Raw genomic sequence first — 57137 nt, forward strand, 5'->3', positions numbered from 1 at the left:
GAGAAAAAAACCTACACATGGCACTAAACACAAGGTCCAACCCTTCTCTCTCTGCTTTCAATCCCCCTTCTGTTTCTACCTTCATTCGTGCTCACTCTCTCTCTCTCTCTCTCTCTCTCACACACACACACACACACACACACACATATGCAGAGTTTTTGATTAGTTGTTAGATATATTTCTTTGCTAAAATCACAATAGAGGTAATGAGTTCAACCTGATGATTCTTGTCAGATGTTTTTCTACAATGAAATAAAATATATAAGTTCTTGTTCTCTCACTCTAACACACACACACACACACACACACACACACACACACAGTTATGTACTCACTCACTCACTCACTCACTCACTCACTCACTCACTCACTCACTCACTCACACACACACGTTTTTGTCTCTTTTAAACTAAAGAGCTTCCCTGATTCTTGTCAAATGTTTTTCTACACTGAAAAAAATAAAGTTCAATTAAGCTTGAATTCATGTGACTGTCATTCTTGATTTTCAGTGTCAATTGTTTCAAGAAACAGTGACCTTTGACTCTAAAAGCAACATAGTCAGGTGATGTAACTGGTTAGTGGCAATTGGCGTAACCAGTGTTTTTCATGAAAATATTATAATATACAGAAAAATGAATGTGGAATATAAAGATTATTTAGAACACAAAGGATGATTACAGTATATGTCCCGCTCAATGTATTTAAAAAAGCCTAAAATTTAAATTTGGAGGTCATCCTTATAAAATCTATTTTCATGTGATATTTTAAAACCAGGTAATTATTTTTATGGCTGCATTTATATGCATTCTAGGTGGATTAAACATTTAAAATTTATCGTTCTTTTTCCGTTACACCATTTGACATTTTTTAGGCACATTTCGTGTGATCTTTGTAAAAAAAATGGTACAAATGTGATTTCAAATGACATGAAACCAACATGAACACAAAATGTACATTTTGACAGACCTGATGAATGCTTTAAAACAGAATTTTAAAAAGTTTTTGAATTTCTCATCTTGCCAACCCTTATTGGTCACTGACCCATGATGCAGTGATCTGAGAGTCCAGGACACTCACAAGGACGATGGACGAGATTTCTCTCTGGATACTGGAGTAATGCTGATGTGTTTTTACTGCCTCCAGCTGTTGGTGGTGTAAAAACATGTCGCTGTCGTTATCTGTCGCTATCTGAGCGTTTTCTGTCTTTTGACAACAGAAATCCATGTTGGTGTCTGTTGAGTTTCTTGTGAAAATCGACAAAATGAGCGTCTGAAGACACATAAAGACGTCTCGACCGTGTCATGAAATTGCTGCCACTGTAAAATAAACATTTCCAGTTGAGGTCATTCAGTCTCTGAAGGAGTTTTGAGTCTGAACGAGCTGCAGTGACTTTTAGTGTTGTTCTTTTTATGCAATGCAGGAATGGACTTCAGGGACAGACTGAACCTCCTGACGTCTGTCTTCAGAGGACAGATGGACCATCACTGTGGGAGAGGAGGCGTCTGGACTGTCCTGCAGTACTGACGGTCCACCTCACGTAAATACACCAACACTAAACGACTGCTTGCATTCAGGAATGAACCGTCTCCTGCAGACATGCTTGATTTAAAGCTTGGATTTTGTAGACTTGGTCAGCTGTGTTAGTGTTTTCTTTGCTTCTTCTTTTAATGAGCGTAGTTTGAAAAATAGACGCTAAGTGCACCCATAAAGTCCACCTCTCTGTTTACAGGGAACTTTCAAGGTAAATTTGTTGGATTCATACAGAAAAAATATGGCTAAACTGAAAAATGAATGTCCTGTTCGACGTATGGTTGATTACCTTAATATATGATGAAATGATGTCTTCAGTGGGTCATCACATACAGATTAAGTCCATATTACTTCTCACTTTCTATGATTAAGACTAAACTAAGTACTCAGACTAAGACTAACCGGTCATATAAATTGAGTTTGTTTTCCATCCAGAATAGTTGGTTCCCATTTCAGACCTCCTCGTGTCTCATGCTCTTCATGCTGCTGCACCTTTAAACCTTCCTGTTAAAACCCCTGATGATAAAAACAGCTGATGCAGCGAGTGTGCTGCCTGGGCGTCTGAAACATCTCATCTTTGGAAACTGTCTTCATGTTGCTGCTGCAAATCATCCAAACCTTTCACACTTCAGGGCTTGAACCCAGGAAGCTCCAGCGTCACGCTGACAAACCCTGATTTGCTGCCAGTAAAAATGCAGTGAAGCAACTCATTAACTGATTGTTTTCAAGCTCTAATTTTTCAATTCATGTTTTTATTTTCATTGAATTCTTGGAAGGAGTCGAAATCCCACATTTGATTTTCCTGAATGTGTTTGATGCAGATTTAATATCCTGTTAATTTTCTGCATATTACGCTCAGAATTTGAAGCCTCCTCTTTAAATCTGTAAATCGGTGCTCCACATGTGTGTTTGGCCTTCAGAAGTGACTGATGAACGTCTCAAAGCCCGATGCCTCCAGCGTCAGTGCTGAAACACTGACTCTAACCCTGCATGTGAATCAGGAGTTTGCGTCTCGTCGGTGTACTTTCCGCTCAGTTTTGTTGCGCTCATCGATTAGCGAATGGCTCTTTCATTCATCTTTCTTTTCAGTCATCATTTGACTTCTTTCTTTGACTCTTTCTCTTTCTCTTGGCAGCCATTTCATTCTCCTCTTTTCTCTCTTTGTTGCTGTTTCTTTGACTCGTCCCCTAATGGTGCTGTTTCATCATTTGTGTGTTTCAGTCGATATCAGCAATAAAGTTTTTTTTAAGTTCTTTTTGTTGTTAAACAGAACAACTGAAACTTTTCTTGTTTTTGTGTCAGAAGTAAAATAAAGTTCAGTAATGTACTGTACTTAAGTACAATTTTAAGGTACTTGTACTTTGCTTGAGTATTTCTACTTCCTGCTACTTTCTTCTGCATTTCTTCCAAAGCTTCAGTTACTTTGGAGATTCACATTATTACTACAAAATATGATCAGAGAATAAACGATGAAGTAAAATTACAGATGAAACTGCAGTATAAAAGTACTGTGAGATGATCCATTCCGAGTACTTTTACTTTGTTCTTTAAGTATGCTCCTTCTGTACTTGTACTCCAGTACAATGTTGATGTGAGTACTTCTCCCTCAGAAATACTAGAAATATCAATAAAAGGCAGAATAAAAAGCTGGGGCCTTTCAGACTTTCTACTTCCTGTTTCCTGTCATTGATGCACATTTGAAATAAAGGTTTTCAGTCATAAAATGTGCTTTTAAAAGAGAAATAGATGAGATAAAGGAGATTAAAGCTCTTTGTGAAGGACATGAGACTGTTTCTGTGTCTGTGACAACAGTGAGGAAAGTCTGTCTCACGTCTCTCTCTCTCGCTCTCTCTCTCTCTCTCTCGCTCTCTCTCTCTCTCTGTCTCCTGCTGCTGCTTCCGTGTGGTGCTGTTACGCTGCTTCCTGTCTGAACTTTACTTTCACTTACTGTTGTCGGTGTGTCGCAGTTTGTTTTCTCCTCTGAAGCTCCAGCTGAAGGTAAAGTAACTCATTTCAGGTGTTTTTTACTCAAGCTGTCGTTAGCTTAGCTTCAGCACAAACGGCATCGATCTGCAGCTCCGTCCATCGTTTCTCCAAACTCAAGTACTGTTATTAAGTACAGTCTGGAAGTACTTGTATTTTACTTGAATATTTCTGCTATTTTAAATTTCTCCTGTGTAAATACTTGACTTTCTCCTTCACTTATCGATGATCGAGGATCATTCAGGCGAAAAGAAACTTTCAGTCATGTTGAATTTACTGAATATTCCACAAACTGAAGCTTCCTGTCAGATTCAGTCAGTGTGTGTCAGTGGATGTCAACGGTCGTCCAGGCATCAAGTGTGTGTTCACTTCACTGCAGCTTCATGGCGCCATCTAGTGGACTGATAGAAGTACAGCAGCTCAGCCTCACACTGCTGCCTGACTGCATTCAGCTGACACTGATATGAAAGACGAGATAACAGCCAATCAGAGGAGGAGCAGCTGATATTTGGACAGGAGAAACCATGAAAGGATGATTTCAGCTGATGTGCACATGAATGATTTGTGTTTCCTCTCCAGATCAAAGTGTGTGTGAGCTGACGTGAGTTCAGCAGCATGAATCGGTGTGAGGACAGAGAGGAGGGAGTCCGTCCCTCTAAAACCAGTCTGTGTGGGGACGATGACGGCCAGACCGAAGCTCAGAGGTGAGACCAGGATCTCTGACTGTCTAGGACTCGTCTCCATGTCAGAGCACTCGAATCTCTCCACCATCATTATTCACACTCAAAGCTCTGTGTGTGTTGTGTTGAAGGCCAGAGCAGCAGGACCCACCAGACTCTGCTGGACCTGGACCTGGACCCAGCTGTGTGTCCTTCAGGAGTGACATGTCACTGGATCGCCTCATTGACTTTAAACAGCAACATGTCTCTGACAGACAGTAAGTTGTTCTCAGTATGAAACTTGTGTTGGACAATTTGACCTGAAATGTCCACATGTCCTCCTCATGTTGTCCACTGCTGATGTTTGTCCTCATTAAATCCAGTCTGACCAGTTGTCCTTCTAATGTTCATGTTGTCCTAGAATGATGATGAAGGTTAGAGCTAGATTAGTGTTAAAGGACATTTGTCCAGTCTGTCCCTAAACAGCACTGACATGTCCACATGTGGACACTGAAAGCTGAGGATAATATGAGGCTTCAGCACAAATCCAGTGGAGACCTTCCAAAGTCTCTTTACCATCAAACTCCCTCGGAATGTTGGACTAAAATGCTTCAGTGACCATCGTCTCTAAATAACAGTCAGGATATTTGTGCTGAGTCTCGTGATGCAAACGTTAGAAAACAGACCAACAGAGTCGGTGCTGATGGACTCCACAGTTTAGTTTGTTGTCTGTCAATCACAGTAAAATCTGCTCAGAAATCAGTCCATTGAGTCCTGCTTTGGTCCAAGATTTGATGGGCAAATGAAGCGATGATCCACAGACTGAAATCATTCAGCTTCATGTTTGATTGAACTTTGGTGTGTTGATCCTTTTCTTGTTGATAGCTGCTAGTTTCTCCAGCAGCTTCTGAGTCTGAAGAAGAAAAAGTCCATTTCCATCCCTGGTGGTCTTCCTCTGTGTCTGACAGGATCTATGGGAGACCAGCCTCTGATGGACCTGGACCTGGACCCAGCTGTGTGTCCTTGAAGAGGAAACGGTCATTTGGTCGCCTTAATCCCTCTAAAGATCGACCGTCTGCTGCAAAGAGGTAAACTGTTAATAACATTAAAATATCACAGATTCTTGTTTGAACTGTTATTTATCAGAGAAGTTTTTTAAACCTGTTTGTTTATTTTCAGCATCGTTCTTCTTCTCATTCGTTTGTATCCTCACATGTGGAAGCTGCCCAGTTTAACCAGTCTTCAACTTTTGACTCCAGTTGAACATTTCCTCCACACACACCTTCTGACTGATGACTGCATGAGTATAAAACAGTGACTTGATTGAGGCGAACAGATGCTAACAAAGGCTAACCCTGATTCCACTGATTGATGGAACATAGGTACACATACTCAAGTACTGTAGAAATAATTTGAGTCCTGCTTTGGTCCAAGATTTGATGGACAAATGAAGCGATGATCCACAGACTGAAATCATTCAGCTTCATGTTTGAACTTTGGTGTGTTGATCCTTTTCTTGTTGATAGCTGCTAGTTTCTCCAGCAGCTTCTGAGTCTGAAGAAGAAAAAGTCAATTTCCATCCCTGGTAGTCTTCCTCTGTGTCTGACAGGATCTATGGGAGACCAGCCTCGGATGGACCTGGACCTGGACCTGGACGTGGATCTGACTCTGGACCTGAATCTGGACCTGGACCCAGCTGTGTGTCCTTGAAGAGTGAATGGTCGATGGGTCGCCTCATTAATTTTATAGGAGATCGACCGTCTGCTGCAAAGAGGTAAACTGTTAATAACATTAAAATATCACAGATTCTTGTTTGAACTGTTATTTATCAGAGAAGTTTTTTCAACCTGTTTGTTTATTTTCAGCATCGTTCTTCTTCTCATTCATTTATATCCTCACATGTGGAAGCTGCCCAGTATAACCAGTCTTCATCTCTTGACTCCAGTTGAACATTTCCTCCACACACACCTTCTGACTGATGACTGCATGAGTATAAAACAGTGACTTGATTGAGGCTAACAGATGCTAACTAAGGCTAACCCTGATTCCACTGAGTTCCTCCATCAAATCAACATGTTGTGGTTTTCAGTCATGTGACAACACAAACACAAACATGTCAGTGATAACAGCTGGACTGAGATCAGCTGCTGTGAAACACAGAATGAAGCAACACAGAGAGTCTGAGGAAACACACAGTCTGTTTGTGATTGATGCTGCTGATGGATTCACAAAGTCAAGAACGACACTGACGGCGGCATCATGGCGCCTCACATCAGGCTGGAGTTGTGCCTCTGTGAAGACGTCTGATGCAGAGAAGGGTGTTATGGGTAACTAAAGGCTGCAGGAGCTCAGAGAGGAGACAAAGCTCAAATGTGTGTTGTGTGTCAAACACGTGGACAAGAACAAATACATGTTGTCCCAGAATAAAAGAAAGAGCCAGAACAACTTCTATGAGCAACAGCTGCACCTGTTTCCTTCATGTAGTCCAGAGAAGAACGTTCCAGCTTTCATTTGAAACACAGCTGGATGTGAAATCACCCTCAGCTTTGCTTTGATCCAGTATTCTCTGCTTCTCTCTTTGCTTTTCTCATGTTTCACTCACTTTATTGTGATTCACTGCCAATTTGTGCTGGACAGGTAGCATCCAGTTAGCTTGTGTGAGCTGTGTGATGCTGTCCACAGTATTATAGGGGTCAGTGAGAACTGGAGGGACTCAACCAGACAAGCTGGTGAACCAACACAGTAAAGTGAAAGCTGCACAGAAATGCAGACTGGACTGTTGATTCACGGTGGGATCAGCAGTACGAGCAACACTTTAATGTCAATGGAAACCATCTGATTCAATGTTGGAATCAACACTTCAGCTCAAAGGACCTTCAGCTGGTGTTTGTCTCTGTGTGGACGGACATGATGTGAGCTAATTCTTCATGATTCCTCCACAGAGTCCACCAGGAGAGCTCAGAGGTTCCCAGTGGTCAGTCTGCCCAGCAGCATCAAACCCACCTGGACTCCATATTTGTGGTATGTACATGAACAACAGCTGCTTTCACATCTATTCTGTTCACAATAATCTCCACGCTGCACTTTTTAGACCAGTGGACCGTCAGTCTGTCCAACATGGATCTGATGTTTGCTTCCATGATTTCAGTTTGTGTCATTCATATCATCTTCTGTTCCAGCTGCTGGAGGAGAACATTGTCTCTTTTGTGAGGAATGAGCTGAAGAAGATCAAGACGGTTCTGATTTCAGATGACCCAGAATGCTTCGAGAGTCAGGGGGAGGATGAGGATGACGATGCAGAGCAGAGGAGGCGCAGCAGAGAGGCATTTCTGAAGATCACACTGCACTTCTTGAGGAGAATGAAGGAGGAGGAGCTGGCTGAGCGTCTGCAGAGCAGTAAGAGGATTTCTCTAAAGGTTTAACTGCTGGATCAGTGGAACATTCACTGATGTCTCAACAGATGGACCAAAATATGTTCAGACAAGGACATTAAAATCTCATCTAAACTTTATCAGTCACTTATTGATTTATTTGTTGTGTCTTCATTCAGAACATCTTGCCTCAGTTTGTCGGCGTAAACTTAAATCGAACCTGAAGGAGAAGTTCCAGTGTGTATTTGAAGGGATCGCTAAAGCAGGAAAGCGGACCCTCCTGAATCGGATCTACACAGAGCTCTTCATCACAGAGGGAGGGACTGGACAGGTCAATGATGAACATGAGGTCAGACAGATTGAAACAGCATGCAGGAAACCACACGGACCAGAAACCACAATCAGACAAAAAGACATCTTTAAACCACCTGGACGAGATGAACCAATCAGAACAGTGATGACAAAGGGAGTGGCTGGCATTGGGAAGACGGTCTTAACACAGAAGTTCACTCTGGACTGGGCTGAAGACAAAGCCCACCAGGACATGCAGTACATGTTTCCATTCACTTTCAGAGAGCTGAATGTGCTGAGAGAGAAAAAGTTCAGCTTGGTGGAACTTGTTCATCACTTCTTTCCTGAAACCAAAGAAGCAGGAATCTGCAGGTTTGAAGAGTTCAGGGTTTTGTTCATCCTTGACGGTCTGGATGAGTGTCGACTTCCTCTGGACTTCCACAACAATGAGATCCTGACTGAAGTTACAAAGTCCACCTCAGTGGATGTGCTGCTGACAAACCTCATCAGGAGGAACCTGCTTCCCTCTGCTCGCCTCTGGATAACCACACGACCTGCAGCAGCCAATCAGATCCCTCCTGAGTGTGTTGACATGGTGACAGAGGTCAGAGGGTTCACTGATGAACAGAAGGAGAAGTACTTCAGGAAGAGGTTCAGAGATAAAGAGCAGGCCAACAGAATCATCTCCCACATCAAGACATCACGAAGCCTCCACATCATGTGCCACATCCCGGTCTTCTGCTGGATCACTGCTATAGTTCTGGAGGATGTGATGAAGACCAGAGAGGAAGGAGATCTGCCCAAGACCCTGACTCAGATGTACATCCACTTCCTGGTGGTTCAGTCCAAAGTGAAGAACATCAAGTATGATGGAGGAGCTGAGTCAGATCCTCAGTGGACTCCAGAGAGCAGGAAGATGATTGAGACTCTGGGAAAACTGGCTTTTGAGCAGCTGCAGAAAGGAAACCTGATCTTCTATGAATCAGACCTGACAGAGTGTGGCATCAATATCAGAGCAGCCTCAGTATACTCAGGAGTGTTCACACAGATCTTCAAGGAGGAGAGAGGACTGTACCAGGACAAGGTGTTCTGCTTCGTCCATCTGAGTGTTCAGGAGTTTCTGGCTGCTCTTCATGTCCATCTGACCTTCATCAAATCTGGAGTCAATCTGCTGTCAGAAGAACAAACAAGCTACCATGACTCTGCAGAGACACAGCTCCACCAGAGTGCAGTGGACAAGGCCTTACAGAGTCCAAATGGACACCTGGACTTGTTCCTCCGATTCCTCCTGGGTCTTTCCCTGCAGACCAATCAGACTCTCCTACAAGGCCTGCTGACACAGACAGGAAGTGGCTCAGAAACCAATCAGGTAACAGTCGAGTACATCAAGAAGAGGATTGAAGAGACGCCTTCTGCAGAGAAAAGCATCAATCTGTTCCACTGTCTGAATGAGCTGAATGATCGTTCTCTGGTGGATCAGATCCAACAGTTTCTGAGTTCAGGAAGTCTCTCCACAGATGAACTGTCTCCTGCTCAGTGGTCAGCTCTGGTCTTCATCTTACTGTCATCAGAAAAAGATCTGGACGTGTTTGACCTGAAGAAATTCTCTGCTTCAGAGGAGGCTCTTCAGAAGCTGCTGCCAGTGGTCAAAGCCTCCAACAAAGCTCTGTAAGTACAGAGATAGTGAAGTTTCTTCATCAATAAATACTCTGATATCTAACTTACTGTTTGCTTCCTTCCTGTGTCTCTTCAGACTGAGTGGCTGTAACCTCTCAAAGAGAAGCTGTGAAGTTCTGTCCTCAGTCCTCAGATCACAGTCCTCCAGTCTGAGAGAGCTGGACCTCAGTAACAACAACAACCTGCAGGATTCAGGAGTGAAGCTGCTGTCTGCTGGACTGGAGAGTCCACACTGTCCACTGGAAACTCTCAGGTCAGATCAAGTTACTGTTTGTATTGACAAGTATAGACGCCGTATCACGTGTAGCTCTGGAGGATGAACTACGATGTAAGTTTGACAAAACAGCTTTCCTTGTTCACTGAGGTTTCCTTCATCAGCCTCTGTGCAGATTCCACAAGAAGAGATGTTTGGTTCATCAAAACTGTGAATGTGACCTGAAGCAAACAGGGACAAAATGATTGATTACCAGCTAAATGCAAGAAGGTTCCTGTAGCTGAAAAACAACATGAAGCATCAGGTTTGTTCTGCTGTGGTCTCACGGCTTTGAACGTCTGGCTCAGCAGGTCTGCAGACAGAACGTATTCCCTCAGCTGAGAGTCTGGATCCTCATAGAGAAAACCATCAGGAGAAGAATTAAAGTTCAGTCTGAAACTGTGAACAGAACCTCGTCTGGAGCAGGTCAGGTGTGGGCAGGGTTTGTTTTGACCAGAGAGAGAGGACTCATCAGGGAAGATGGCGACTGCAGGGTCCATCCAATGGCTGGACAGGCTGCTGTTGGCAGGTCCTGGTCCCGTCTCAGAGCTGGGTCTGGGTCCAGCTCGCCAGAGAATGAAGCAAAGTGGTGCTTGATGTGTGTGGCCATCAGGAGGGATTGTGACAGCCTCAACCACAGACACAACCAGAGCTCCACAGAACACAGCCTCTATGGCTGACTCAAACTGTTCCTCTGAATATATCACACAACTCTGAGCTTTCAGTCAGTGGAACAGCAGCACAGCTGTGTTCTTACAGACATGAGGACAATGAATGGACGCCTGCGTGGACTGAGAGACGCTCAGTGAATTATTTCCTACCAGCTCAGTGAACTGATAGCTGAAACTTCAGTGGCACTCACAAAGATAGGAAATTTGTGTTTCAGTCTCTCAGACTCTGAAACTTCACTGCTGAAAATATCTGAAGTATATTCAGATTATCTGTTTGCAAAAAACCTTTTCAAACATGGAAAATATTTCTACAGCTAAACTTTCATTTGTGGGTTTTTTTCAATTAAACTCACACATTCAGATTCGTGCATACTATTTTTTCACAATCACACAAAAGACGATGTTCGACCGAAGGCTGTGAAATTATTTCTGAACATCATTTCAAAAAAACTCAAAATATCAATGAGCCTCATTTTCTCTCAGATTCATTTTTTATATCATGTGACGTTGGTTTCTGGATGTCTGTTTATTCCTGATTCACTGATGATTTATTGTCACATCTACAACATGTTTATGATGGAACAGCAAAGATTTGAACACACGCTGAGAAGAGACTCAACATTTTAAAATAAATGTTCTTTTTCTTCTTCTTTTTCTTCTTCTTCTTCTTCTTCTTCTTCTTCTTCTTCTTCTTCAGACTGAGTGGCTGTAACCTCTCAAAGAGAAGCTGTGAAGTTCTGTCCTCAGTCCTCAGATCACAGTCCTCCAGTCTGAGAGAGCTGGACCTGAGTAACAACAACCTGCAGGGTTCAGGAGTGAAGCTGCTGTCTGCTGGACTGGAGAGTCCACACTGTCCACTGGAAACTCTCAGGTCAGATCAAGTTACTGTTTGTTTTGACAAGCATAGAGGCTGTATCACGTGTAGCTCTGGAGGATGAACTCTGAAATCAGTTTGACAAAACTTTTTAGTGTGTTCTTCTTTGTGTGAGCTGCCTCTACAAAACAGCTTTATTTGTTCACTGAGGTTTCCTTCATCAGCATCTGTGCAGATTCCTGTAAGAAGAGATGTTTGGTTCATCAACACTGTCCCTGCAAATAAGACAAGAGAGACATGCTGACAGAAAGCTACGAGCCGATGATAAATACCAATAAACTCATCAGTTGTTCTATTAGCTGCAGTACCAGCAGTGTCAAATGAAACTGACAGTAAATCAGGACCAAATATAAAACCAGGATCCAAAGTGGTCTCTAGATTCTGTACCTTCATCATTCTTTTAGTGTGTTGAAGATCTGCTGTCCCAGATTTAAAGTGTTAATATGACCTGAAGCAAACAGAGACAAAATGATTGATTACCAGCTAAATGCAAGAAGGTTCCTGTGGCTGAAAACAACATGAAGCATCAGGTTTGTTCTGCTGTGGTCACACGGCTTTGAACGTCTGGCTCAGCAGGTCTGCAGACAGAACGTATTCCCTCAGCTGAGAGTCTGGATCCTCATAGAGAAAACCATCAGGAGAAGAATTAAAGTTCAGTCTGAAACTGCGAACAGAACCTCGTCTGGAGCAGGTCAGGTGTGGGCAGGGTTTGTTTTGACCAGAGAGAGAGGACTCATCAGGGAAGATGGCGACTGCAGGGTCCATCCAATGGCTGGACAGACTGCTGTTGGCAGGTGCTGGTCCAGTCTCAGAGCTGGGTCTGGGTCCAGCTCGCCAGAGAATGAAGCAAAGTGGTGCTTGATGTGTGTGGCCATCAGGAGGGATTGTGACAGCCTCAACCACAGACACAACCAGAGCTCCACAGAACACAGCCTCTATGGCTGACTCAAACTGTTCCTCTGAATATATCACACAACTCTGAGCTTTCAGTCAGTGGAACAGCAGCACAGCTGTGTTCTTACAGACATGAGGACAATGAATGGATGCCTGCGTGGACTGAGAGACGCTCAGTGAATTATTTCCTACCAGCTCAGTGAACTTGTAAATGAAACTTCAGTGTCACTCACAAAGATAGGAAATTTGTGTTTCAGTCTCTCAGACTCTGAAACTTCACTGCTGAAAATATCTGAAGTATATTCAGATTATCTGTTTGCACAAAACCCTTTCAAACATGGAAAATATTTCTACAGCTAAACTTTCATTTGTGAGATTTTTTAAATCAAATTCACACATTCGGATTCGTGCATACTATTTTTTCACATGTACACAAAAGATGATGTTCAACTGAAGGCTGTGAAATTATTTCTGAACATCATTTCACAAAAACTCAAAATATCAATGAGCGTCATTTTCTCCCAGTTTCATTTTCTTTTTTTATATCATGTGATGTTGGTTTCTGGATGTCTGTTTGTTCCTGATTCAGTGATGATTTATTGTCACATCTACAACATGTTTATGATGGAACAGCAAAGATTTGAACACACGCTGAGAAGAGACTCAACATTTTAAAATAAATGTTCTTTTTCTTCTTCTTTTTCTTCTTCTTCTTCTTCTTCTTCTTCTTCTTCTTCTTCTTCAGACTGAGTGGCTGTAACCTCTCAAAGAGAAGCTGTGAAGTTCTGTCCTCAGTCCTCAGATCACAGTCCTCCAGTCTGAGAGAGCTGGACCTGAGTAACAACAACCTGCAGGGTTCAGGAGTGAAGCTGCTGTCTGCTGGACTGGAGAGTCCACACTGTCCACTGGAAACTCTCAGGTCAGATCAAGTTACTGTTTGTTTTGACAAGCATAGAGGCTGTATCACGTGTAGCTCTGGAGGATGAACTCTGAAATCAGTTTGACAAAACTTTTTAGTGTGTTCTTCTTTGTGTGAGCTGCCTCTACAAAACAGCTTTATTTGTTCACTGAGGTTTCCTTCATCAGCATCTGTGCAGATTCCTGTAAGAAGAGATGTTTGGTTCATCAACACTGTCCCTGCAAATAAGACAAGAGAGACATGCTGACAGAAAGCTACGAGCCGATGATAAATACCAATAAACTCATCAGTTGTTCTATTAGCTGCAGTACCAGCAGTGTCAAATGAAACTGACAGTAAATCAGGACCAAATATAAAACCAGGATCCAAAGTGGTCTCTAGATTCTGTACCTTCATCATTCTTTTAGTGTGTTGAAGATCTGCTGTGTCAGATTTAAAGTGTTAATATGACCTGAAGCAAACAGAGACAAAATGATTGATTACCAGCTAAATGCAAGAAGGTTCCTGTGGCTGAAAACAACATGAAGCATCAGGTTTGTTCTGCTGTGGTCACATGGCTTTGAACGTCTGGCTCAGCAGGTCTGCAGACAGAACGTATTCCCTCAGCTGAGAGTCTGGACCCTCATAGAGAAAACCATCAGGAGAAGAATTAAAGTTCAGTCTGAAACTGTGAACAGAACCTTGTCTGGAGCAGGTCAGGTGTGGGCAGGGTTTGTTTTGACCAGAGAGAGAGGACTCATCAGGGAAGATGGCGACTGCAGGGTCCATCCAATGGCTGGACAGACTGCTGTTGGCAGGTGCTGGTCCAGTCTCAGAGCTGGGTCTGGGTCCAGCTCGCCAGAGAATGAAGCAAAGTGGTGCTTGATGTGTGTGGCCATCAGGAGGGATTGTGACAGCCTCAACCACAGACACAACCAGAGCTCCACAGAACACAGCCTCTATGGCTGACTCAAACTGTTCCTCTGAATATATCACACAACTCTGAGCTTTCAGTCAGTGGAACAGCAGCACAGCTGTGTTCTTACAGACATGAGGACAATGAATGGACGCCTGCGTGGACTGAGAGACGCTCAGTGAATTATTTCCTACCAGCTCAGTGAACTTGTAAATGAAACTTCAGTGTCACTCACAAAGATAGGAAATTTGTGTTTCAGTCTCTCAGACTCTGAAACTTCACTGCTGAAAATATCTGAAGTATATTCAGATTATCTGTTTGCACAAAACCTTTTCAAACATGGAAAATATTTCTACAGCTAAACTTTCATTTGTGAGATTTTTTAAATCAAACTCACACATTCAGATTCGTGCATACTATTTTTTCACATGTACACAAAAGATGATGTTCAACTGAAGGCTGTGAAATTATTTCTGAACGTCATTTCACAAAAACTCAAAATATCAATGAGCCTCATTTTCTCCCAGTTTCATTTTTTTTTTTTAATATCATGTGATGTTGGTTTCTGGATGTCTGTTTGTTCCCGATTCAGTGATGATTTATTGTCACATCTACAACATGTTTATGATGGAACAGCAAAGATTTGAACACACGCTGAGAAGACTCAACATTTTAAAATAAATGTTCTTTTTCTTCTTCTTCTTCAGACTGAGTGGCTGCAACCTCTCAGAGAGAAGCTTTGAAGTTCTGTCGTCAGTCCTCAGATCCCAGTCCTCCAGTCTGAGAGAGCTGGACCTGAGTCACAACAACCTGCAGTATTCAGGAGTGAAGCTACTGTCTGCTGGACTGGAGAGTCCACACTGTGCACTGAAAACTCTCAGGTCAGATCAAGTTACTGTTTGTGTTGACAGATTTAAGTTAGTTCTGTACATTTAGAGATTTGTTTAGTTTAAACAGTCTGTCATGTCTTGATTTGAATCTTTTAGTCTGTTTTTTTTATTTTCAGATCTCTGACAATTTGATGATTTTGATTTTGTGCAATGATGATCAGAAATAATTTTCCAGCCTGCAGTCGTAGATCATCTTTTCTGTGCATGTCAGAAAAATGTGTGCACGTGTCTGAATGTGCGATTTCAGAAAAAAAAAAAATCCCTCAAATTCAAGTCTGCAGATGTGTCATGAAGCCTTGTAGCTGTAGAAATATTTTGCGTATCTGTAATTGAAATCTGTGCAGGAATATCTTCCACAGTGAGGTTTCACAAAGTGCAGCATGGGTCATTAAATCTGATGAATTTATTATTGATCAGAGTGCTGAGTCATGGGAGACAAGAATTCTGAAGGACTATGAGTCAGCAGTTTATGTCCAGCACAGAGGCTGTCTCATGTGAAGTTCAGTGGGATGAAGGACAAAACAAATTGGACCAAGCCAGGCTTCCTCTGTGTGAGCTGCCTCAACTAAACATGAACTCCAGGCAGAGATAACGGCCTCACGACGGTGGTTATCAGCTTCCTTTGTTAACTCAGGTTTCCTTCATCAGGCTCTGTGCACGTTCCCATAAAAAGAGATGTTTGCACCATCATTTGACTCTTTGTCACCACAAAAAGGACCAATCATGTCCCCCCTCCTTCAGTCCAGAGGAACAGGTTGTTATGATGGAGAGCTTTGGAGAATGTAACAAATAAAAGAGGAAAATCAAGACTGTTGCTGCACATAAGACGAGAGAGGAATGCTGGAAGAAAACTGCTGATCCTTTAAATCATTCACTTCATGTATTTGTTTCAGCACTCAGTCACTCTCAGAGCCTCCTGTTTATTTCTAACTGCACATTCAAGAGTCTGAAACTTTAAACGTCATCCAGCAGATTTAAACATGAGACTCAGGAACTGGATTCAGGTCTGACACTGTCCCCTCATGAAGGACACATGACTGTGTTGTTACAGACGTGAAGACAATGATTGAACATCTACAACATGTTTATGATGGAACAGCAAAGATTTGAACACACGCTGAGAAGAGACTCAACATTTTAAAACAAATGTTCTTTTTCTTCTTCTTCTTCTTCAGACTGAGTCGCTGTAACCTCTCAAAGAGAAGCTGTAAAGTTCTGTCCTCAGTCCTCAGATCACAGTCCTCCAGTCTGAGAGAGCTGGACCTCAGTAACAACAACCTGAAATATTCAGGAGTGAAGCTGCTGTCTGCTGGACTGGAGAGTCCACACTGTCCACTGGAAACTCTCAGGTCAGATCAAGTTACTGTTTTTATTGACAAGTACAGACGCCGTATTACGTGTAGCTCTGGAGGATGAACTACGATGTAAGTTTGACAAAAGAGCTTTCTTTGTTCACTGAGGTTTCCTTCATCAGCCTGTGTGCAGATTCCAAAAGAAGAGATGTTTGGTTCATCAAAACTGTTCCTGCAAATAAGACAAGAGAGACATGCTGACAGAAAGCTATGAGCCGATGATAAATACCAATAAACTCATCAGTTGTTGTATTAGCTACAGTACCAGCAGTGTCAAATGAAACTGACAGTAAATCAGGACCAAACATAAAACCAGAATCCAAAGTGGTCTCTAGATTCTGTACCTTCATCATTCTTTTAGTGTGTTGAAGATCTGCTGTGTCAGATTTAAAGTGTTTATGTGACCTGAAGCAAACAGGGACAAAATGATTGATTACCAGCTAAATGCAAGAAGGTTCCTGTGGCTGAAAACAACATGAAGCATCAGGTTTGTTCTGCTGTGGTCACACTGCTTTGAACGTCTGGCTCAGCAGGTCTGCAGACAGAACGTATTCCCTCAGCTGAGAGTCTGGATCCTCATAGAGAAAACCATCAGGAGAAGAATTAAAGTTCAGTCTGAAACTGTGAACAGAACCTCGTCTGGAGCAGGTCAGGTGTGGGCAGGGTTTGTTTTGACCAGAGAGAGAGGACTCATCAGGGAAGATGGCGACTGCAGGGTCCATTCAATGGCTGGACAGGCTGCTGTTGGCAGGTGCTGGTCCAGTCTCAGAGCTGGGTCTGGGTCCAGCTCGCCAGAGAATGAAGCAAAGTGGTGCTTGATGTGTGTGGCCATCAGGAGGGATTGTGACAGCCTCAACCACAGACACAACCAGAGCTCCACAGAACACAGCCTCTATGGCTGACTCAAACTGTTCCTCTGAATATATCACACAACTCTGAGCTTTCAGTCAGTGGAACAGCAGCACAGCTGTGTTCTTACAGACATGAGGACAATGAACGGACGCCTGTGGACTGAGAGACACTCAGTGAATAATTTCCTACCAGCTCAGTGAACTTGTAAATGAAACTTCAGTGTCACTCACAAAGATAGGAAATTTGTGTTTCAGTCTCTCAGACTCTGAAACTTCACTGCTGAAAATATCTGAAGTATATTCAGATTATCTGTTTGCACAAAACCTTTTCAAACATGGAAAATATTTCTACAGCTAAACTTTCATTTGTGAGATTTTTTAAATCAAACTCACACATTCAGATTCGTGCATACTATTTTTTCACATTCACACAAAAGATGATGTTCGACTGAAGGCTGTGAAATTATTACTGAACATATATTTTGCATCTCTGTAATTTAAATCTGTGCAGGAATATTTTCCACAGTGAGATTTCACAAAGTGCAGCATGGGTCATTAAATCTGATGAATTTACTATTGATCAGAGTGCTGAGTCATGGGAGACAAGAATTCTGAAGGACTATGAATCAGCAGTTTAAGTCCAGCACAGAGGCTGTCTCATGTGAAGCTCAGTGGGATGAAGGACAAAACAAATTGGACCAAGCCAGGCTTCCTCTGTGTGAGCTGCCTCAACTAAACATGAACTCCAGGCAGAGATAACGGCATCACGACGGTGGTTATCAGCTTCCTTTGTTAACTCAGGTTTCCTTCATCAGGCTCTGTGCATGTTCCCATAAAAAGAGATGTTTGCTCCATCATTTGACTCTTTGTCACCACATAAAGGACCAATCATGTCCCCCCTCCTTCAGTCCAGAGGAACAGGTTTTTATAATGGAGAGCTTTGGAGAATGTAAAAAATAAAAGAGGAAAATCAAGACTGTTGCTGCACATAAGACGAGAGAGGAATGCTGGCAGAAAACTGCTGATCCTTTAAATCATTCACTTCATATATTTGTTTCAGCACTCAGTCACTCTCAGAGCCTCCTGTTTATTTCTAACTGCACATTCAAGAGTCTGAAACTTTAAACTTCATCCAGCAGGTTCAAACATGACACTCAGGAACTGGATTCAGGTCTGACACTGTCCCCTCATGAAGGACACATGACTGTGTTCTTACAGACATGAAGACAATGAATGAACATCTACAACATGTTTATGATGGAACAGCAAAGATTTGAACACATTCTGAGAAGAGACTCAACATTTTAAAATAAATGCTCTTTTTCTTCTTGTTCTTCAGACTGAGTGGCTGTAACCTCTCAGAGAGAAGCTGTGAAGTTCTGTCCTCAGTCCTCAGATCTCAGTCCTCCAGTCTGAGAGAGCTGGACCTGAGTAACAACAACCTGCAGGATTCAGGAGTGAAGCTGCTGTCTGCTGGACTGGAGGATCCTCACTGCAGACTGGACACTCTCAGGTATGAAGAGGGTGCTGCAGCCACAGTCAGTCAGTGTGAAAGAGGAGGAAGAGCTGGAAACATGTTGTCTGTCTTTTTGGTTGATGGTGGATGTGAGTGAGACATGAACAATCACACATGTAGAAACCTTTGTCCTTTGATCACAACATAAACACTGGTTGAACATGAAAAGGACATATTTGTGTTGGAGGTCTCAAGGAGAACATCTCCAGGAACAAACATGATAATGACCTGTTGGTCATAATTGATGCAGTTTGGACAGATCTCTGCATGGAAAAAGAACTGTCTGTCTGTTTGACAAATGTCCTGTTTGTCCTCAAAAGACATAAAAACAAGCTTCCAATAAGTCCAAAGCAGTTCTATTTAGTTCAATCTGCTGGAACCTGACAACCACAGGACAGAGCAGGACTTTTGAGATGCTTCATTCAAGTGTTTTTCTCAAAATGTTGGACTGTTCCTTCATCAGTGGAGAACAATTGGACTGAACATGGTCTTCACAGCAAACATGGCTTGTAAATATTTCCATGTGCAGACATCAAGTGGCTCTTCTTGTCCTGGTGAACTTCAGGAAGTTTGAATTCCACACAATAGAGTCATGATGACTTGTCTCAGATATTGAATTTATTGACAGTATTCACACTTCTAATGAACACATGAAGCATCGTCACATGGGACATGACGAGGAGAACCGTGTCCAATAATCAATGAAAGCTCTGTTGGTTTGTTCAGTGAAGACAAAGTCAGACTGATTATTGATCATCACAGGTGGGAGAGCGAGAGAGCGATCAATGAGTGAAGCAGCTTAGAATAGAAGTCAGCAACAGATTGAAATGAGGAAATGAGCTGATGAAGGCAGATTTAATGATGAGAGAGAATCAGTGTTGCTGTCAGTGTCTGAGCAGAGCTGAAGAGGTTTAGGGGCAGCAGGGAGAAGCAGGCCGGATCAACATGTTGTGTTTGTGTGTATGAGAGTGATTTAACGTCCATGTTTGCATGCTGAAAGAGGACATGCTGCTCTGACCCCCCTCCTCCTTTCAGGGTGGAGCCTGCTGGAGTCCGATGGTTGAGACCAGGTCTGAGGAAGTGTAAGTGTGTCTTTAATTTGACTGATGAAAACAAAGCACAGCACATTCAGCCATCTTCAAACTGTGACATCACTCATTCACATCTCTGATGTCATCATCAAACTGTCCATCAATCAACAGATGATGGATCAATAACTGCAGCTGTTTTCTTCTTCTTCTCTCCATCAGATTCCTGTGAACTCAAACTGGACACAAACACAGTGAACAGAAACATCAAACTGTCTGACAACAACAGGACAATGACGTATGTGAGAGAGGATCAGTCATATCCTGATCATCCAGACAGGTTTGACTCGTGTCCTCAGCTGCTGTGTGGAACTGGTCTGACTGGTCGCTGTTACTGGGAGATCGAGTGTAGAGGAAGAGTTGATGTATCAGTCAGTTACAGAAGAATCAGAAGGAAAGGAGACAGTGATGAGTGTTTGTTTGGAGATAATGATCATTCCTGGAGACTGGACTGCTCTGATGGTTGTTACTCTGTCTGTCACAATAAGAGAATAACATCCTCCTCCTCCTCCTCCTCCTCTGTCTCTCACAGAGTAGGAGTGTATGTGGACTGTCCTGCTGGCACTCTGTCCTTCTACAGAGTCTCCTCTGACTCACTGATCCACCTCCACACCTTCAACACCACATTCACTGAACCTCTTTATCCTGGCTTTGGGTTCTGGTTCAGGTCCTGGTCTGGTTCCTCAGTGTCTCTGTGTCCTCTGTAGGAGGGAGAGTCTCCTCCTGTTAGAGAAATACTGCTGAACAGATCAGTTGAGTCTGTGCAGGATCTCAGTCACATCAGTCTTTCAGGTTATTGGAATAAATTGATCAATGAACTTTGTTGAAAATGACTGAAAAGATTCCTCATTTACTTTGTGAACTTCTTCCACTTCCAGTCCTTTAAAGATGGAAGCTGTGATCATTAAACTGTGGAAACGCTGTTGACTTGAACCTTCAGCTGTGCGTTGATTTCAGTTCTGGATCTTGTTCCAATCAAAGCTGAATGTTGCTGTGAGTGTTTGTTGTGTCTCTCAGATCAGGACTAGAGGTCCACCGATACGGTTTTTTCAGGGCTGATACAGATTATTAGAAATCAAGGAGACGGATAACCGTTAAAATATCAGATATCACCTTGATTGTTTCACTTCATGTTGTGTTTTCATGGTTCATTTTACTCAACAACATCGAGCTGAACCGAGAATCAAGTGAGCACAAACTAATTCCTGATGGCTGATAACACTTGAACTGTTTGTTGACGTATTAAGACATGAGGAAGGAGACAGCAACCTTCAAAATCCAAGACAAGTGACCACAGCGAGAGCAGCACAGGTTTCCCTCAACACCAGAGACAACCTGAGGGACGTGGACCTCGTTAGCAGACGTCCACTTCATTCAAACAACTTTATTACCACCATTGGTGGCTGATAACATGTCGTGATACTGTTTGTGACTCAAACTTTGATTTGGAGTCAAGTTTCATCTTCGAAAGCAGAAAAACAAGTTTGGAAATCATTGTTAAACAAATCTGTCAAAGACTTTTAGAAAAGTCTTCAAACTTCAACGGTACATGAGAAACAACTGGAAAAAAGGAAACTTTTTTTTTTATACTTTATTGTGTCAGTACAGTATACGACATTCCTACAATACACATCCTGTTATTTAAATAACTTGACACAATATTTAGTTTTTTGTTATCTTTCACCTGTGTGGCACAGTCAAACATAACCTTTCATAACTTAAAATACATAAACACAAATACCCCAAAAGTAAGCAAAATAACCAGACAGTATTCCCTAGTTTCCAACTTCATCTAGTAACGCAGGCAATGAATTATGTATATCTGTGAGGTACATATACATATACTTGCTCCAGGGCGAGTATACTGCAGTCAATAGACTGTCGCGCATGTGGGATGGTTTGCAGGCGAGCGATGTGATTTTACCTTATAGAGCGAGAATTAACAAATGATTCGTTCGAGGGACTCATCTGCTTCTCACTATGGTCAATCACATGTATTTTAAGTGATCAATTTTCAATGGCATTTCAACATCGTTCACAACATGCGTTAGACAATTCTTATGAATAATGACAACATTCAACAATAATCATGATAACATTCTCGAATATTCATCCTAATAAACATGATGACTAAGGGTATAACTAACTTAATTTGACAAAGAAATAAAGAAAGGCAGACTATATTTGCCAAAATGATTATCGCTATTATTGTTACTACTAATAACTGTCTCATGTCAAGCATATGCAACCTAACCGCTACGAAACTCTAGATGGCAGTATGGATCCATGGCAGAAACTCAGACCAACTTTTTAGGAGAGTTAAAATCACAGTTTTATCATTTTATAAGCTAGAAACACTGAAGAGCATTGATATCATACAGATTATGAGCTTTGTGTATATTGTAAGAACATCCAAAATTAAATCAAACATAGAGATGTCGTTATCCTGGTGTGATAAAAAAAAGAGGCACACAGACATACCCGCATCCCTGAAAGGATGAGGAAGAGGTGTTTCTAAGCCAGATGTCCTGTCTCTCTCTGAAATCACACCTCCCTTTGAACAGTCCAAATGATCAATAACTCTTAAAAGTGAATTCAACAAAATCCTGAGCTGAATCCTGTATGGGCTCTCAGGTCAATCCAGTAACACCTGGAGCGAAACCTCATCCATATAAGGACCTGTGTTCCAAAGCCCTGGTCCACTCCTTTGATACGTCACAAAGTGGCTTTGATCTATCAGAGATGACATCAACATTCCACTGAGCTCAGGGCTTGAGGGAGATCATTGGTTTCCATAGCAACAATAAAGACAATATTGAAGTCCTCATTGGCAACTGCAAAGTAAAATCAATCAAACCAGAGAAATCCCTTCTGAACCCACTGAAAATGGTTAGAAACCAGCAAAAACTGCTGCAGGCTGACTGCTGGTCAACCTGTGAAAAACTCTGATCCACCTGTCCACCTGAAAGAGTGAGACACGTAATGACCACTAAATCATACAAGATCACTAAAACAACTTACTGTCAGCCTAGTATGAAACTGGGACATAAACATGAGAGGACCATGTCCATCATCCACATTACATGGTCACTTTCGTAACATTTAGGTAAAATTGTTTTTGTTTGGTCACATGCAAAGAAGTTTTACAACACAGCTTTGAGACCAATGCCATGTTACTTGTAATCCATGTTTTAGATTTGACCAAAAAAAAAAACCAAGCCATAATTCAAATCACAAATTCTTGTAAAATACATCCTTGCCTTAATAAAAACCAAAAATGACACCAAAGTACCTTATCATGCTGTCTGTTTTTTTCGCAGACACGGTTCCAGTGTATCCGCAGGTAACAACGTCGTCAGTCAGGTCACTGATGATGTCATTACCAGCGCTGGTCATCTGAAAACAGATCAGGCGTCAAGTCAAATTAAGCTGCATTATATCATTGTTCTCTGCAGGCAACAAATCAAAACAGTAACTGTGCACGCCACATCATAATGATGTTAATACAATTACTGACTTTGATCAAATTGTATTTACCCTCTCAATAAGCTGCGACAGTTCAAGATCTGTGACATCACTGGCAGACACAGAGCAGAGATATCTGAAGCATGAAGTTAGGGCAAGGTCCACCTTGTGCCAGACTAGCTGCCATGACTTCCCCAGCACTCCTAACCAAAGCAAAACAACACAGCAAATAAACTGCTTGATTACAACCAGAGTACAACATTTAATAGAGCCGTGTAGTAAAGTGAAAGAATCTTCCCTTTCTCATCTGAACCTCCAGCAAAGAGTCTGTTTTCCATCTCTACCAGCATTTCTGCAAAACAGCAAACACAGGAAATCCAAAAGGTCTCTTCTGTCTCTTTTTTTTCCATTTAATTAGCATTTGAGCCCACTATACCACCAGAGGCCCCCGTATGTGGGGAATTCCTTTCCTTTTTGTTCTTTATCTTTTCTCCTGCACCTGGCCTTTTAAGAACTGGATGTGTAGAATTTTTCTCTTATTGTGAAATTAAATACAGACAAACACTTTTACCTGGGAGGAATTCTCTGCTAAGGGCACCAGTATCGACGCCTGCTTCACCAAACAATGTGACCTGAAGTCTGCTTTTGGGCGTGGTCTTCTTCTGCCGTTGCATGCCTCTGCTGAAGAGGTCAGTCCGCGACACACAGATGGAAAATGTGTTTGTTTCATTGACTTGACAAGTGATCCAATTCAAGATTTCCTCAGAACTGGAATTAAAAAAAAAAAGAAGAAGAAGAAGAAGAAGAAGAAGAAGAAGAAGAAGAATCGGGGGGAGACATTCCCCTTTATTTGTCACACACACAGGCGAGCACGGCACACTGAGGTGAAATTTGACTTCCGCCTTTAACCCATCCTGGTCGGTGGGTCCCCGGTCGCCAGACCGGCGCCCGGGGACCCATCTTTGGCGTCACCATTGGTCGGGTGGTGATCTTCTTGCATGTTTTTAGTGGGGGTATATTTTTACGGAGGATACCTCAGGTGAACATGGGGAGAACATGCAAACTCCACACAGAAAGGCCCTCCTCGAGCAGCAGGCACCGAAGGCATGGTGGAGGACACACCCGGTGCCTGCAGCGAGATTCAAAATTACTCTGGAGGATGCGGGCATCGATCCCGCTACCTCTCGCATGCTAAGCGAGCGCTCTACCATTTGAGCTAATCCCCCATACAAATTGAACATTAAAATAGACACCAACATATTCACATATTGTCTGAGTGTTTTATTTACTTATTTATTTCTTGTTAAACGTTGAGCATTTGAATAAAAACTTAAATCAGATATGGTTATGCTGTCTGTGGGATTTCATAGCTGTTTGCTACTATTATTCAGGGGGGTTAACAGGGTGTGGCACGGTACAGCAATTGCCACACCTCCTACACTGGTGAAATCCGAAGGGGTGAGGGGAGGCCTCAATGCAAGATAAGAGCAAAATCTGTCACAAACATACCATGTTTTTGGATTACTGCATTTCTCTGTGATCACACTCCAACATGACAAAGCTTTTCAACAGGAAAAAGATGACTGATACTGTAGTATCACTTTAAAGGGGATATTATCCAGATAACAGAATTTGCCACCACAATTACCTCATGTACAATATCACCTTTGAAAGGTCCTGATTGGACTGACTGCTACTGATCCACTTGACTCGTGGCTGTCATTGTCTGAAGGCCTGCACACATAAAGAAAACAGCTTGTCCTAAATTATTTTGAAATAAATACTTGCATACATGTCTTTGAACAGATGATTGCTAAATCCAAACTCCCTAAGAGAGATTTTTGGAAATATCTTCAATTAAGGAGCTGCATTACGTCAATACAAAGGAAATGCCCTCGAATACCTCACACAGTGATACAGGAAGTGTTTCAGAGCGATCTGATGGCGAAGGGCAGGACATCCAGGTTTTACAGTCTAATGCAGACCTGCCAACCTTGTCAAAATATTTTGAGTACCACTTGTGTTGTTCGATTTTTTTTTCGCAGACTTTTGTAACTCCATTGCTTTGCACGCAGTAATTTCCCCATTCACTGGCTGGAAATCGGTTATAAAAAAACAATAAAACCTGTATTTTTGATTACAATGCCTTTAATAAAGAAAATATAGACATTTTGCACTCTGTAATTACATTCTTTAACTATTTCTTAACATGAACATCCAAACCCATCGACAGAAAACCAAAAAATGCTCTGTCCTTCTGAGCCATGCAGATACTGTATCATGACAGCCTTTCAATGAAACACAGAAACACTTTCAAAACAAGGTAACTGTATTATTTCAATTTTTTTATTTTGTTGACTTTGACCCTGATGCCCTTTTAAACACAGTTTTTGCATCAGTCATCACTCCTTCCTGGAGTGGAACTTGCTCTGGACTGTGTTGCCTCACAGGTTGCTGACTTTGCCTTCTTTAATAGAGCATCACTGAAACCCTCCATGTGACAGATGGTCCCTTTTGCAGCCATGCTCACCTTTCTTGTCACCAAAGCACTGATCATGTCAGTGTTCACTACTTATTTCATTCAAATTAATTAAAAATTATTTTAATATGTATTTCATTCAAATGGTAATAATTCATTTTGTATATTGCAACAGGTGTTTTTGTTTTCAAGAATGTAATAATTAAATTGGCTTACAGCACATATGCACTCATCACCGGGGCTAATTTATATATTACCTGCAGCTCCCTGGTGGCTTATGTCCACATCATAATTGCACACAAAATGCATGATGAGGAACTTCAGAGGGTCGGAAGCATGGCCACTGTTCTTGACATTTACTCAAAAACTTCTGGGGGACATGGACCCTCTTCTTTTTGGCAGGTCTGCTGCCCTGTCCCTCCCTGTCTTCGTCTTCCTCATCTGCCATGATAGTGGCTGCAAAACTTGCTGCGAAAGATTTGTTGGCTACATGTTTAAACTGTATAAATAATCACATTCCTCCTTATATACAGGCCTACTCTATCTGCAATGGATATATATAAAGGCTAAAATACACACACACACAAACACACACACACGATGCATTGGGGTCATGAGAGGAACATGATCGATAGATTTACTAAGAAAAAAAACTCGCAAATCTTTTTTTTTTTTTTTTTTTTTTTTCACTTAGACTTCGGCTCGAATGTTTCCACAGTGAAAGTAACGTTACGCGTAACGTTTACCAACAGCTGGCAGGTCCGCTGACACACTTACCTTTTTAAACTCCAACTGCAGCGAGTGGGGAACGGAGGACGGAGAGGGAGGCAGAGGGCAGGAGGAGGCAGGGAGGAGGGGGGCGGGGATGTTACGCTATAGGTTCGGCAGACTCGTTATTCTCCGCTTTTCTATAATGATTGGCTACATCGTGTTGTCAGACATGAGTACCGCACGTGCACATTTGCCACAGAACTCACATGTCCGCAGCTTTCTGCGTAGTTTAGAGGGGCGAGTCGTACCAGCGTATTTAGATGTCAAATTGCGTACTTGCTACGCAAAATGCGTACAGGTTGGCAGGTCTGACACCACGGGCAAACTTTTGACAGGGTGTAACCACTCAGTCGAAAGAAAAACAACCAAGTAACTGTGACACGTTAAATCAAATGTTTTATTCTTTTGTCATTTTTATGTGACAATTTACTGCTGACAACTTTAAGTCACTGTTACAAAGCCATTGCTTTACTGTTCATGATGGTTTACTCGAGTTAGTTTTTACCTAAATGTTACTTTTGTATTCAAATCATTTTTTGTCCAAAGTCAAAATTATGATCAAGTTTTGGGAAATTCACAAATAAAATTCTGATGACTACGAAGGAAACATCTTTTGTTTGAGCTATGTTTTAACATTTACACATACATACATTTCAGTATAGATGTTTGGGTCTCCTGTCTCATGTCAAATTGAACTGATGTCAGAGTTCCAACCATTTCAACTTCTGCAAGATCTCGTTGCATCTCAGGCATTTCTTGTCTTGCCCTTAGCCTTTCAATACACGGAACCATTATTATGTAAACGTCTCTGAACAGTTTCCATCATATCAGGAGTCAGAGGACATTCCATTTCCTGGACCTGAACCACATTTGGTTCCTCATGTACAGCGTCGAACATCTCCCAGTCAGTTCCAAATAGCTCCATGTTCCAGAAAAAAATTTCCTTTTAAGATTATTTTGAATGAAAAAGCATTTGTTAGCCTCATAGAATAACTGCCTAACTCATATTTTAAGGTTTTTAGCATGATGATGCAAAGTGATTCAGCAGTGTTAGGAGAGTAGAACTGGGTAGATACCACAATTTAGCCAAAATATGACTTGGCCAATTAAGCTATGAGGCTAATGATTTAGAAATATTTCACTGACCTACACAGGTATACTGCAGTGACGATAGAAAACATTTAACCACAGTCAAATATGTATAATGTTTAAGCAAACAAAACATCAATCATAAATTTTGCTTTGTTGACTTGCTCTAATTGTGTGATCACATCAATAAAGTAACACACACACGCAAACATCATAATTAAACAATTTTGTTGTTGTTTTTACATAAACTTTAGCCTCCACGTATTCAGGTCAACAAAACTTGTCAACTGGACTTTGCCTTTGGACACAGCGCTTCGAGTTTGAGCATCAACAAACCTGCAAATCTTCCTTCACGTCACAAGGGTTCTTCATGTGAGCCAAAACCCAGAGCTGGTTCGGGGAGAGTCCGCCTTCAGACCGTGAAGGATGGTTGTCCCAGCCCTCTGTGAAGGTGTGAAGGGCCTCTGCCAGGCGTGGAAGGAAAACATAGTGGACACAAAACAGATGAACCACATCTGCCGAATCCAGCAGGCCATCTTCCTCGAGACTGTGAAGAACTTCATAGTATAGATGTGTCACGCTGGTCCAGACGTCTCGCCACAGGCGCTCTGTTCTAGATCAGAAACAGCACTTATTCAGTTGAAACATAATAACTTAAACTGTCTGACTGAAATTACTTTCCAAAAATAATTTCCCATGTTCTTACTATTTATATACAGCAAATGAGGTCAATTCTTATTGTACCCTCTGATTATGTACACTCCGCCCAAATATGAAGCTCCCTCTTCCAGTGCCTTTAACAGCGAACACGGTCTCAGCAATGGCGACATTTTCAACGCCTTCATCGCCCCTGACCCTTGAAAATACATGGGGGAAATGTTCAGTCATGTCCATCACAACAAAATCTAACATGACTGAAATGAGTAATTAGGGCATGGAAACAATAGCCCATGTTTATATCACTGTGTACCTGAAGGCCAGCCATAGTTTTTCCACTCCCTTCAGGAAAAATGAATGAGCAGCGTCTGAGCGGTGGTTTGTTGCTGGTTCCAGATAGAAAATCTGTATAGAAAGACAAAGAGTGTTTGAATCTGTGGAGACAAAATACGAAGGCCTACAACACATAAGATAAATAATATTCATCGATCCCTAGGGGAAAATTCAGGAGACATAGCAACAGTGGTAAAAACAGGAATAGATAAGAGTCAAGAACACCAAACATAAGCATAAAATAAAAATTAAATAAGAATTTAAATAAGCTTTCTGACACATCTGCACTATGTCCCTAAATTTCTGGGTTAGCATATGTACTCTCTGGGTACAGGGTTTCTACAGTCATTACAGGCATGGAAATGGATTCGGATGAACAAAATGTTTTGTAAAGTTCTGAGTATATAATGTTTTAACGTATTTATCCCCTGCTCCTTTCCTCCTGTACACCCTCCTTTGCCTCCTCATCCTCCTGCTACTCTTGACCTCTCACTCCCTTTCTTCTCATTATCTTCTCCTCTTCGCCTCATATTTTTTCTCCATATGATTGGCCAAAAAAACAAAAAAAAACAAAAAACATTCTGTGTGTTTTGGAGTAAAGACGTCTTTCTGAGTGCGGCCTTTTTAACTTTTAGTTGATCTTTAGGTGTATATTCAGGACACTGCACCAGAAGACCACTGAGCAGTGGTGGCCATGTAAAGTCAATCAGTATTGCTCCCTACGATTGCCATCTGGGACTATCTACTGAAAGTGATGGAGTGAAATATGATTATCGTTGTGAAAATTTTGGAAAATTCTGTTACTGTTGCTGTGAACCGTGTGGGTAAGTACGCAATTAATGAACAGTGAATACATAAACACAAACATGTACAGAGATAATAAAGCACTGTAATCAAAGGTGACAAACCTTTCTGGAATACCCATCTATTGCTCCAAATATGATGATGATGTACCTTGAAGACAAAAGATAAAATGACAATGAGAAGTCACCTCCCTCCAATAAATAAATATGTAAATAACTGCCTTATCGTATGAGCTTATGGTCTGTGTCCACATGGACTGATGATAAAGGGCCATGCACAAAGTATGACCTTCTTACGATGCACCCCAGCTGTGTCATCCTTTCCAAAACACCCGGACCATCGACTCTGTGCACAGACTCCTTGATGCGATCCCACTGAACTCTGTGCCCATCTGCCTGCAGACAGCCTTTGACCATTCTGTATCCTGCATTTGGGATCTTGCTTTTTATGGACAGCACAGCATCATCAACTCACTGTCTGATAAGTTGCTGTATGTATGTGGACAACCCAAGTTCACGCATACGCTGAAAGATTGTGCTTTGACTGACACCCAACAGATTTGCGATGCAGGCACTGGTGAAGCGATGTCGATGAGCCGGGACAGAAGCTCCTCAGAAAAAATGAGCTTTGGTCGGCCTTGTTCTCCGGCTCTAATAAAAGCACAGGGACTCTCTTGGGAAACAGCTGCGTGGATCTGACTCTGCAGGGATAAAAGACACTCCACAATTTCAGCTGGGATGTTTAAGGGTCAATGACGTGATGCTTATTTTTTTGTGTCATTGATTTGCTTACATTTAAAAAGGTTAAAATGTTAAAATAAACTTACATGTTACTTGCATACATTCCTTTTTTTGAAGACCTAGTCTGAAATATATGGTTTTAATATATTTTTAGAGAATATTTGGGGGATAATGGCAAAAATGTCATTTGGTGTAACCCTAAAAACTTGGTACCAAATAGTTTAACTTGCTTAAAATTTTCAAAAAAGCTTGCTATCAACTAGTTTGGCATAATCTTTCATCAGATTTATTTAAATGTAAATAAAAGTAATAAAACACAGTTGTTCAGAATATTCTATTTTATTTGGGGAATTTTGTCCGTCAAGTCAAAATCCTGAAGTGTCAAGTTGGTGTAACCACCATTCAAGGAGCCATTTTGGTCATATGATGCAAGAAGACAATGTGACAGGAAATGACATCACAGAGAAGGACCCCTGATGAGACTAACTGCCATGTGCCAAGGTTAGTAACTCTCTTTCAAATTAGAGATAATCTGACATTTTTAGGGTACGGTCAGGTATGCTTATGTTTACATGTCACATGGTACGACCCCAGGAAAACATTTATTAATCCTCATAATTATAAAAATGAGTATTTACTTTAAAAATCATGTTTGAAATATTCACACAAAGGCCGTGTGTGTACATATGTGTCCATAATTTTAAATTGAAATGTCAAATGGTGTAACCGGTTACACCATTTGACTCCTATTACAAACCTCTCTGTTAGAGGTCAATTTGATCAAATATCAGTAGTTTATGATGCCGATTTATGTTGTAATATAATGGGTGGGAAGAATGTCTTCACCTGGCCTCAACCACCTGACCTCCTTCTCTATTACGAGTCTGATGTGCTGAACATTGTCTCTGAGCCGGAACCTTTGAACTCGCGTCATTCAAAACTCACAGCGAAGGACTGGAAACACTCCCAAGCACACACTGCCTGAACTTTAAGATTCAGACGTTCTGTCACACTGGCACACTCCTCTCTGAAACACCAACTCCACTAGAAAAAAACCTCCACATGGCACTAAACACAAGGTCCAACCCTTCTCTCTCTGCTTTCAATCCCCCTTCTGTTTCTACCTTCATTCGTGCTCTCTCTCTCTCTCTCTCTCTCTCTCTCTCACTCACACACACACTCACACACACACACACACATATGCAGAGTTTTTGATTAGTTGTTAGATATATTTCTTTGCTAAAATCATAATAGAGGTAATGAGTTCAACGTGATGATTCTTGTCAGATGTTTTTCTACAATGAAATAAAATAAATAAGTTCTTGTTCTCTCACTCTAACACACACACACACACACACACGCACGCACACACACACGTTTTTGTCTCTTTTAAACTAAAGAGCTTCCCTGATTCTTGTCAAATGTTTTTCTATGCTGAAAAAAAGTTCAATTAAGCTTGAATTCATGTGACTGTCACTCTTGATTTTCACTGTCAATTGTTTCAAGAAACAGTGACCTTTGACTATAAAAGCAACATAGTCAGGTGGTGTAACTGGTTCGTGGCAATTGGCGTAACCAGTATTTTTCATGAAAATATTATAATATACGTAAAAATGAATGTGGAATATAAAGTAACCCTCTATTGCAGTGCAATAAGATGTTTTTAAACATTTTTTACATAACTTGTCAAAGATTATTTCGAACACAAAGGATGATTACAGTATATGTCCCACTCAATGTATTTAAAAAAGCCTAAAATTTTAATTTGGAGGTCATCCTTATAAAATCTGTTTTCATGTGATATTTTAAAATCAGGTAATTATTTTTATGGCTGCATTTATATGCATTCTAGGTGGATTGAACATTTAAAATTTATCGTTCTTTTTCGGTTACACCATCTGACATTTTCGGGCACGTTCCGTGTGATCTTTGTAAAAAAAAATGGTACAAACATGATTTCAAATGACATGAAACCAACATGAACACAAAATGTACATTTTGACAGACCTGATGAATGCTTTAAAACAGAACTTTAAAAAGTTTTTGAATTTCTCATCTTGCCAACCCTTATTTGTCACTGACCCATGATGCAGTGATCTGAGAGTCCAGGACACTCACAAGGACGATGGACGAGATTTCTCTCTGGATACTGGAGTAATGTTGATGTGTTTTTACTGCCTCCAGCTGTTGGTGGTGTAAAAACATGTCGCTGTCGTTATCTGCCGCTATCTGAGCGTTTTCTGTCTTTTGACAACAGAAATCCATGTTGGTGTCTGTTGACTTTCATGTGAACGTCGACAAAATGAGCGTCTGAAGACACATAAAAACGTCTCGACTGTGTCATGAAATTGCTGCCACTGTAAAATAAACATTTCCAGTTGAGGTCATTCAGTCTGTGAAGGAGTTTTGAGTCTGAACGAGCTGCAGTGACTTTTAGTGTTGTTCTTTTTATGCAATGCAGGAATGGACTTCAGGGCCCGACTGAACCTCCTGACGTCTGTCTTCAGAGGACAGATGGACCATCACTGTGGAAGAGGAGGCGTCTGGACTGTCCTGCAGTACTGATGGTCCACCTCACGTAAATACACCAACACTAAACGACTGCTTGGATTCAGGAATGAACCGTCTCCTGCAGACATGCTTGATTTAAAGCTTGGATTTTGTAGACTTGGTCAGCTGTGTTAGTGTTTTCTTTGCTTCTTCTTTTAATGAGCGTAGTTTGAAAAATAGACAGTAAGTGCACCCATAAAGTCCACCTCTCTGTTTACAGGGAACTTTCAAGGTAAATTTGTTGGATTTATACAGAAAAAATATGGCTAAACTGAAAAATGAATGTCCTGTTCGACGTATGGTTGATTACCTTAATATATGATGAAATGATGTCTTCAGTGGGTCATCACATACACATTCAGTCCATATGACTTCTCACTTTTTATGATTAAGACTAAACTAAGTACTCAGACTAAGACTAACCGGTCATATAAACTGAGTTTGTTTTCCATCCAGAATAGTTTGTTTCCATTTCAGACCTTCTCGTGTCACATGCTCTTCATGCTGCTGCACCTTTAAACCCTCCTGTTAAAACCCCTGATGATAAAAACAGCTGATGCAGCGAGTGTGCTGCCTGGGCGTCTGAAACATCTCATCTTTGGAAACTGTCTTCATGTTGCTGCTGCAAATCATCCAAACCTTTCACACTTCAGGGCTTGAACCCAGGAGGCTCCAGCGTCACGCTGACAAATCCTGATTTGCTGTCAGTAAAAATGCAGTGAAGTAACTCATTAACTGATTGTTTTCAAGCTCAAATTTTTCAATTCATATTTTTATTTTCATGGATTCCTGGAAGGAGTCGAAATGCATCCCACATTTGAATTTCCTGAATTTGTTTGATGCAGATTTAATATCCTGTTCATTTTCTGCATGTTAGGCTCAGAATTTGAAGCCTCCTCTTTAAATCTGTAAATCGGTGCTCCACATGTGTGTTTGGCCTTCAGAAGTGACTGATGAACGTCTCAAAGCCCGATGCCTCCAGCGTCAGTGCTGAAACACCGACTCCAACCCTGCATGTGAATCAGGAGTTTGCGTCTCGTCGGTGTACTTTGCGCTCAGTTTTGTTGCGTGTACGCTGTGAAGTGGAGTTTTGTTGCGCTCATCGATTAGCGAATGGCTCCTTCCACCTTTTGCTTTTTGTGACGTGCTACAAGTTTCCCAGCAGAGCGACGTTCTCATTGAAATCCACTGAAAGCTGATCAGTTCACATGTAAATAAGGATTTAGTTTCATTGTTCTTTCAATCCATTTCGTCTCTGAATGGAAGGGAACACTTGTGCCTCATAAAGGCACAACATGGCGTGTGGCTCCAGCTGTAGCTCATTGGCTAACAGTTCAGCACCTTTGCAGCAGGTGCATTGTTGTACCTGGATATAAAGGTGCTTTTAATCACTCGGCGTGCAGAAATGTTCTTTCAGAGGTAACAGACAAGAAAGAGCAAAGATGTCTCATCATCCTGAGTCATTAACACAGAAATGAATTCCAATGGAAGACACGATGGCGCTAACATGCTTCCTTCCTGGCAACATGAGACAAAAGTCCAATCTGACGGCTGCAAGTGTGTTTGATGAGAACCCAAATCTCACAAACCTGTAAACTTCAATCACTTGTAGAGTCACAGTGGAGCAGCATTTTAGCCATTATACACACAAAACACAGCAGGTGTTGGTTTCTGATGAAAATACTCAAATCTGAAGAGAGAGAAGCACACAGACGGTCTCAGCACTCGAAGAGGAGAGGGTCTTTTCCAGCTGTTCATTGTTTTGTTCATCTTTGGTTCATATCATGAAGTCCAGTGACTCCATCTGACGTCTGCAGCTCCGTTCCTTTCGCTGCTAAACAGCAAAAACAACCCACAGAACGACTCTGACCCTGTCATATCTGATTACAATCATCATCAGAAGCAGCCAGACCAGCTGTCTTTGCAGCTGAAGTGTCCCGAAAAAAACGAAGCAGCTTCAAGCAGACCTGCAAGTTCGGGCTTGTAGAGTGTCTTAAGATTACTTTCACTTTCTGCCTTCGGTGTGTCGCAGTTTGTTTTCTCCTCTGAAGCTCCAGCTGAAGGTAAAGTAACTCGTTTCAGGTGTTTTTTACTCAAGCTGTTGTTAGCTTAGCTTCAGCACAAACAGCATCGATCTGCAGCTCTGTCCATCGTTTCTCCAAATTCCGAGCTTAACTGTAAGATCTGGACGAAGGAGGTGAAAGCAACTCCGTTAAAATCATCGGCCATGTTGTGTGGATGTTTGTGAGTGTAAACGCTGGAATAAGAGCAGAAGCAGAGCGAGTTGATCCTCAATAGTTGATGTGGAGACAGCAGGAAGGAGCATTCAGAGGGTTGTGAGGAGCTGAAACCTTTTATTTCTCAATTCAATCTGTAACTGTGTCACTAAATGAGCTGTCAGAGCTCTGAACTCTCCTCCAACAGCAACGAGTGTTGCTTCTTTTTCTCACTTTGTGCTTCAATGTGATCAAGAATCAAATAAAGATTCCTCCGTTAATATGACCTGAGAGGGCTTGATTGAGACAGGCTTTTATTTTGAAAGGATCTCTCAGTGGTGGAAAGAAACTAATTTACTCATGTACTGCAGTTCAGTACAGTCTAGATGTACTTGTATTTTGTTTGATTATTTCTACTCCATAAATATTTGACTTTTACTTCATTTTGTGACTTTTCAAATTAAGACTTTAAATCAAAACAAATGATCAGTTTGTTTAACTTCCTCAAAGTCGATAAAACAGTTAAAAGTTGCTCCACGTCGACCAACTCCAACATTAAAGTACTCGTTACCCATCAGTGATACAATAATCCAGTAATCTAACTGTTCAAGGAGCCGTTCTGATGGACTTTGTTCTCACAGGTGAAATCTAATTTTTGTTGCTGCCACATTAGTTTGTGTGAAGTGAAGCTTCATTTTTGATCTCAGTTTAATCATCACGCTGCCTCTGTGGACTTTGGCTCCTTATCAAGGTTCAATGTTCAGCTTTATTATCTTTATAACAGGATTGACCAATGAAATGCAGTTACAGCTCCTCCAAGATTTGACATGAGAATAAAACACTGAAACAGAGCAAAGTTTCGAAAAATATCACAAAAGAAATAAAAACGAAAACTACAGGAAGATACAGTACATATATACATACACATATACACAGATAATCATGTACTGTGTGCAGTATGAGTGTAATATACAAGTTATACTGCAAAACCTGAGACAGTGGGAATGGGGGCAGTGCAAAGGTGATGGTGGTTTTGTGCAAAAGAAGAACAACAAAAATTCAATGTAAAATCCACGAATGCAGTAAAATGTAAAGAACAATTCTCAATGTGAAACCTGTCGAACGTGTCGAGCTGAGGTCCATCACAATCATCTGGAGACGCTTTGTCACAGTCGGTCCACTTTTACGTCACGACCACTTTGTTAATATCGAGGATCGTTCAGCCGTAAAGAAACTTTCAGTCATGTTGAATTTACTGAATATTCCACAAACTGAAGCTTCCTGTCAGATTCAGTCAGTGTGTGTCAGTGGATGTCAACGGTCGTCCAGGCATCAAGTGTGTGTTCACTTCACTGCAGCTTCATGGCGCCATCTAGTGGACTGATAGAAGTACAGCAGCTCGGCCTCACACTGCTGTCTGACTGCATTCAGCTGACACTGATATGAAAGACGAGATAACAGCCAATCAGAGGAGGAGCAGCTGATATTTGGACAGGAGAAACCATGAAAGGATGATTTCAGCTGATGTGCACATGAATGATTTGTGTTTCCTCTCCAGATCAAAGTGTGTGTGAGCTGACGTGAGTTCAGCAGCATGAATCGGTGTGAGGACAGAGAGGAGGGAGTCCGTCCCTCTAAAACCAGTCTGTGTGGGGACGATGACGGCCAGACCGAAGCTCAGAGGTGAGACCAGGATCTCTGACTGTCCAGGACTCGTCTCCATGTCAGAGCACTCGAATCTCTTCACCATCATTATTCACACTCAAAACTCTGTGTGTGTTGTGTTGAAGGCCAGAACAGCAGGACCCACCAGACTCTGCTGGACCTGGACCTGGACCTGGACCTGGACCTAGACCTGGACGTGAATCTGACTCTGGACCTGGACCCAGCTGTGTGTCCTTGAAGAGTGAACAGTCGATGGGTCGCCTCAATGACTTTAAAGTAGATCGACCGTCTGCTGCAAAGAGGTAAACTGTTAATAACATTAAAATATTACAGATTCTTGTTTGAACTGCTATTTATCCAGAGTTTTTTAAACCTGTTTGTTTATTTTCATCATCGTTCTTCTTCTCATTCGTTTATATCCTCACATGTGGAAGCTGCCCAGTATAACCAGTCTTCAACTCTTGACTCCAGTTGAACATTTCCTCCACACACACCTTCTGACTGATGACTGCATGAGTATAAAACAGTGACTTGATTGAGGCTAACAGATGCTAACGAAGGCTAACCCTGATTCCACTGAGTTCCTCCATCAAATCAACATGTTGTGGTTTTCAGTCATGTGACAACACAAACACAAACATGTCAGTGATAACAGCTGGACTGAGATCAGCTGCTGTGAAACACAGAATGAAGCAACACAGAGAGTCTGAGGAAACACACAGTCTGTGATTGATGCTGCTGATGGATTCACGAAGTCAAGAACGACACTGACGGCGACATCATGGCGCCTCACATCAGGCTGGAGTTGTGCCTCTGTGAAGACGTATGATGCAGAGAAGGGTGTTATGGGTAACTAAAGACTGCAGGAGCTCAGAGAGGAGACAAAGCTCAAATATGTGTTGTGTGTCAAACAAGTGGACAAGAACAAATACATGTTGTCCAAGAATAAAAGAAAGAGCCAGAGCAACTTCTATGAGCAACAACTGCACCTGTTTCCTTCATGTAGTCCAGAGAAGAACGTTCCAGCTTTCATTTGAAACACAGCTGGATGTGAAATCACCCTCAGCTTTCCTTGGTCCAGTATTCTCTGCTTCTCTCTTTGCTTTTCTCATGTTTCACTCACTTTATTGTGACTCACTGCCAATTTGTGCTGGACAGTTAGCATCCAGTTAGCAAAAGGAACTGGATTATCAAAGGACCTTCAGCTGGTGTTTGTCTCTGTGTGGACGGACATGATGTGAGCTAATTCTTCATGATTCCTCCACAGAGTCCACCAGAAGAGCTCAGAGGTTCACAGTGGTCAGTCTTCCCAGCAGCATCAAACTCACCTGGACGCCATCTTTATGGTCTGTACATGTACAACAGCTGCTTTCACATCTATTCTGTTCACAATAATCTCCACGCTGCACTTTTTAGACCAGTGGACGGTCAGTCTGTCCAACATGGATCTGATGTTTGCTTCCGTGATTTCACTTTTTGTCATTCATATAATCTTCTGTTCCAGCTGCTGGAGGAGAACATTGTCACTTTTGTGAGGAACGAGCTGAAGAAGATCAAGATGGTTCTGAGTCCAGATGACCCAGAATGTTTAGAGAGTCAGGGGGAGGATGAGGATGATGATGCAGAGCAGAGGAGGAGCAGCAGAGAGGCATTTCTGAAGATCACGCTGCACTTCCTGAGGAGAATGAAGGAGGAGGAGCTGGCTGAGCGTCTGCAGAGCAGTAAGAGGATTTCTCGAAAGGTTTAACTGCTGGATCAGTTGAACATTCACTGATGTCTCAACAGATGGACCAAAATATGTTCAGACAAGGCCATTAAATTCTCATCTGAACTTTATCAATCACTTATTGATTTATTTGTTGTGTCTTCATTCAGAACATCTTGCCTCAGTGTGTCCCCGTCAACTGAAAGTTAACCTGAAGAAGAAGTTCCATTGTGTGTTTGAGGGGATCGCTACAGCAGGAAAGCAGACCCTCCTGAATCAGATCTACACAGAGCTTTTCATCACAGAGGGAGGGACTGGACAGGTCAATGATGAACATGAGGTCAGACAGATTGAAACAGCATCCAGGAAACCACACGGACCAGAAACCACAATCAGATGTGAAGACATCTTTAAACCACCTGGACAAGATGAACCAATCAGAACAGTGATGACAAAGGGAGTGGCTGGCATTGGGAAGACGGTCTTAACACAGAAGTTAACTCTGGACTGGGCTGAAGACAAAGCCCACCAGGACATACAGTTCATGTTTCCATTCACTTTCAGAGAGCTGAATGTGCTGAGAGAGAAAAAGTTCAGCTTGGTGGAACTTGTTCATCACTTCTTTCCTGAAACCAAAGAAGCAGGAATCTGCAGGTTTGAAGAGTTCAGGGTTTTGTTCATCCTTGATGGTCTGGATGAGTGTCGACTTCCTCTGGACTTCCACAACGATGAGATCCTGACTGATGCTACAAAGTCCACCTCAGTGGATGTGCTGCTGACAAACCTCATCAGGAGGAAACTGCTTCCCACTGCTCGTCTCTGGATAACCACACGACCTGCAGCAGCCAATCAGATCCCTCCTGAGTGTGTTGACATGGTGACAGAGGTCAGAGGGTTCACTGATGAACAGAAGGAGGAGTACTTCAGGAAGAGGTTCAGAGACAAGGAGCAGGCCAACAGAATCATCTCCCACATCAAGACATCACGAAGCCTCCACATCATGTGCCACATCCCGGTCTTCTGCTGGATCACTGCTACAGTTCTGGAGGATGTGATGAAGACCAGAGAGGAAGGAGATCTGCCCAAGACCCTGACTCAGATGTACATCCACTTCCTGGTGGTTCAGTCCAAAGGGAAGAACATCAAGTATGATGGAGGAGCTGAGTCAGATTCTCAGTGGACTCCAGAGAGCAGGAAGATGATTAAGTCTCTGGGAAAACTGGCTTTTGAGCAGCTGCAGAAAGGAAACCTGATCTTCTATGAATCAGACCTGACAGAGTGTGGCATCGATATCAGAGCAGCCTCAGTGTACTCAGGAGTGTTCACACAGATCTTCAAAGAGGAGAGAGGACTGTACCAGGACAAGGTGTTCTGCTTCGTCCATCTGAGTGTTCAGGAGTTTCTGGCTGCTCTTCATGTCCATCTGACCTTCATCAAATCTCGAGTCAATCTGCTGTCAGAAGAACAAGCAAACTCCTGGTGGTCTAAAGTCTTTAGAGACAGACAACATGAACTAAAACAGCTGCACCAGAGTGCTGTGGACAAGGCCTTACAAAGTCCAAATGGACACCTGGACTTGTTCCTCCGATTCCTCCTGGGTCTTTCCATGAAGACCAATCAGACTCTCCTACGAGGCCTGCTGACACAGACAGGAAGTGGCTCAAAAACCAATCAGGTAACAGTCAAGTACATCAAGAAGAAGATTGAAGAGACACCTTCTGCAGAGCGAAGCATCAATCTGTTCCACTGTCTGAATGAACTGAATGATCGTTCTCTGGTGGATCAGATCCAACAGTCCTTGAGTTCAGGAAGTCTCTCCACAGATGAACTGTCCCCTGCTCAGTGGTCAGCTCTGGTCTTCATCTTACTGTCATCAGACAAAGATCTGGACGTGTTTGACCTGAAGAAATTCTCTGCTTCAGAGGAGGCTCTTCTGAGGCTGCTGCCAGTAGTCAAAGCCTCCAACAAAATTCTGTAAGTAGAATTTAGTCATTAATAAATGCTCAATCTTTTAACAAAAGAAAAATGAATAAGTTCCCATTTTTTCACTGTTTTCTCTTCAGACTGAGTGGCTGTAATCTCTCAGAGAGAAGCTGTGAAGTTCTGTCCTCAGTCCTCAGATCCCAGTCCTCCATTCTGAGAGAGCTGGACCTGAGTAACAACAACCTGCAGGATTCAGGAGTGAAGCTGCTGTCTGCTGGACTGGAGAGTCCACACTGTGCACTGGAAACTCTCAGGTCAGATCAAGTTACTGTTTGTATTGACAAGCATAGAGGCTGTATCACGTGTAGCTCTGGAGGATGAACTACGATGTAAGTTTGACAAAACAGCTTTCTTTGTTCACTGAGGTTTCCTTCATCAGCCTCTGTGCAGATTCCAAAAGAAGAGATGTTTGGTTCATCAAAACTGTTCCTGCAAATAAGACAAGAGAGACATGCTGACAGAAAGCTACGAGTCGATGATAAATACTAATAAACTCATCAGTTGTTCTATTAGCTGCAGTACCAGTAGTGTCAAATGAAACTGACAGTAAATCAGGACCAAACATAAAACCAGGATCCAAAGTGGTCTCTCGATTCTGTACCTTCATCATTCTTTCAGTGTGTTGAAGATCTGCTGTGTCAGATTTAAAGTGTTAATGTGACCTGAAGCAAACAGAGACAAAATGATTGATTACCAGCTAAATGCAAGAAGGTTCCTGTGGCTGAAAACAACATGAAGCATCAGGTTTGTTCTTCTGTGGTCACACGGCTTTGAACGTCTGGCTCAGCAGGTCTGCAGACAGAACGTATTCCCTCAGCAGAGAGTCTGGATCCTCATAGAGAAAACCATCAGGAGAAGAATTAAAGTTCAGTCTGAAACTGTGAACAGAACCTCGTGTGGAGCAGGTCAGGTGTGGGCAGGGTTTGTTTTGACCAGAGAGAGAGGACTCATCAGGGAAGATGACGACTGCAGGGCCCATCCAATGGCTGGACAGACTGCTGTTGGCAGGTGCTGGTCCAGTCTCAGAGCTGGGTCTGGGTCCAGCTCGCCAGAGAATGAAGCAAAGTGGTGCTTGACGTGTGTGGCCATCAGGAGGGATTGTGACAGCCTCAACCACAGACACAACCAGAGCTCCACAGAACACAGCCTCTATGGCTGACTCAAACTGTTCCTCTGAATATATCACACAACTCTGAGCTTTCAGTCAGTGGAACAGCAGCACAGCTGTGTTCTTACAGACATGAGGACAATGAATGGACGCCTGTGTGGACTGAGAGACGCTCAGTGAATTATTTCCTACCAGCTCAGTGAACTTGTAGCTTAAACTTCAGTGTCACTCACAAAGATAGGAAATTTGTGTTTCAGTCTCTCAGACTCTGAAACTTCACTGCTGAAAATATCTGAAGTATATTCAGATTATCTGTTTGCACAAAACCTTTTCAAACATGGAAAAATATTTCTACAGCTAAACCTTCATTTGTGAGATTTTTTAAATCAAACTCACACATTCAGATTCGTGCATACTATTTTTTCACATTCACACAAAAGACGATGTTCGACTGAAGGCTGTGAAATTATTTCTGAACATCATTTCACAAAAACTAAAAATATCAATGAGCCTCATTTTCTCCCAGATTCATTTTTTATGTCATGTGACGTTGGTTTCTGGATGTTCATTTGTGATTCACTGATGATTTGTTTTCACATCTACAACATGTTTATGATGGAACAACAAAGATTTGCACACATGCTGAGAAGAGACTCAACATTTTAAAATAAATGTTCTTTTTCTTCTTCTTCTTCAGACTGAGTGGCTGTAACCTCTCAGAGAGAAGCTGTGAGGTTGTGTCCTCAGTCCTCAGATCTCAGGCCTCCAGTCTGAGAGAGCTGGACCTGAGTAACAACAACCTGCAGGATTCAGGAGTGAAGCTGCTGTCTGCTGGACTGGAGAGTCCACACTGTGCACTGGAAACTCTCAGGTCAGATCAAGTTACTGTTTGTTGTAAAAGCGTTGACGTCTTTCTTTAACCTCAGAAATCCACACATTTGACAATACATATATTGAATTGCAGTTTTTTTCTCTCAATATTCCTTTCATTTATGAAGTCCGGCTGAGATGGAAATCCTCATTTCTGTGTTGTTGTCATGTGACTTTGATTAGTGGACATTGCTTTATTCCTGATTCAGTCATGATTATTTACCACAAAGGTGTCGCTGAGGACCTCAGGAAGTGAATTGTCAAGTGTGAAGTCGTTGACCTAAAACACAGAAACTGTTAAGAATTATTATGTGTTGTAAATCCTCCCACGTGATGCTACTCATCCTATCAGATCTCTGCGTTTTGAGAGCAATGATTTGACAGACACAGCAGGACCCTCAGATGATCTTCCGTGTGTGTTGTTGTGTGTGTTTTCAGGCTGTCAGGCTGTCTGATCACAGAGGAAGGCTGTGCTTCTCTGGCCTCAGCTCTGAGATCCAACCCCTCCCATCTGAGAGAGCTGGACCTGAGCTACAATCATCCAGGAGACTCAGGAGTGAAGCTGCTGTCTGCTGGACTGGAGGATCCTCACTGCAGACTGGACACTCTCAGGTATGAAGAGGCTGCTGCAGCCACAGTCAGTCAGTGTGAAAGAGGAGGAAGAGCTGGAAACATGTTGTCTGTCTTTTTGGTTGATGGTGGATGTGAGTGAGACGTGAACAATCACACATGTAGGAAACCTTTGTCCTTTGATCACAACATAAACACTGGTTGAACATGAAAAGGACATATTTGTGTTGGAGGTCTCAAGGAGAACATCTCCAGGAACAAACATGATAATGACCTGTTGGTCATAATTGATGCAGTTTGGACAGATCTCTGCATGGAAAAAGAACTGTCTGTCAGTTTGACAAATGTCCTTTTGTCCTCAAAAGACATAAAAACAAGCTTCCAATAAGTCCAAAGCAGTTCTATTTAGTTCGAACTGCTGGAACCTGACAACCACAGGACAGAGCAGGACTTTTGAGATGCTTCATTCAAGTGTTTTTCTCAAAATGTTGGACTGTTCCTTCATCAGTGGAGAACAATTGGACTGAACATGGTCTTCACAGCAAACATGGCTTGTTAATATTTCCATGTGCAGACATCAAGTGGCTCTTCTTGTTCTGGTGAACTTCAGAAAGTTTGACATGAAAAGATTTCCACACAACAGAGTCATGATGACTTGTCTCAGATATTGAATTTATTGACAGTATTCACAATTCTAATGAACACATGAAGCATGGTCACATATGGGACATGACGAGGAGAACCGTGTCCAATAACCAATGATTAAAGCTCTGTTGGTTTGTTCAGTGAAGACAAAGTCAGACTGATTTTTGATGATCACAGGTGGGAGAGCGAGAGAGCGCTCAATGAGTGAAGCAGCTTAGAAGTCAGCAACAGATTGAAATGAGGAAATGAGCTGATGAAGGCAGATTTAATGATGAGAGAGAATCAGTGTCGCTGTCAGTGTCTGAGCAGAGCTAAAGAGGTTTAGGAGCAGCAGGGAGAAGCAGGCCGGATCAACATGTTGTGTTTGTGTGTATGAGAGTGATGTAACGTCCATGTTTGCATGCTGAAAGAGGAGGTGCTGCTCTGACCCCCCTCCTCCTTTCAGGATGCAGCCTGCTGGAGTCCGATGGTTGAGACCAGGTCTGAGGAAGTGTAAGTGTGTCTTTAATTTGACTGATGAAAACAAAGCAGAGCACATTCAGCCATCTTCAAACTGTGACATCACTCATTCACATCTCTGATGTCATCATCAAACTGTCCATCAATCAACAGATGATGGATCAATAACTGCAGCTGTTTTCTTCTTCTTCTCTCCATCAGATTCCTGTGAACTCAAACTGGACACAAACACAGTGAACAGAAGGATCAAACTGTCTGACAACAACAGGACGATGACATATGTGATGGAGGATCAGTCATATCCTGATCATCCAGACAGGTTTGACCGGTGGCCTCAGCTGCTGTGTGGAACTGGTCTGACTGGTCGCTGTTACTGGGAGGTCGAGTGGAGAGGAGAGGTTTATGTATCAGTGAGTTACAGAAGAATCAGAAGGAAAGGAAACAGTGATGAGTGTTTGTTTGGATGGAATGATCAGTCCTGGAGACTTTTCTGCTCTGATGGTAATTACTCTGTCTGTCACAAGAAGAGAACAATGTCCATCTCCTCCTCCTCCTCCTCCTCCTCCTCCTCCTCTGTCTCTCACAGAGTAGGAGTGTATGTGGACTGTCCTGCTGGCACTCTGTCCTTCTACAGAGTCTCCTCTGACTCACTGATCCACCTCCACACCTTCAACACCACATTCACTGAACCTCTTTATCCTGGTTTTTGGTTCTGTTCTGGTTCCTCAGTGTCTCTGTGTCCTCTGTAGGAGGGAGAGTCTCCTCCTGTTAGAGAAACACTGCTGAACAGATCAGTTGAGTCTGTGCAGGATCTCAGTCACATCAGTCTTTCAGGTTATTGGAATAAATTGATCAATGAACTTTGTTGAAAATGATTGAAAAGATTCCTCATTTACTTTGTGAACTTCTTCCACTTCCAGTCCTTTAAAGATGGAAGCTGTGATCATTAAACTGTGGAAACACTGTTGACTTGAACCTTCAGCTGTGTGTTGATTTCAATTCTGGATCTTGTTCCAATCAAAGCTGAATGTTGCTGTGAGTGTTTGTTGTGTCTCTCAGATCAGGACTAGAGGTCCACCGATACGGTTTTTTCAGGGCTGATACAGATTATTAGAAATCAAGGAGACCAATAACCGTTAAAATATCAGATATCGTCTTGATTGTTTCACTTCATGTTGTGTTTTCATGGTTCATTTTACTCAACAACATCGAGCTGAACCAAGAACCAAGAGCGAGCACAAACTAATTCCTGATGGCTGATAACACTTGAACTGTTTGTTGACGTATTAAGACATGAGGAAGGAGACAGCAACCTTCAAAATCCAAGACAAGTGACCACAGCGAGAGCAGCACAGGTTTCCCTCAACACCAGAGACAACCTGAGGGTCGTGGACCTCGTCAGCAGACGTCCACTTCATTCAAACAACTTTATTACCACCAACAAGTCGTCAGTTTGACCAGCAGAGGTTTTGGTGTCTGATAACATGTCGTGATACTGTTTGTGACTCAAACTTTGATTTGGAGTCAAGTTTCATCCTCGAAAGCAGAAAAAGAAGTTTGGAAATCATTGTTAAACAAATCTGTCAAAGACTTTTAGAAATGTCTTCAAACTTCAACGGTACATGAGAAACAACTGAAAAAAAGGAAACTTTTTTTTTATACTTTATTGTGTCAGTACAGTATACGACATTCCTACAATACACATCCTGTTATTTAAATAACTTGACACAATATTTAGTTTTTTGTTATCTTTCAGCCGTGTGGCACAGTCAAACATAACCTTTCATAACTTAAAATACATATACACAAATACCCCAACAGTAAGCAAAAAAATAAATAAGTAAGTAGTTTTTTCCTTTTTTGGGGGGGGGGGGGGGGCTTCATCTCTACTGTATGCAGAGGATATATCTAGTTACTTTAATTTAAAACGAGCCCATCTTTTTTCCAACAACTTTTCTTTCTTATTAATTCTATAAGTTACCCTCTCCATCCTTTCAATATTCTCTACAGTCTCTAGCCATTTATTTACTTTGGGGGCTTCCAACTTTTTGCAGATTCTTGTTATTTGTTTGAGTGCTGTAATTCTCAGAATCCAAAATAAATATTCTTCATCCTTTCAAAGGCCATTAAAACCTATTCCCAACCATAAAGCTAAATTGGCCCAATTTCCCAAACATCTGTTCTATTATGTGTATGACTTCTGACCAGGTGAGTCCAGATCCTGCAGATCTTTATTCATCAATCATTCATCCTGATTCTCTGCCCCTCAGTTGGTTTTGGATGTTAAAGACAGACATTAGACATCAGATTGACTTGAGGAACTAACAGTTGACTGATGCTGTGTGGACCAGGATTCACACTGATTATTAGGATCAATATGTTCTGATTGGTATTGATGACAGCAGTGAGATGAGGATTGGTGATATCGTCCACATCAGTATGAGGGTCTGTATTCATATGTGTGTTGATGATGGTGTCTCTGTGAGTCACTTTAACAGTCCAGTTCCATCCAGATCAATATGAAGCATGAATGCTTGTATTGATCACATCACTGTTGGTATCAGTGTGGTTAACAGCAGTCACTCAGACACTTCTAACATGTTTCAGCCTTTTAATCATTGAAAAACACTTCATGTCATCCGTTTTTTTCAGATTTTACGCCGTTTTTTACGCCGTTATGCGCAAAAACAACGCCGTTTTTTACGCCGTAATGAAGTTGAAACGCGACTGAATGTGGCGTATTTCTGGCAGGAACGGCTTGCCATATAAATCACTCAGTGAACTACACTCTCCTGAATCATTTTCCTCTGAGGGATACACTTTCATGGCGACCGTTGTTCCCCGTTGTTTTAACAGATTTAGTTTCCAGATAAATGTAGTATCTGCTCTTCTCATTAGGACATTCTCCCCCCAGGGCATTGAGATTCTTGTCTCGTAAATACCTTTAACCTAAAGGTTGACAGGCCATGACCATATTAGGCCCTCTTTTGTTGTGCAGTATATGCTCTGCCATCACCATATTAGGTCTTTTTTAACCCTTCTGTGTTAGTTGTGTCAACACAACTCCCCTATATAATGCATGTCTGAGATGCTGTATGTGTGTGTTGATTCTATTGGCTGAAACCACCCAGACATAGCATGCTGTCTGAGATGCTGTACTTGTTTTAATAAACCTGTTTATATATGAACAAGACAGTATCGGCGGAGAACTTCTTCATCATCTTCACTTCATTGCTGCATCATTGATACACAACATAAACAAACTTAAAACGTTATGCTGGCAGTAATGAGGAGTGACGGAGGGAGACAGGGGTGTGTTGTGTTCAAGTGTACCTCGGAGAAAACTAACTTTTTTTTAAACTCTGCTAAATTTGCCACCGCAACAACAGTACAGTAGGACACAGCATGTAACAAATAGTGTATAAAACCCGAAGTTTGAGAAAACGCGTGACTGTCTGATCATCTCATTGCGACAATTTGCGAGGGAACGGTGCATATTCTGTTGGGTGTACGAACACCCTGAGACCAGAGGAGGGCGAACTCAAAGTGAAGGCTACAGAGATAACACAGGGCACAGGCAGGTAGAAACAAAAAGGGTTTATTAACTAAGGGTGTCCACAAAAACGGGAAAACAAAAGGCGAGAGCACAAAAACCACTCTGTACAGTTCAACTAAGGGAGTCCACAAAAACGGGAAGAACACAAAGCGAGAGCAAAAACACGCTCTGAAGAATCTGAGCTCCAACTCCTCTCACAACCGAGGCTGGGCTGAGGGCTATCCACAGGGCGAGACGCTCCTAAAACAAAAAGCAAAGCACAGGTCAGCGGACCGAGAAAGACACAGGGGATCAGAAGGCTGGCAGAGGAACACACAATACCACGGAGGTAAGCAGACGATCTGACGAATACTGGAGAGAAGAGCCGGGGTTAAATGCAGCAGTTGATTGGAAGGTGATGAGGTGATGACATGCAGGTGTGTGAGAGGAGGCGGGTAGGAGGGGCTGCCGAAACAGGTGCAGCCTCTCAACACGGACCTGGACAGACAAGGGAAGACAGACAAGACCACAAGGGGGCAAGGAAACAGGGAAAACACAGGGAAAAAAGGGGAAGACAGAGCCCTGCCTGACATATTCAGTGTGAATCCTTCACTGAATGTACTGTGGGGTATACGTTCAGTGAACGGATCACTCACTGAGCCCAATTTGCCGAGTAGACCAGTTAAATAGCATACCATAGGATAGGACACTTAAAACATCATGATTTATAATATAGTTATATATAGTTTTATATTTACAAATGTGTTTGTCAAAGCAACACAGTCACAACACTCTCGTCTCCCGGTCCTGGAAGTTGTGCACTGAAATGAAACTTGAACCGTTCGGCCGTATATCAGTTCAGGAGTCGCAGGCTCCTCCTGCCAAGCACTGAATGATTCGGTGATTCAGTGAACGAATCTTTTGAACGAATCTTTCTAGTGAACTGATTCTAGAGATTCAGTACATCTAAAAGAACTGGCGTGCCCATCACTACTATGCTGTATCTACTACCCAGCACTTTGGATGTGCTCTAAACACTCGCCCACCCAAGTTCTCTGATTGGCTGAAGACGCAATCTTACTAAACCTTAGCCAATCCTCATTGCTTATGTGGTTATCTCACCCCCTCCCTTGTCACTCTGCAACACTCTCACATGCTCACTACGCTGCAGATTAGTTATGAAGTCGGTGATATATTTTTAGGCGGCTTCAGTAACGTGCAGTAACGGGGTGTCGAAAATGGTAACGGCGTTATGCTGACAGTAAGAGTAATTAGTTAGATTACCCGTTACTGAAAAAAGTAACGGCGTACCGCCGTTTATTTAAACGCCGTTGTTCCCATCACTGAGCGTCCAGGCTTAATCGGTTGCACAAAGACCAAGCCAGGATGAGCAGACACGGACACTTGACATTCATCAAGCCAAGTGAAACCTATCCTGGATAAGTATGTGCACGCAGCTTCTTCAAATAGACCCCGCCGTCGATCACAGATTCACCGATTCAGCAACGGCGTACTTTTCCCCGTCGGTGGCAGAAATCCTCATGGAGGCTGAAGAGGAGGTGAAGGACCAAATTAAAAAGAAAGGCAACACCACCACAGTTATAAAACAACGAGAGGAAGCGTGGCAAAGTATTGCAGACCGCCTGAATGCGCAAGCAGCACACAAATACACACTTACTGCTCCGCAGAAACCATCACAATTACAATCCAAATAGTTAATTAACATGATTATGAATCAGTTGAAATTGTAAGTGAAATTGAAATCAGAAGAAGAATCAGAATTAGAAAAAGCTTTATTGCCAAGTACGATTTTGCACATACAAGGAATTTGTTGTGGTGAGGTTGGTGTATGACACATCTACTAAAAATAAGTACAAAATATAACAATATAAATACATACACACAAGAAATTGACTGCAGATGTGAGTGAAATTGTTTAAATGTAACTCCATCAGACTCTATAACTCCTTGATAATTTCCCTTTGGAATAAATAAAGTTGATCTTATCTCATGTATGTTGTTTTAGCATATAAGTGTGTGTGTGTGTGTGTGTGCGTGTCTGTGTGTGTGTGTGTGTGTGTGTGTGTGTATAAACATGACTGGGACATGGCAGCAAGTCAAGATTAAATACAAGAACATCTTGCAGAATGGTAAGTGTCCTGACTAATACTTAAGAATGCACAATAACCACTTTTTACATCATAGCTGTGTCAAGAATGTCACTCTATTCATGAGGTTGTGATGATGAGATTTTGTATTGACAGGTGAATTCTCTGGTGTCTCGCTGGGGGACAGGGGGTAGGCCTGCTAGCCTTTTCTCCTGACACCGTACACAGACCCCCAGGAAGCACAGCAGGCCTACAATCATGCCCATGCCAGGACGAGGGCCAGGATTGAAATGACCTTTGGCCTCCTGAAGGCACACTTTCATTAGGTGTGTCCCAATTCAGGGGCTGCATCCTTCGGAGGACCCAGCCTACGCGGTCTCTGGAGGCTGGGTCCTGCGGAGGATCCTCCGTCGGCCGCACCAACTATCGGTAAATGAGACGGTCTAGCCTTCGGAGCGTGTCCTGATTGCGTCACGACGTCATAACTTCTTCCCTCCTAACCCGGGAAAAACACACGTAGGGGGTGCAGAGATGCGCCCGTACAGCTCCTATCACTTGTAAGAGGCGCGAAATGTAGCCTATTATACAACTTACAAATTCACCTGATGTGAATATCTTCACAGCTTCGCGTCGGACGGTTCACGCCTCCGCGTCGTCCATCCATTTCTGATAATGGACACCTCGAAGGGCGTTATCCCGCTTATACCATGGTCACTTACGAAAGAAATAAATATTAAATCAATTATTAATACGTTAATTTTTTTTTTTTTTTTACCGTTAACATCGTAAGTTTTTAACAAGAGGCGGCTGAGTGGACTATTTAATATCGCTCGTTGTGACGCGTTGCCAAGGTAACCGGCTCTGGCCACAGAACCTGCAGCTCGGTCGGCGCAACTGTTATATTAGACCTAATCAGTGGAGGGAAGTGACATGATTGCTTAACGTTATGTTACGTGATACAAATTATCATTTCAGAGGGCAAGTGCACCTCTTACCGCTTGTGTGTGTCCAGAGGATGATGCCAAATTTTGTTTCAAAGACTCAAAGTCCACAGATAGTTTCCTAAATCATTTTTATTGCAAGAAATATTATCCACGATTCACTCTGATCATTAAATGTGGTTAAAGGAAACTATAAAATCACTCATGTTTTCTACTGTCTTGCCGTTGTGTTAAATAAACTGTGAAATAATGTATGTTCTGAGTTTCTGTTGCCACGGTTACCAACTAGCGTTTGGTAACCGTCAGGCTAGACAATCGGGCTATTTGACCGGAACGTTTTTATAGTTGTCCTACAACTCTTTTTAACGGAGACCCTGCAGCGAATCACAATCGAGTATTCACCCAAAATAAGATATTGGTTGACATGCGAGCTTGTAACATTTGTAAGTGAAGAGTTTTAATAAGGCTAACTGTTAACTGAACTCCTCATATCAACAGGTCGCCATTATTAAAAAAAACAATCGGTGCGCAAAGCATCTTGGGATATGGGAGGCCGTGAAGGATAGTAGCGACGCATCCTCCAAATACAGGGAAAAGGAGGACGCATTTGTCGGCTGCATTTGTCGGATCCTTCGAATTTGGACGAATTGGGACAGCCTTCGCGCAGCGTTATGACGTAAGCGGCCTTCAAATCCATCCTCCGAAGGATGCAGCCCCTGAATTGGGACACACCTTTTGTCACCGTAGGGAAGGTGAGGTGAGGTGGATTCAGTTGGCTGCAATCAGCAACCTCACCACTAGGTGCCACTGAATCCTCCTCACTGGACCTTTCATTGGTGATGATGTGTTGCCTCCTGGTGTTGAAAAGATAAACTGCATGATGTCAGTTTCACTGACACAGATGACATGAAGTGTTTTTCAATGATGAAAAGGCTGAAACATGTTATTAGAAGTGTCTGAGTGACTGCTGTTAACCACACTGATACCAACAGTGATGTGATCAATGCAAGCATTCATGCTTCATATTGATCTGGATGGAACTGGACTGTTAAAGTCACTGACAGAGACACCATCATCAACACACATATGAATACAGACCCTCATACTGATGTGGACAATATCATCAATCCTCATCTCTCTGCTGTCATCAATACTGATCGGAGCATATTGATCCTAATAATCAGTGTGAATCCTGGTCCACACAGCATCAGTCAACTGTTCGTTCCTCAAGTCAATCTGATGTCTAATGTCTGTCTTTAACATCCAAAACCCAACTGAGGGGCACAGAATTAGGATGAATGATTGATGAATAAAGATCTGCAGGATCTGGACTCACCTGGAGACTCTTCCATGGCTCCCACAGACCGTCAGAATACCAAAACCACCTGCAACCATCTCCACCATCCAACACTCAATAAATAAAGTCAGCACATTGTGCATTTAACCAGCCTTGATGGAAGACATAATGAGAGAAATTATTGTTATTTTCATATCATTTCCATTATTTTGTGGTTCATTTTTGGTGATGATGAAGCCTCTTCAGTCCAGTTTTTAAAGCCATATTTCTGTTGTTGTTTTTCCTCTTTTTCCATCGAATACGAAGAAGCTGCAGGACAGAAAAACTCCATTAAAATCAAATTGATTTTTCACAATAAATTCTGCGTCTCTGGTTCATGTTGTTCAAGTTTCCTGTTTTTTCGACTGACTGCACGCGAGTGGATGTCACTGTGAGTGAGGCTCCTCACAAACCTCCAAATGTAACTCGAAAATAGCTCAAATTAGAACTCAAGTGTAATGAATACTTAAATCATATTTGTCAAGGGGTATGAATCTGAGATCTGGAGCAGTTACTCAGGAAATGTGGGCTGGAAATAAGACAAAGGAAACGCACGTGACAAACAAACCAAAAGAAATGGAAATGAGTCGGCTTGAACAAAGCCTCAAAAGTATGCTGACAGACTTCAAAGGAGATATTTCCAAACAGATTGGGGAACTCCGGTTGGACTTCGAAAACTTTTCATCAGAAATGAAGCAAATGCGGAAAGATGTGAATGAAGTCCGGTCTACTCTAGGAGAGGCTGTGAGGAATATTGGAGAAGCTGAACAAAGGATCAATCAGCTGGAGGAGAGACAGGTGACCACAAATGTGACGGTAAAACACCTGTTACAAGAACAAAAAAAGATGAATGAAAAGTTGGAGTACCTCGAAAACAAATCAAGGCAGAACAATATACGAATTTACCGAGTGAGAGAAGGAGCAGAGGGGGGTGATGCGGTGAGATTTATCAAATCAGTGCTTGTGGAAAAGCTGGAGATCCCTGCCGACACGATACACATAGTTGCGGCGCACCGCTCACCCACACAGAAGCCGGCACGAGAAGACGCAACCCCTCGGTCTTTCGTGGTCCGCTTCCTACAGTGGAATACCCGACAAAAAGTTCTGCAAGCAGCCTGGTCAAAAAAAGAGGTTAAAGTTGGAGATGACCGGATTTATTTTTCCCAAGATTTCTCGAGCAGGATACAGAAAGAAAGAAGTGGGTATGCCTCAATAAGAAGACAGCTGAAAGAAAAAAAGTGAAATCACACATAATATATCCAGCCAGATTGAGAGTCTTTGGAGATGGGGGGTCCGTGACATACAACACCCTGGAGGATGCAGAAGCGCACCAACAGGAGCAGGGAATACTCTCCACCACCAACCCGAGGCCGCATCACGTGCTGGTGGGCGCAGCAGAGGCTCAATCCAAGCCATTCCAGAAAACGCATAACTAGAAGCACAGCGGAGGCGGAGAGACTGTAACCGGACCTCTGGAAGACTTGGAGTTAAAACTGTGAAAATGACTTCCAACTGGGAGATGGAAATGATCTCAAACTAAGCGGACAGTTCTCTCTCTCTCTCTCTCTCTCTCTCTCTCTCTCTCTCTCTCTCCTTAAGCTGAATGGGACAAACTTTTATTTATTTATCTGTTTTTGGAAGCCTTTTGTTCTTTCTCTTTCTCTGCACCTTCCATATCGAAGTGAGTAGGCATGACCTAAGGACAGAATGGATGCCATTGTACAGGCTACGACTATTTATTTTATGATTAACTCAAAGAGAAAAGAGGTTCTTTTTAAATGAGTTGAAATTCATTATCTCTACCCGCACAAGAGATCTAAAACCCATCTATGAACTCTGCACATGGATATTAAATAAAAGAGGGCTGCGAAGATGTGAAGAAGGGATGTATTTCTTGGTGTTTATTTATTTAGGCGATTTATTTATTTATTTATTATTATTTTAATTAAGGGGATTAAAGGCACAGGAGGCCTAATTGTACTCGGTATATAAACTATTAAAGAGTATTTGGAGGGACCTTACACTTGTATGCAGCTGACCATGCAAGTATGTTCTACTCTCAGTCCCATAACTGCAGCCACATCTACCATCTCGTGGCAGGGGTTAATTAAAGTTAACCCCATTTTTCACATAAGACTAACAATGTGGAATATTGCTGTAACCATATAGAGGAGGCAGGATTTGGAAGTTCAGGGTTGGTTATTTTGGTCGGGTCACAGGTGTTTTTTATGCACACAGAATGTATTCTTTGTAGGCTTCTTCTTATGTTTAAAGGCTTTCTATACATATATAAAGGGAACAAATATTTTCTAAATCAATGTAATGGGGAAACTTACATGTATATCTCTCAACACAAACGGCCTAAATAATCCAATAAAAAGGAAGAGAATACTCCAAAAACTTACGAAAGAAGGAGGAGAAATTATTTTTCTACAGGAAACACACCTGAGTAAGGTGGAACATGCAAAACTGGAGAAATTAGCCTCAGCACAGGTGTTTTCCTCCTCCCACACAACAGCTAAACGAGGAGTAGCAGTTCTCATTAAAGATAATCTCATGTTTAAAAAAGAAAAATGTATCAGAGATCAGGAAGGAAGGTATGTATTTGTAATGGGGGAAATAGAAGAACAACACATAATGCTGATCCACCTGGAAAAGAAGTTGACCTCCTGAAAAGGATTCTAGATCTGCTAATGACTGAAGCGAAGGGAAAAACTATAATGGGGGGAGATTTCAACCTGGTGATGAACCAGAAGGTTGACACTCAAAGTAGAATAAAACATAAATCACAACAAGCAGCAAGTTTAATGAGAAAAGCTCAAATAGAGTTGGGGCTATTAGACGGCTGGCGTTGTTTACATCCACAGGAAAAGGCCTTCACCTTTTACTCTGATGCACATAAGGTTTATTCTAGATTAGATTATTTTTTTATGTTCAAAGATGAAATTTCAAATGTCACAAAATGCAAAATATTACCGATAACTATAGCTGACCATGCACCAGTTTTAATGGAATTACATTTGAAGAGGGAACGAGGAGAAACGGTGTGGAGGTTAAATAACTCCTCACTTGGGGATGAACGTTTTAAGGAAAAAATAAAAAATAGTATGAAGTCCTATTTGGAGATAAATGATAATGGGGGAGTAACATCTATAATACTGTGGGAAGCTGCTAAAGCAACATTAAGAGGAGAAATAATAGCATATTCTTGCTGGAAAAAGAGGCAAAGAGAAAAAAGAAAAGAGGGCGTTGGAAAATAAAGAAATTACAAGAAGAGCATGAAAAATGGATGAATAAAGATATACAAACACAATTAATTGTAGCAAAAAAAAAAAAAAAGCTTTGGAAACAATAGAAATACAAGAAATTGAAAAGAAACTCATGCTCTGTAGACAAACATACTATGATAACAGTCCAAAAGCACTGAAGATATTAGCAACTAAATTAAAGAAACAGAGAGAAAAAACTGCAGTAACCACCATTATAGATAAAAACTTCATAAGTAAGAGGGGCAAGTTGGAAATAGCTTCATGTTTTAGGGATTACTATCAAAACCTCTATACCCCAGAAGAAGCAGAAGTAGACAAGCAGGAAATGAAAAAGTACTTGGAACTCTTAAACCTCCCAACAGTGACGGATAAACTGAATGATGATTTAGAACAGTCAATAGGAGAAACAGAAATTCTAATGGTAATTCAGAAAAGCAATGCTGGAAAAAGTCCTGGGAGTGACGCTTTCATTTGTGAATTCTATCAGGAATTCAGGTACTTATTTTCTCCCATTCTATGCAGAGTTTTTAATGAAATCCTACAAACAGGAAACTGGCCAGTCTCATGGAATTCAGCAATTATTACTGTAATACCTAAAGAAGGAAAAGATTTAAAACACTGTTCATCTTATAGACCCGTGTCCCTCCTAAATGTAGATCAAAAGCTTTTCACATCAATTATAGCAAATCGACTTTCATACATACTACCTAAAATTATTAATTTAGACCAAACAGGATTTGTCAAAGACCGTCTTTTAAGTGACAATGTTCGGCGTACTCTTAATGTAATTGACTATACAATAAAAACAAAACAACAAATGCTAACATTGACGCTAGACGCTGAAAAGGCCTTTGATCGGGTGTCATGGCCCTTTTTATTTGGAGTGTGCCAGACGTTTGGCTTCCACCAAACTTTTATTGATTTGATGAAGAATATGTATAAAGAACCAAAAGCAAGAGTCAGAGTGAATGGGATCCTTTCTAAGACTTTTAATTTAAAAAGAGGAACAAGACAGGGAGACCCATTATCCCCACAACTATTTGCTTTATACATAGAACCATTAGCGGAGAGGATTCGGGCAAGTGAGAAGACAAAGGGTCTCAAAATTAAGGAAGATGAACAGAAATTAGCAATGTACGCGGATGATATTATGGTGTACCTCACAGATATACATAATTCATTGCCTGCGTTACTGGATGAAGTTGGAAACTATGGAATACTGTCTGGTTATAAGTTAAATTTAAATAAAACTGAAGCTATGGAAATTGGTACCCATTTGGAGAGAAACTTTAAAAAACAAAAAAAAACAGTTTGACTTTAAATGGGACCAGAATAAAGTGAGATATCTAGGCGTTATCATACCCAATAATTTAGACCTAATATATCATTGTAATTTTGAGAATCTGGAGAATTTAGTAAAGCAAGATCTGAATAGGTGGAAAATCTTACCTCTCACATTATCTGAAAAGATAAATATCATTAAAATGAATGTTTTGCCATGCTTTTTGTTTCTATTTCAGAATCTGCCTACATACATACCACCCACAAGTTTTAATGTTTGGGATGGGCTGCTTAGAAAATTTTTATGGGATGAAAAGAAGCCAAAAGTGAAACTTAAAATTTTGCAACAAAAAAAAAAAAAAAGAAAGAAAGAAAAGAAAGAGGGGGACTTGCATTACCAAATGTAATTAATTACTATTACTCAGCACAGGTGAAACCAATTTTAATATGGATGAATAATGAGATGAGTCCCAAATGGAAACTCATTGAGTTTAATTTGGCTGAATCACTCAGTACTTGGATTTTCTCAGTTTCGGAAAAAAAAGATTAAAACACAAAGTAATTCCGTACATAACACATTTAAAATCTGGAGAAGAATATGTAAAATAACCAAAGTTAAGGAACAGGAAATCACTTGTTTAAGAGAGATAGCCTGGGATCCAGATTTTATTCCAAATAGTATTGATGATGTTTTTAAAAAATGGGAGAGTAAGGGCCTCACAAGATTCTATCAAATGTACAAGGAAGAAGCAACAGATTCTTTTGAAAATACAGTAAATAGATATGGTTTAAACAAGAATCACTTTTACAGATATTTGCAAGTGAGAAACTATTTGAAGGAAAA

General features: G+C 41.7%; 3 protein-coding genes and 1 non-coding gene across 4 annotated transcripts; 3 read left to right on the top strand and 1 right to left on the bottom strand.

Annotated features, from left to right (window-relative positions):
- The first annotated feature begins 3486 nt into the window (after positions 1–3486).
- On the top strand, positions 3487–9831 carry LOC143316325 (uncharacterized). The gene is made up of 10 exons (XM_076724214.1): positions 3487–3528; positions 4093–4217; positions 4325–4450; positions 5141–5260; positions 5782–5946; positions 7115–7193; positions 7352–7568; positions 7723–8033; positions 8787–9502; positions 9588–9831. Exons 2-10 carry the CDS (start codon positions 4129–4131, stop codon positions 9829–9831), a joined length of 2067 nt encoding a protein of 688 aa, XP_076580329.1. The 5' UTR covers positions 3487–3528; positions 4093–4128.
- Positions 9828–20434, top strand: LOC143315636 (uncharacterized). The gene is made up of 7 exons (XM_076722964.1): positions 9828–9839; positions 12974–13122; positions 14725–14898; positions 16083–16256; positions 18450–18623; positions 19662–19708; positions 19877–20434. Exons 1-7 carry the CDS (start codon positions 9828–9830, stop codon positions 20419–20421), a joined length of 1275 nt encoding a protein of 424 aa, XP_076579079.1. The 3' UTR covers positions 20422–20434.
- Positions 20435–24332: 3898 nt separating this feature from the next.
- Positions 24333–24405, bottom strand: trnaa-agc (transfer RNA alanine (anticodon AGC)). The gene has a single exon. It is a non-coding gene; the product is annotated as a tRNA-Ala (tRNA).
- Positions 24406–27944: 3539 nt separating this feature from the next.
- Positions 27945–44572, top strand: LOC143315637 (protein NLRC3-like). Its single transcript, XM_076722965.1, has 9 exons — positions 27945–28082; positions 36622–36785; positions 37751–37829; positions 37988–38204; positions 38359–40162; positions 40252–40425; positions 42588–42761; positions 43810–43856; positions 44025–44572. Exons 1-9 carry the CDS (start codon positions 27945–27947, stop codon positions 44570–44572), a joined length of 3345 nt encoding a protein of 1114 aa, XP_076579080.1.
- Positions 44573–57137: the final 12565 nt, after the last annotated feature.

This window comes from Chaetodon auriga, chromosome 23 (assembly GCF_051107435.1).
Source record: "Chaetodon auriga isolate fChaAug3 chromosome 23, fChaAug3.hap1, whole genome shotgun sequence".
Classification (NCBI taxonomy): domain Eukaryota; kingdom Metazoa; phylum Chordata; class Actinopteri; order Chaetodontiformes; family Chaetodontidae; genus Chaetodon; species Chaetodon auriga.

Excerpts from the sequence above, each read along its gene's own strand:
- LOC143315636 (XM_076722964.1), top strand. Across the intron at positions 16,257-18,449 it reads TGTCCACTGGAAACTCTCAG|ACTGAGTGGCTGTAACCTCT; the intron begins GTCAGATCAAGT and ends CTTGTTCTTCAG. Across the intron at positions 19,709-19,876 it reads GAGACCAGGTCTGAGGAAGT|ATTCCTGTGAACTCAAACTG; the intron begins GTAAGTGTGTCT and ends TCTCTCCATCAG.
- LOC143316325 (XM_076724214.1), top strand. The coding sequence starts at position 4,129 with ATGAATCGGTGTGAGGACAGAGAGGAGGGAGTCCGTCCCTCTAAAACC. Across the intron at positions 7,569-7,722 it reads GGCTGAGCGTCTGCAGAGCA|AACATCTTGCCTCAGTTTGT; the intron begins GTAAGAGGATTT and ends GTCTTCATTCAG. Across the intron at positions 9,503-9,587 it reads AAAGCCTCCAACAAAGCTCT|ACTGAGTGGCTGTAACCTCT; the intron begins GTAAGTACAGAG and ends GTGTCTCTTCAG.
- LOC143315637 (XM_076722965.1), top strand. The coding sequence starts at position 27,945 with ATGGTTGTCCCAGCCCTCTGTGAAGGTGTGAAGGGCCTCTGCCAGGCG. Across the intron at positions 36,786-37,750 it reads CGACCGTCTGCTGCAAAGAG|AGTCCACCAGAAGAGCTCAG; the intron begins GTAAACTGTTAA and ends ATTCCTCCACAG. Across the intron at positions 37,830-37,987 it reads ACCTGGACGCCATCTTTATG|CTGCTGGAGGAGAACATTGT; the intron begins GTCTGTACATGT and ends CTTCTGTTCCAG.